The 70,449-nt window shown below is 25.6% G+C and overlaps 1 protein-coding gene and 1 long non-coding RNA gene across 3 annotated transcripts; one reads left to right on the top strand and one right to left on the bottom strand.

Moving 5' to 3' along the window:
- The first annotated feature begins 13,551 nt into the window (after positions 1-13,551).
- Positions 13,552-14,204, top strand: LOC135931834 (large ribosomal subunit protein eL33-like). 2 transcript variants are annotated; one of them, XM_065469141.1, is made up of 4 exons: positions 13,552-13,690; positions 13,742-13,894; positions 13,936-14,071; positions 14,111-14,204. In XM_065469141.1, the coding sequence occupies exons 1-4, from the start codon at positions 13,647-13,649 to the stop codon at positions 14,132-14,134; spliced, it is 357 nt and encodes a 118-aa protein (XP_065325213.1). In that variant the 5' UTR covers positions 13,552-13,646; the 3' UTR covers positions 14,135-14,204. The 2 variants fall into 2 exon arrangements, with proteins under 2 accessions (XP_065325213.1, XP_065325212.1); XM_065469140.1 differs by having other exon boundaries at positions 13,936-14,054.
- A 28,027-nt stretch (positions 14,205-42,231) lies between these two features.
- Positions 42,232-42,735, bottom strand: LOC135922285 (uncharacterized). The gene is made up of 5 exons (XR_010570827.1): positions 42,677-42,735; positions 42,597-42,634; positions 42,486-42,527; positions 42,297-42,422; positions 42,232-42,249 (listed from the first exon to the last, which is right to left on the bottom strand). It is a non-coding gene; the product is annotated as an uncharacterized LOC135922285 (long non-coding RNA).
- Between the last annotated feature and the right edge of the window lie 27,714 nt (positions 42,736-70,449).

Raw genomic sequence — 70,449 nt, forward strand, 5'->3', positions numbered from 1 at the left:
ACTTTTATAGAGAAATACTTTGTAGAGAATTACATTATAGACTATTTTGTAGAGAATTATTTTGTAGATATTGATTTTATAGAGAAATATTATATATGGGACAATTAGAGAGTTCAAAAAATTTATGCGGGATTTGAAAAATATATCAAAATTAACATTTTAACAATACAATTCAGTTTATTTGTTGTGTTTTTTCGATGACTTTATTTGTTTCAACAATGGTTTTTTTGTAAAATCTTTTTAGTTCAAATTCAAGGTTTAGCTTGATTATTAACTCAACTAAACCAAACCAGAAACGATTTGTTAAATATATATTAACCGTTATTAAAGAGAATCTAAACTGAACCAAACATTTTAAAATTTTTTATATATTGCATTTATATGTCAGCTATCTAAATTTATAGATGGGTTCTTAACTTAAAATTTATTTTTAAATTTTTCAATGTTGTGTTGTAACCCAAAATTTTAAAATTTAATACTAATTTTTTTCTTATGGAGCTAAATACTATAAAAGATGCACATAGAAAATTTAATATCATCAAGTTCTGGAAGAATTGTCTATTTAATATTTATAAAATTTTATGTAGATTGTGAGTCAGGTGATGATTAGAGATATAAATTTAGTTTATTTGCATTTAGAGAAAATAATTTAATAATTTTGAAACAATAAATAATTTTCAAAATATCATTATTTTATCCTTGTTTAATAAAAAAAGTTTAAGAATATTACATACGACAATTGTCAGTTTTCCATGTTATGTATAAAAAAAAATCAAAAAAGTTCAAAAATAACGAATATGGCAATTGTCACTTTCCTGTGGTAAAAATATCATTATTTTATCCTTGTTTAATAAAAAAAGTTTAAGAATATTACATATGACAATTGTCAATTTTCCATGTTATGTATAAAAAAAAATCAAAAAAGTTCAAAAATAACAAATATGGCAATTGTCACTTTCCTGTGGTACATCTTCACTGAAATTTTAATTTAACATATTAACAATCTATTTTTACCCATCTGCTTTAAAAAATTCAAAAAAGTCCAATAATAACGATATGACAATTGTCACTTTCCTGTAGTATATCTTCACTGAAATTTTAATTTAACATATTAACAATCTATTTTTACCCATCTGCTTTAAAAAATTCAAAAAAGTCCAATAATAACGATATGACAATTGTCATTTTCCTGTAGTACATCTTCACTGAAATTTTAATTTAACATGTTAACAATAAATATTTTTATCCATTTGCCTTAAAAAATTCAAAAAAGTACAAAAATAACGATTATGACAATTGTCACTTTCCTGTGTTACATCTTCACTGAAATTTTAATTTAACATGTTAACAATAAATATTTTTATCCATTTGCCTTAAAGAAATTCAAAAAAGTACAAAAATAACGATTATGACAATTGTCACTTTCCTGTGTTACATCTTCACTGAAATTTTAATTTAACATGTTAACAATAAATATTTTTATCCATTTGCCTTAAAAAAATTCAAAAAAGTAAAAAAATAACAATTATGACAATTGTCACTTTCCTGTGATACATCTTCACTGAAATTTTAATTTAACATGTTAACAATATCTATTTTTACCCATTTGCTTTAAAAAAATTCAAAAAGGTTCAAAAATAACGATTATGACAATTGTCACTCTCCTGTGGTACATCTTCACTGAAATTTTAATTTAACATATTAACATTATCTATTTCTTACCCATTTGCTTTAAAAAAATTTTAAAAAGTTCAATAATAACGATTATGACAATTGTCACTTTCCTGTTGTTCATCTTTACTGAAATTTTAATTTAACATATTAACAATATCTATTTTTACCCATTTGCTTTAAAAAAATTCAAAAAAGTACAAAAATAACGATTATGACATTTGTTACTTTCCTGTGGTACATCTTCACTAAAATTTTAATTTAACATGTTAGCAATATCTATTTTTACCCATTTGCTTTATTCAAAAAAGTTCAATAATAACGATTATGACAATTGTCACTTTCCAGTAGTATATCATCTCTTAAATTTTAATTTAACATGTTAACAAAATCAATTTTTACCCATTTGCCTTAAAAAAGTTCAAAAATAACTATTATGACAATTGTCACTTTCCTGCAGAGTTGTACAAAAGATCTTCTTTGAAGATTTTTGAGCGTAGCTCAAAAATTTGAGCAAGATCTTTGAAGATCGTAAAATTTGAAGATCTTTTATTTTTTTAAAATTTTGTGTAACGATCTTCAAAGATCTTCATGATATTTATTTTTTTACCCCTTTATTAAAAGCCCAGATGTTTTTCAATTTTCATCAAGGCAGGAGGAGAGGTATAAAACATAAAAGAAATATTATATTAATAAAATTGAAAAACATCTGGGCTTTTAATAAAGGGGTAAAAAAATAAATATCATGAAGATCTTTGAATATCGTTACACAAAATTTTTAAAAAATAAAAGATCTTCAAATTTTACGATCTTCAAGGATCTAGATCTTTGAAGATCTTTTTATTTTGAGCAAATGTACAACTCTGCTTTCCTGTGCATCTTCACTGATATTTTAATTTAACATGTTAACAGTATCTATGCTTTAAAAAAAATTTCAAAAATAACGATTATAACAATTGTCACTTTTCTATGGTACATCTTCATTGAAATTTTACTTTTACATCTTAATAATAATAATTATAACCTATTTACGATACAATAAATCAAATAAGTTAAAAATAACGATTATTACAATTGCCACTTTTTTATGTTACTTACATTACATCTTCATTGAAATTTTAATATAAATTTTTTTTTACCCGTATATGTCAAAAAGAGTTTAAAAAAAATAACGATTATGAAAATTGTCTGTACATCTTTATTATATTTTTATTTTAATTTAACATGCTTACTAACCCATTTACTTCAAAAAATAATAATTTACTATAACATTATATAATATGAAGATCTTTGAAGATAGTTGATCTTAAATATTTTTAAATAAATGATCTTCAAAAATCTAGATCTTTGAAGATCGTTGCTCAAAATTTTTTAAAAGTAAAAGATCTTCAAATATCTTGCTCAAATTTTTGAGCGAGATCTCGCTCAAAAATCTTCAAAGAGATCTTTTGTACAACTCTGTTAAGAATTGAATAAAATTTATTTTTTGATAAGCCCAGCCTTCGGCTGTAGTGCATGAGGTAGGGAAATAAGAGAAAATAAAATGGAAAGAAAATAGGGAAATTAAAAGGGAAAGGAAGGTAAAGATAAAGAAAAAGGAAATTAAAAATTAAGATAGGAAAGGGAAATGATGAGAAAGGGGAAGATAATAAAAGAAATTAAAAGGGAAAGAAAGGAAAAGAGAATTTTAGTATTTTTTAAATTTTGATTTTTACCATATTATTTGAGACTGTTGTTAAAATAATGAATGTTAGTGATATCTTTAGTAGGGAACATATGTTGTCGGCATAGCATAGTCAGTCTACATTTTGTATGTTACTGAAAACTATTCTTTGAGTTAAAATATATATCTTTATAAAAATATTAACATAAGACTAACATTTAACATTAAAAAATCCCAATAGGTTCAAGCCTACAATATCTGGAAAAAATATCCAAGCATCCAAGATCTTATTAATTTAAATAGATTTTCTCAAGCCCATTTCAATCCTTAATAATTTTTGAAAACCAAGCCAATATTAATTTTGAGAAATATTTTTTAAGCCCAGTCCAACTCATAATAATTTTGAAAAAATTTTCCCAAGCCTATAGATATTAAATTTATTGAATTAACTCATGAAATTCTATATAAAATATTAATAATTTGTAATATTTAGTAAATAATGTATTACTTTGACATTGGTTTTAATATGGCCTCCTACAGTTGCACTAATTTTGATAAAAATCATGTGAATTGGTAATAAGAGAAACTGAGAAAGCCTGAACATAGCCCTTATTAGAGAATCATGACAAAATAAGGTCTGCCCTAATATTATTTATGTTTATTTTACATTTCAAACTAATTGGTAAATCAGATATTTACCCTTCATGTGATGATAAATCATTAAAAATTTAACTATCTCCGAGGTGGGAAAAAATTTTCAAAAATATATTGGATACGACTGGGAATGGAACCTCAAAATTAATATTAGCTTGCACCTGACATGGGAATATCTTTTACAAATCATTAAGGGTTGAGTTGGGCTTGATAAACTTTTATTATATGCTTCCGAATATTATGAGCTTGGACCTGGCATGATACTATCATAAAAAATGAATAAACATCTCATTCCCCGTAATTTTTGATGGGCTTTCTTAATAATTTGTAATATTTAGTAAATAATGTATTACTTTCCTATGTATAAACATTGGTATAAAAGAGAATCATGACAAAATAAGGTCTGCCCTAATATTATTTTATTTTTTTTACATTTTAAACTAATTGGTAAATTACCCTTCATGTGATGATAAATCAATTAAAAATTTAATTATCTCCGAGTTGGAAAAAATTTTCAAAATTATATTAAATATGACTGGGCTTGGAACATTAATATTTATATTAGTTTGCACCTGACATGGGAATATCTTTAACAAATCATTAAGGGTTGAACTGGGCTTGATAAACTTTTTAATAATTATATGCTTATTAATATTGTGCCTCCTACAGTAGCATTAATTTTGAAAAAAATTTCCCAAGCCTAGAGATATAAAATATTAATAATTTATAATATTTAGTAAATAATGTATTACTTTTTGGTTTTAATATGGCATCCTACAGTTGCATAGAAAATTTTAGTTATAGGATCATCTGTTTGTATAAAATAAATAAATAAAATCAACAATAGTAAAGAATGTATTACTTTTTGGTTTTAATGTGGCCTCCTACAGTTGCGTAGAAAATTTAAGTTATAGGATCATCTGTTTATATAAAATAAATAAATAAAATCAACAAATAAATAAATACGTATCGATGACATGACGTAACGATGACATGACGTAGCGATGACATGATGTCATGATGACGTAGAGAGGACATCGGAAAATTATAATATAGTTAATACATTTCACTTTTGTCTTAAGACTTGCTTCCATAGGCGTAGCCAGGGGGAGGGCAAGGAGAAATTCCCCCCCCCCTTCAGAAATTTATCACTTTTTGTAAATATCATTTTTAGCTAATAAAAAATACCCCCCTTAGTCCTCCCCCCACTCACTGACCCTCAAATATGTATGCATATATCTTAAATAATAATTTGAAAGAAAGAATGTAAAAGTTGATATTTTTTTATAAAACTATTCATCATAATTTATAGATTTTTGGGAAAATAAATTTATAAATATATAAAATGAACCAAAAATGTTTTTTAATAAATGTAATATAAGCCAAAAATTAGTCTTAAGACAGAAGTGAAATGTATTGTAATTATTAATAATAGATCCATAAAATTATTAAATAATATAATATATCAAATATAATTTTTTATAAAGTGAGTAATTTTAATTTATTTATCTTAATAAAAGTAAAATATAATTATAAAACTATTGATAAAATTAAATCATAAATTAAAAAAATATTAAAGCACAATACAAACAGTGGAATATTATATGTCGTAGATTTACAGTATATCTAATTATCAAATGACAATCAAGTAATTTTTACCAATATAGCGAATTATATATTTTACAGAAAACAATAAAATATTGATAAGGACATCAGAAAATATCTTAAGACATTGTGGGATGAATAATATGAAGATTAAATTTTAATATCAATTTTACTTAAAATAAATAGATGGCGTTAAATAATTGAATGCAAATTGTTGCTATATTTAATATAAAGAGCATTGATTAGTAAAATTTGTTAAATTATTAACTGTAATACATTCTCTAACTGTCAAATATGTCTGTAAAAGTGGAATTACCTAGTATTTTATAACTAATTCTATATAATAGAGTAAAATCAACTATATGTCTACTTACTTTTTATAAATAAATTTCTTATAATTGTTTGGAATAATTTATTACCATGCTCTTATAGTAAGGTATATACAATACAAGTAATTTATTATATTTTTATTTTATATAAACATAAAAATATATTTCATATTTGTTCCAGGCTTATTTTTTTTTATAAAAAAATTTTTCTTAAAATGATATTCACAAAAAGTAATAAATTTCTGAAGGGGGGGGGGATTCCTTGCCCCCTCCCCTTAGCTACGTCTATGTAGTTATCTTTATTAATTCAACAAATATATAATTATATTTTTCATTTACATTCTTTAAAATATTGTCCATATCAATATTTTATAATCTTCTGTAAAATATATAAATCACTATTAGTAAAAATTATTTGATTGTTACACGATATTAGATAAAATTAAATATACATTTATTGTAACTGTTGAAAAAAAGAAGAAATAAATTTAATATAATACATCAAATGTCAGTTATTTTCTGACAGGGGAATTAAGTTTTCCTTGGGGGAGGAAGAAGAGGAGATGATCACGTGGGATTTCATTGTTAGGAAAAAGCCCTTAGTTGGAGATTTGGAGATATTGGATTAATGGTAGAAGATGTCAGCTGTGGACCTTTGGATGTCAGCTGTGGACTTTTGGGAAATGAAGAATTGAATAATTATGATTTATTATATTATATTTTTCTTAGTGGATAGATATTAGATTGTTTTTTTTAATGAATAAATTTGGGTCGTCTTATTATGAAATATGGTTTGTTTTATTGGTGCCGTGACCAGCATCGGAAGATTTGGAGTAATTCGGTTTTAAAGGTAAAACAAAATTTTTGTATATATATTATATGATAAATTTTGACAACGCATAAGTACTAACCACTATACAGGATGATGTGAGATTAAGCGGTGAGTTTAAGGATTTCTATACTTTTATATTTAACTTAAAAGGTGTAAGATAGAAAGTATTTAATGAATATTAGGCAGAAATATGGAAATAAGATCAGGAATTTAAGACAGTAATATTTGGTATATTATCTTATGTCTATATGTATATGGTACATCCAATTTTGATTATTATTTGATATGCCTTAAGACTCATTGAATGGTGTTATAGGTATTCCGTCATAGGTAGATAAAAGACCTCATGATCAGCAGGACAGAAAGGATTGCTAAATATTCAAATATTTGAAATTTAGGAAAATATATATGGAAATAGACTTTTGTAATAAAGTGTATATTATAATTATGCATTTTGGGTTTTTAAAGGGATGGACATGTGTGGGATCATTTATTATTATTTAATGTTAATAAATTGTATTTGTAATTTAGTTTCAATCAAGGTTGATATATTATTAAGTGATCTATTGAGGGGAAGTTATTGTTGTTTATTTTGAAGTAATTAACCACTTTAATGAAATAGGATGTAATGTAAATTATACATATGATATATTTAATTATGAATGATAATTTAAAGGAATTGAAGTATGATGAAGTCAGAATAATATCTATAATGTTAGATGTGGATAGTTATTTTGATTTAGTGTCTGCATTTGATATATATATAAATTGGATAGGAATTTATATGATATATTAGATCAGTGGCGTAGCTACGGGGGTGGTTTTCGGGTTTGGACCCCTCCCAGAGCAAAATTTTTTTAAGATTATACGTTCAAAAGACTTAAAAGTTACTTTATATCAAATGAAATGAATACATGAATATTTATATTTTTCTATTTTTGATGTCGTGGAAGGATAATATATTACTATTGAAATTATTCTGGATAGTATTATTATAAAATCATTGAGATTATCTACTAAATTATAATAATATATTATTGATGCATTAACTATATTTATTATATAATATCGAAGATATTGTTATGACTTTTGAGATAAACCAGGCCGAAGGCCAAGCAAAGGGCCGAAGGCCCGTTAAAGGTGGTCTGGGAGTCGAAGCTTCCCAGTCTTATATATGTATGGACCCCCTCTAAGGAAAATTCCTAGCTACGCCACTGTATTAGATGATGGGAAATATTTTTTTTAAATTATGAAGTCTTTATATTTAATATATATATTATTTTTTTTAAATTATAAATTATTATAAAGAGTTTTATTTACAATTATTATATTATTTTTATGGTATGCAATGATGTGAAGGGAAAATATTTTTACAGATAAGGTCAGCCCATGTTGAGGGGCAAGCCTGTGAAAATATTGTTTAGTTTGCATACTGGGGAAAGTTTTTTTGGTGTAATTTTTTTTTTTTGTAAATTTATGCTGCATATTACATTTTTATCTTTGTAATAATTTTATAGCACATCACTATTATACTGGGGAAAGTTTTTTTGGTGTAAATTTTTTTTTGTAAATTTATGCTGCATATTACATTTTTATCTTTGTAATAATTTTATAGCACATCACTATTTATACTATTTATTTATGAACATTTTTTTTTAAGAAAAGACTCAAATTATTTTATATTGTGAAGGTATATTAAAAATTCTTTATAAATATACCATATAGCCCATTATATTCTCAATTTTTGTTACTTTGCATTCTACATTTTTGTGAATTTGTGCTAATTGTGATGACAGAGTTAGGTAGAAATGGTATATTTTTCTTAGGATACTGAATAGTTCCTAGATGGAAAATATTGTATTTTCTACATATTATATATTTGTTCCTTCATATAAAATATTAAATGTATTTATATACTTATGTATTGTAATTTTTTTTAAATCTTTGTTCGGCAAAGTTTCGCAATTATTTTTAATACCTAAAGATGGATTTTTCTATTCATTTTAGGAAATATTTACAGAAATGTAGCTTTGTTTTTTTTCCACATGACCGAAGGAAAATTGCATGTGTTGAAATTGCATTTCACACATAGACCATGTTTTCACATTACATTATTATATGTAAAATCATTATTTCTTAATTACCATGAATCATACCCAAATAATGTGTATTATAGCTCGTCTTAAAATGAATGAATTATTATGATTTGCTGATATTACATTGTCCATATTAATGTTCCATAGATTATAAATGCAGATACCCCAATGTACATGTCATTATCGATAATATGTGTTTTCGCGATTATATATTGAAAGGTATCGGCGATATTATATTATAAATCATCATAAGAGAAGACGATTCGACAAATTTCCTGAACGTCTTCAAGGCGTCTCGATACAATTCAAGAAGGTGATTCGATACAATTCAAAGGGGTTATTTGATACAATTCAAAGAGGTGATTCGATACAACACCACACAGAGAGAGGGACGCTGGGCTTGTGAAGGGTGGGCGTGTTGTAACTGTTGAAAAAAAGAAGAAATAAATTTAATATAATACATCAAATGTCAGTTATTTTCTGACAGGGGAATTAAGTTTTCCTTGGGGGAGGAAGAAGAGGAGATGATCACGTGGGATTTCATTATTAGGAAAAAGCCCTTAGTTGGAGATTTGGAGATATTGGATTAATGGTAGAAGATGTCAGCTGTGGACCTTTGGATGTCAGCTGTGGACATTTGGGAAATGAAGAATTGGATAATCATGATTTATTATATTATATTTTTCTTAATGGATAGATATTAGATTGTTGTTTTTTTTAATGAATAAATTTGGGTCGTCTTATTATGAAATATGGTTTGTTTTACTTTAAATCTACGACACATAACATTCCACTGTTTTTATTTACGTTAATTTTTTTTTTTACTTAACTCTAATTAAATTTTACTTTTATTAAAAAAATTAATTAAAGTTATTCACCTTAAAAAAAATAAAAATTGATATATTATATTATTTAGTAATTTTATGGATCTATTAATAGTAATTATAATAAATTTCATTTTTCCAGTGGCGTCTCAAGGGGGGAATGGGGGCGCGGGGGCTCGAGCCCCCTGAAGCAAAAAAATTTTTTTTAATGGCTCCTTAATATCCCCTTGAACTAAAAATAAATTTTTTTGATTGCCCACTGAATGATTTCTTTTATAATTCCATTAAGTAATATATAGATATAATTTTATTATTTAGAAATTAATAAGACTATTTAAATTTTTATTAAATGAATATTATTTTAATTATTAAGATTAGATTAATACATATAAATGATCTTTTCACTATGTCAGCTTGCAATCAAATTCTGTATTAAAAACATAATATCAATAACTAACTAAATATTAATTTAGCTTTAACAGTTGAAGTTTAATTGACTTTTATTATTTAAATAATTATTTAACCAATGACATAATGTCATTGTATTTAACCCTGATTAAATAAATATAATCATATATTATTTGAAAATTAACAAATTTAATATTGTAATTAGCCGAGTTCAAAATGAATAATCAACTGTATATATATTTTTAAATTTTATTATCATACCTTAAAGATATTTTCAAGGTCCAAATAAGTATAAGAGATCTCTTTATAAAAAGTAAGTAGACATATAGTTTATAATTATCTACTATATACAGTTGTTTATAAATTATCAGATATAATGCCCCTTTTATAGACGTATTTGACAGTTATATAATATATTACAGTTAATATTATAATAAATGGTTTTGATAAAAAATATAATAACAAATTGCATTTAAGTATTTAACGCCATCTATTTAGTTATAAATAATTTTTAAAATTAAACATTTTATTATTCATCCTGCAATAGATGTAATAAATTTGATATCTTTTCTTCTCTTTTTTTACGTGTTTTTAGGAAAGCTCATTTTCGAAAAACAGTCTTGAGTTAAATTTTTAATACAAGTATATTTTTGATATTATTACAAACTACTAGTATTTTAAGATATAATATACCAAGGTGGTGCGACAATATATAAAATCTTAATTGTTTCATCATATCATTCTGGTCCTTATTTTATAGTTAGAAAATGTTTCATTTCTAATATGGCATTGCCGTGTAAATAACTCCAGGTTTCAATATATTTGCATAATTATTTCTTCCAAAGATTTTTAGTGTTTTTATTTTATCAATTTTTCCAACATAATAAATTCTGATATTAGTTTACATCGTGAGTGTCATGGCTATTACTGAAAATTAACCAGCATCTATTATTTGTGCTGCTATGTAATTTAAGATTATTACTATAACGGCTGAGAGCATATAATTGCATATTTTAGATAAACAATAATGGTCAACTGTGTAGTCGTTTATATATCATTTAAAATGGAAGATAATCTTTTAGAAATTTAATATCTCACATAAATTTCTCGATTACTTATCTAGCTTCCATAATGTCATCTAAGAGGAAGCTCTAACCACCATATAGTTTTATGATTTGGATTGGTCGTTTATACTCTCTCCTACAAAAATTGTTGATTAGGTTTATGCCTATAAATTTTTCCTTATTAGTCCATTCTATAAAACATTGTCTAAAATGGTTACAGAGATTTATACTAGTTTGATAACCTTTTGTCAATATAAGTGCTAAGAATTATATTATTGCAATATGTGATTTTTTATATGCCAGTTTATTTTGTATGCATAATATAATAAATGACAAAATTTAAAAATCAGATTAATTGTTCAGTGTTAACAAATTTTAAAAAAGTAAAAAAGTATAATATATTTTATCCGCAAATTAGGGGGTATGGGGGGAGGCGAAGTCCCCCATAATTTTTTTTTAGTTGAGTTTCCTGAGAGTGTGAAGGCTAGCGACGCCCCTGCTCTATAAGATAGATAGTAAGAAAGATAGATAGATAGATAGATAGATAGATAGATAGATAGATAGATAGATAGATAGATAGATAGATAGATAGATAGATAGATAGATAGATAGATAGATAGATAGATAGATAGATAGATAGATAGATAGATAGATAGATAGATAGATAGATAGATAGATAGATAGATAGATAGATAGATAGATAGATAGATAGATAGATAGATAGATAGATAGATAGATAGATAGATAGATAGATAGATAGATAGATAGATAGATAGATAGATAGATAGATAGATAGATAGATAGATAGATAGATAGATAGATAGATAGATAGATAGATAGATAGATAGATAGATAGATAGATAGATAGATAGATAGATAGATAAGATAGATAGATAGATAGATAGATAGATAGATAGATAGATAGATAGATAGATAGATAGATAGACAGATAGATAGATAGATAGATAGATAGATAGATAGATAGATAGATAGATAGATAGATAGATAGATAGATAATAGATAGATAGATAGATAGATAGATAGATAGATAGAAAGATAGATAGATATATTTTTTTATATATGAATAAATTAAATGTAACTCCAAAGAATATAATTAGCAATTTATCTAATATTTTTTAATTTGTAGGATTGTTAACACTCATGATAGTGAAGAATGTAGTGATAGGAAAATTATGGAAATAAGTTCCCTTGAATCAAATCTCAATCTTAAAATTTTAGATGTAAACGTTTTTAAATAATTCAAGTCAAATGAATATGTATAATGTCAAACCTATAAACACAAAAAAAATGATAAAGGGTTTAACATAATCCTCTAGATATATATTGATTTTTTTTAAAATTAGAAATATCATTTTTGACATTTATACCCGATATAAAGCAAACTATACCATAATATAAAAAAATTAACCCGTATATTTGCTTGATTTAATGCCATTAATAAAATAAAACCAATATTTATACAAAATTAAATTGAAATGGAGTAATGGAAAAATGTATAAAATTATGGAAAGCAAGCGGAAGGTTCAAATCTTCTGAAAAGATAAGGGAGATAATAAGTGGTAATCCGCTAAAATTTCCATTGCAATATTGTTTACCTTTATTGAAAGTTGTCCCAGATGGAATTGACAAAAGATTGGGATTTTCTTCTTCTAATGATAATAAATATAACGAAGCTTTTTGGCATTATTATCACTATATTTTAAGATTCGAATTGTCGGATGATAAAAAAAAATACTTTTTTATTATTAAAAGAAACCCTATATATAGTACCAGTAGTATATAATCAATCTCAAACTATAACACCAAGATTTAATATCTAATAATATGGAAACTGTTGATCATTTTTTTTTTGGTGAAACAAATTTTGCTGAATTCAATAATGCAAATAACATTGAAATGAAAAATTAAAATTATTTTAAAGATCGTCGAAATACATTAGAAATGCTTACTAATTAACCTTCCAATAAAATTTTTTTAAAATATATTACTGCAATATCTTAATCAGCTCCATAGTTGAGCCCCCTGAGATTGTAAAGGCTAGCGATGCCCCTGCATTTTTTTCTTAAGACTTATCTTTGGCTTATATTTCATTTCTTAAAAACATTTTTGGTTTCACATTTTTACATATAAACGCTTTTTTCCAAAAAAGTATAAATTATAGTCAATAACTTAAGTTAAAAAAATATTAAATTTTACAATCTTTCTTTCAAATTATTGTTTAAGATATATGCATTCATTTTTGGGTGACAGGGGCTTGGGAGAGGACTAAGGAGGTTATTTAGCTAAAAATGATATTCACAAAAAGTGATAAATTTATATAGGGGGGTATTTTCCTTTGTCCACTACTTTAGCTATGCCTATGATCGACATCAATTATATGGTATATTTATCAAGGTGTATTTTTTAAATATTTTTCTATAAAATTAGCATGTTTGATGCCGATTTTAGTTAACATCTATCCTTATCATACCGGAAAATAATGTCTGAACTTCAGAAAAGACACCCCAAACGTAAAATAGGAAGGTAATATTATAATTTATGATTTATATTCAATAGATCTCCTTTTATATTAAGACTTTATGCAAAGGCGGTTTTTACAGGATTTAAAAGAAGTCTAAGAAATCAAAGAGAACATACTTCTTTACTACGTATTGAAGGTGTGTTTAAAAGAGACGATACAAAATTTTACATAGGGAAAAAATGTGCATTTGTTTACAAAGCTAAAAAGTATTTTTTTTTAAAAAATACTTATAAAATAAATATTTTAGAAACTCTGGAAATAAATCTAAATCTTATAAAGCCATATGGGGGAAGGTAACTAGACCACATGGTGTAAGTGGTGCTGTCAGAGCGAAGTTTAGAAAAAATTTACCACCTCAAGCTATGGGTAAAAGAATTAGAATAGTAACTATTTTACTTAATTAAACATTTATTTTATTTTAGATGCTCTATCCATCAAATATATAAATAATTATATTATTTCTTATGCATGGCAAACTTTATTTTGATCTAATAAACTATATTTGGATTATGATAATTATTTTATATTCACATGATGTATTTAGTCATAGTTATATATTTTCATCATGGGTTGTCATACCTCAGAATTTTGGTGTAAACCTTATGATTTTTCTTGTTATACCAAAATATGCCATTTATTGCATTTTCATAGTTTTTTATTAAGAAATTTTTATTCTAATTTTCTAAAAAAATATATACAGCACTTAAAAATTAGCTTAACTAGTTAATTACACTGCCATTTTTATTTTAATTAAATCATTAAAAAAACATTTTTGTTTTATTTATCATCTATACCTTGAAAAGAAATGACAAAAACTTGTGTATTAATAAAAATAATTTAGCTTTATAATTTAATACTGAAAACAAATTATGCAAAATCATGAATAATTACTGATGATGAAAATGATTATTATGTAAGTATTAAATATTATTTTTAAAATTCAATCTATGTAATGGGCTTTATAAGCAATTATGCATCTTTTAATATTTAAAAAATTTACACTTTTATATAGCTTAAGGCTCTATTCATACAGCGCTTAAAAATTAGCTTAACTAGTTAATTACACTGCCATTTATATTTTAATTAAATCTTTCATTAAAAAAACATTGTTTTTGTTTTATTTATCATCTATACCTTGAAAAGAAATGACAAAAACTTGTGTATTATTAAAAACAATTTAGCTTTATAATTTAATACTGAAAACAAATTATGCAATGAATAATTACTGATGATGAAAATGATTATTATGTAAGTATTAAATATTATTTTTAAAATTCAATCTATGTAATGGGTTTAAGCAATTATGCATCTTTTAATATTTAAAAAATTTACACTTTTATATAGCTTAAGGCTCTATTCATAGTAGCACAGATCTGATTTTATGTCAAAACATTTTATTTGATATCTTACGAAGGTAGTTATTTTGGCTTATAACAAATTAAACCTTGTTGTATGCATTGAAATAAATCAATATTCATTTGTAAAATTATTGATCATATATAAAATGCCATATAAAACACAAAAAATACTAAACAATAAAAATATTTAGTCTATTACAAATTACATATGTATAGAGCCATGCAAAGTTATTTTCTTGGCCTGGCCCTAACCTGAATTTAAAATTTGCTGCCTGACCCAAGTACAAATTTTTTGTTCCAGCCTAACCTGAGTTAATTTAAAAAAAATTGAGTTTTAATATTTAAGGGAAAAAATATGCATGTTTATTATTCACATATTGTCACCTTAAATATAAGTATAGTTAAGCCTCCATATGACTCATCAATTGCCAAATAAAATGCAAAACTGAGTATAAAATTTTATCTAATTTTATAAATAATGAACATATTAAATACACGTCAATATGATCATAATATGAATAACTATAATATATAATTAATTAGGGATATGTTGATATCTTTTATATGGTTGCTCAAATTTTTCATCTTTTTAAAGATCTTGGCTAGTATTAATAAATTTGCCTATTAAATAAGGCTTCAGCTTTATTACCAAATCAGTGCATTAAAAAATAAATTGGAGAGAATACATTAATTGATACCTTATTCCATTTGTAGAATTACTTATAAAAGAACTTACTGATCAACTCAAGCATCATACAAGTTATGAATGTTGCAATATATAAAAATCACTGTTTTTATTATATTTATAATGGAAAAATTTATTTCCTATCAACAATTTTTGGATATCCACTTTAAACCAATCTTTTTTTTCCCAATTTTATCAATGCTTTGACAAACAATTTTTAGAATGCATTAACATCAACTTTTGTGAAGAAAATTTAGTTTATATATTGTTTTTTATTATTTATATAATATAGAAAATCATATGGACTTAAAAAAATTACATTAATATCAATAACTAACTGGCATATTTAGTTTGTTGGGATCGTTATATAATTAAATATGTATGAAGAACACGTTCAGATGAAATTGGATTGGGGCCTCCAAAAAGTGGTATTGATACACCCCTATAAATAATGATAAATCAAGCTTGTCAGACTTTAAGCATATACCTTAAAACACTTAATGGTGATATATGTAAGTAATAGAGTTTTAACTAGTGTTGTTAAATGGCTAAGGTAAACTGGCTTAACCCTAAACTCAGCCAGTTTTTGAATCGAAATTTGGCTTAGGCTCAAACCGATTTTTGAGCCGAAATTAATTTAGGCTTAACCCTAAGTCGAAAATTGAATCTGGCTCAAGCCGCCTTATTAGTTGGCTGGCTCGAGTAGACTCAAGCCACCTCAAATGGCTGAGCCAAGCCTACCCTAAACTCAGCTTGTTTTTGAATCTAAAATTGACTCAGGCTTTTGTTGGCTTTATTAAATATATTATTATATATTTGGTTTATTTTGGCCTATAATATAATAAATTAAATATTTCAATTTAAAAGTAAGTGAAGATAACTAGTGGCTATTTCACTTGTATCTAAGATACAAGATCCTTTTGTATCTTGTACTCAGTGTTTTATTGACATTTTTAATAAGATACTAGTATCTGTATCTAAGATAATTTTGAAATGAATCTTGTATCTTTTTCATTTTCTTTAAAAAGATACAGATAGCATTAATTATTATTCATTTATCTTTAAAACATGTAAATAAAAAATGAATATATATATTAAAAGTGAATGTATATTTTAAAAATATCGATGGCTCTAAAAAGAGCTTATAGTAAAAATGTTCCTAAAAAACAGGTATAATTATGTTTAAAAATTTCTAATTGGAGTTTTTGTTTAAGAAAAATTGATTTTTGTAATGTTATAAATTTTACATGCTAAGATTTTTTTTAAAAAATATGTTGATTGTAAGAAATTGCCATTAGTTGAAATGACTATGGGTTGAAAAATAAAGTTATTGAGTATTTATTAATTTTTTTATTTTCCCCGCTAGTAAGAGGGTTTGAATTAATTGATGAGGGAAAGGAAGAGACGCAGGTTGCGTCCCAAATTAAGGATTTCCCATTGGACCATGGGGTGCAGGTTAAACCGTCAGGTCTGAGACCATCTTGTAAAGAGAGGTTTGTTGGTTCTAGGATGTTAGGTATTTTAGCTTTATTAAGAGCGTTATGGATGATTTTATTTATAGCTTTATGCCGGAGGCATGTTTAAAACATTTACATATCACACAATGCAACTTTATTCTCTTCGTGAAATCTTGTATTATTTTTATTTTTTCCTGCTATATTTTAAATATATTGATAACCAAAATTAGTTGTAAATTTTACAGATCACATAGATAGATAGCAGTGTGGTAAAATTGCTTGGTTGGATCGAAGTAGCATGATTTTGGTTGGGTTTTTGGTCGAAAAAATGAACCAAAAATAAAGCAACCAAGTTGGTCGACCAAATCCATCGACCCAATTTATTTTATATAAATAAAAACATGATATTATTTAATATTTTTATTTATTTAATATTGAAATTTCAAATTTTAATTATTTTTTATTTTACTATGAAATTGATGTTTTTTAATAAAAAAAATGTATAATTATATCATTTTATTAACAATAAATTTGTGATTTTCACGCCCAAAATTTTAAGCAATTGTTAATTTGATGAGAATTTTAAATTTTATAAATAAAACTTTTTTGAGAAATTTTTTTGTGAATTTTAATATAAATAAACAATCTTTTAGATAATGAAATATTTTATAGTTTTTTTTTATCATTTTTCTGAAATTATTTCTTAAGTATATTAAAGGAAGTTGTAATTTCTAAATAATTTATTAAGCATGCTTAAATAAAATTTCAGGGAAGATGTACCCTCTAGATAAGTGACAATTGTCATAATCGTTATTTTAGTGTTTTTGAATTTTTTTTGTCGCAAATTGGAAATAATAAATATTAAAAACAAATTTAAATAAAACTTCAGTCAATATGTTCCCTGGATAAGTGACAATTGTCATAATCGTTAATTTTAAAGTTTTTTGAGAACCGACCAGAGAATAGACCCGAGCACAACTTATATTATTTTATTGTGACTGAATGTGAATATTTTGCTGAATTGTATTTTGCAAAGAGGACGAATATATCAATATTAGCATAGAAATATTCATATATAATATTAGATTCCTTTTTCAAAAATTGTTCCTTTCATCGACCCGAGCATGGACCGGATCACTTACTCCAAACCAACCTATTATATTAGTTTAATATAAATATTTTGCGCAATCATATTTTTATATTTAGAAGACGAATATTTCAATATTATCATGAAAAATAATCATATTTATTTAAAATTATATACTTTTTAAAAAAAAATTGTTCTCTTCTTATAATCTATAAATTAAAAATTAGAGACCGAGTAATTCAATTCCTTATTAATTATTGATATCGAATTAGAAATAATTATCTTCTAAGACCGGTTATTATAGGAATTTATCGATTTTTAGATATGTATAATTCATATATCATCAAATGAGGGTATTAAATCTTTTTTAATAATTTTTGGGATCTCTAAAATTATAAAAATTGGCTAAGACTTAAACCGATTAGATGAGTTGGTTCAGTAGTTGACAGTTAAACAACGATATCTTTTGAGTTTTGATAATCATTTTTATTTATAGATAGGGGCCATTAAATTACAAATAAACAATATAGACTAATTATAATCACTTAACAAACACGATATTTTTTTTTAACAAAACAATTATTTCTTTTTTTAGGGGTGTACCGATATTTCCTGAGCACCAACCAGAGTTATATTAGTGAACTGGTTAATATTTTGATCAATTATATTTTTATGCATAGAGGACGAATATTTCAATATTAACATAAATATTCATATTTATTATTTAATATTTTATTCCTTTTTTAAAAATGGTTCTTTTCATCGTCCCGAGCACCGACCAGAGAATCAACTTATATTATTTTATTGTGAACAACTGAATGTTAATATTTTGCTAAATTATATTTTTAAGCTTAGAGGACGAATATTTCAATATTAATAGAAAAATTCATATTTATTATTTATTTGATTCCTTTTTTAAAAATGGTTTTTTTTCATCGTCCTGACATGGACCAGAGCACTTACTCCAAACAATATTATATTATTTTGAGGGAATATTTTGCAGCCAAATGTTTACATAAAGCAGATCTAATGACATTCAGTAAATTTTATGGATAAAAATCCAGTTAATAGTGCTTCGTCTCCCCCCCCCCCCCACATCGTTGGTTTTTTTTATAAATTAATATATTTTAATAAATCAAGATGTAATTTTATTTTGAAAAATAGTTACCGACTTTGTATTTATATAAACTAAATAAAAAATGTTGTTAATTTGCTTGGTTGAAACAGCTTATTTAAAATAAATTAAAATATTTTCAGACTTAAAGGTAAAGGAGGTTGTTAGTAGTACCTGCAAATAGGTATAACTGAGATCGCGTTTTAATAAATTACAATGGGCTCAGGCCAAAAAAAATTTAATTTACAGAGCTCCCTTAGGTAAAGTATAGTTACTTAACCATCTTCAAAACTTTTGTGGGGTTTATACTTTATTGGATGGGAGATGATAGACTTACGCCAAATGGCGTATTAGCAAGAAATAAAAGTTATATTTTTTCTTATTTATACGCATTTTCCGAATCGATAAAAAAGTTACGAAAATTTAACGAATCATTTAAAATTTGTATTTATAAAAAATGGATGTATAAATAATATCGTGGACGAAATTTAGTAAACTATAAAGCAATATAAAAATTTAAAATACATAAATCTTTATATATCAGATTTTAGAATGTCACCAAAAAGTACTACTATAGTAATACCTTACTTATTTCCCAATATTTAGTAAACTATAAAGCAATATAAAAATTTAAAATACATAAATCTTTATATATCAGATTTTAGAATGTCACCAAAAAGTACTACCATAGTAATACCTTACTTATTTCCCAATATTTAGTAAACTATAAAGCAATATAAAAATTTAAAATACATAAATCTTTATATATCAGATTTTAGAATGTCACCAAAAAGTACTACCATAGTAATACCTTTTTAAAATACATAAATCTTTATATATCAGATTTTAGAATGTCACCAAAAAGTACTACCATAGTAATACCTTACTTATTTCCCTATATTTAGTAAACTATAAAGCAATATAAAAATTAAATCTTTATATATCAGATTTTAGAATGTCACCAAAAAGTACTACCATAGTAATACCTTACTTATTTCCCAATATTTAGTAAACTATAAAGCAATATAAAAATTTAAATTACATATATCTTAAGATGGCTATGAATTAGGAAATTTAGAATGATTGAGTAAAGAATAAATCTTACCTTGTGCTTCAAATTTACAAACAATTACTCATTTTTTATATAAATTTTTTTATTGAATTTATGTTGAAATTTATAAATTATATTGTACTAGCTAATAACCCGTCAAGAATGACGGGGAATTAGAGTTATCTCATTTGAAAGGATTATGGATATTAATGGTGCCAGGTACTAAGTTAAAAGAAAATTTCATCCAATAATTAAGATTTATTACATGTAAACTTGACACCACAAATACCAGTATTATCCACCAGAGCTCCTGTTAGTCAGCATTTCTGTTCACTCCCCACCGCGTGAAGGTAGGAGATGGATTTTAGGAGAGCAAAGAAATGAAAAAAAGAAGGAAGAAATAGAAAAAAAGAGACAAAGATATGAATTATAAGAAAATATATAATAATAATTGTATATACCTCAAGACTTCACGATTATTGGGTTCCAACACATATGCATTTGTAACCAGATAAAAAATATAATATAGTAAATTTTATAATATCAAAAATTTTACTAAAAATGAGATTAAAGATATTTCAAAATGAGAGGGATGTTAGATTTTTAAGCATTCGTCTGGAATATCGATGGTTTTGCTCGATGTGGTTCGTTTTTTTAAAATTTCCATGGTTGTAGTGCTTGCCCTAAAATTTTGTTGATTGTAGTTTGCTGTAAATATATTGTGTAAATTGAAAGTATAAAATAGAATTTGCTGATAATGGTATCGGATCTTTGATGGTTTTGCTCAATATGATTCGTTTTTTTAATTTCCATGGTTGTAGCGCTTGCCCTAAAATTTTGTTGATTGTAGTTTGCTGTAAATATATTGTGTAAATTGAAAGTATAAAATAGAATTTACTGATAATGGTATCGGATCTTTGATGGTTTTGCTCAATATGATTCGTTTTTTTAATTTCCATGGTTGTAGCGCTTGCCCAAAAATTTTGTGTTTGCTGTAAATATATTGTGTAAATTGAAAGTATAAAATAGAATTTAATGATAATGGTATCGGATCTTTGATGATTTTGCTCAATACGATTCCTTTTTTTAATTTCCATGGTTGTAGCGCTTGCCCTAAAATTTTGTTGATTGTAGTTTGCTGTAAATATATTGTGTAAATTGAAAGTATAAAATAGAATTTACTGATAATGGTATCGGATCTTTGATAATTTTGCTCAATACGATTCTTTTTTTTAATTTCCGTGGTTGTAGCGCTTGCCCTAAAATTTTGTTGATTGTAGTTTGCTGTAAATATATTGTGTAAATTGAAAGTATAAAATAGAATTTACTGATAATGGTATCGGATCTTTGATGATTTTGCTCAATACGATTCTTTTTTTTAATTTCCATGGTTGTAGCGCTTGCCTTAAAATTTTGTTGATTGTAGTTTGCTGTAAATATATTGTGTAAATTGAAAGTATAGAATAGAATTTACTGATAATGGTATCGGATCTTTGATGATTTTGCTCAATACGATTCTTTTTTTTAATTTCTATGGTTGTAGCGCTAAATTTTGTTGATTGTAGTTTGCTGTAAATATATTGTGTAAATTGAAAGTATAAAATAGAATTTACTGATTATGGTATCAGATCTTTGATGGTATTGCTCAATGTGGTATCGTTATTAATTTGTAGCGACAGAATTTAATATGTCCTGATATACGACATTAAGAGTAAATACTCTATTATCATTCAAAAGTGTGCCCTGGTATTTTGTAGGTAATATTTTTATTTTCATATTTTTTTAAAATCTGCAACGTGTTAGAGCGACATAGAGCTGACCATGGGAAAACACAGGTTCAGGAAGAAAGAACCCGACATTGTCGAATGTTTGACCTTGACTTTTGTTTATAGTGATAACAAAAGCAGGAATTATAGGAAATTGGCGTCTTTTTAATATGAAAGGCAACCGGGAATCACTCGGGGAAAGATCAATTCGAGGAATAAAAACGCGATGGCCGTTATGCGTTCCTGATAATATTTCAGAATCTATGAAATTATCATGTAAATTTTTGATAAGAAGTCGTGTCCCATTGCATAAGCCTCTGCTGGGATTCATGTTACGAAGAAGCATTATTATTGTCCCAACTTTAAGATTTAAAATATGAGGAGGCATTCCTGATGGGGTTTGAGAATGAAGAAATTCAATGGGGAAATTATGTAAATCTTCAGGATTATCTGTTTGTATAGAATCAGCGCTAAAATATATCTTAGAATTTCCTGGTAGTTTTTGAATAATTTCGTTATTTAAATTTAGGGCTATGTTATTTTTAGTGGTTAATATAATTTTTTTTGAAAATAGGTTAATATCAGATATTTGTATGGAGTCTCCATATATTGATTTGATTAATGAATTTTCTAATAATGAATTTGGGATTTCAATCGAATCTGGAGGGAGTAAAGGATTGGAAACATTTGATAAAGATTCAACATTCAAAAGCCAGGAATTATACTCAACATCTTCAGAAGATAACCGCATATTTTCATTCAGGTGGATAACTTTAAAATAAACCCATAAATCAGAAGACTTAAGACACGATTCAATAATATATGCTTTTGAACTGTTTGGAATGACAGGTAAAGTTTGCCTAAAATCGCCGCCCAATAATATAACTTTACCACCGAATGGGAACTGTATTTGCATTATATCTTTAAGTAATCTATCGATACAGCGTAAAGCGTATTTAGTCATCATTGTGGCTTCGTCAGTAATAATTAATTTGGACCTTTTAATAACAGTAGCATCAGGGGAATGAAGACTCATGCGAGATACAGAGTTATCAACAATCGGAATAGGTAATTTAAATCCACTATGTATTGTTCTACCCCCTTTTAAAAGAATAGCGGCAATGCCTGTTGCAAACGGTAAAACTATTTGGTTGCGTCCTCTAATGTAGCACATTAGGGTATTATACAAAAAAGTTTTTCCCGATCCACCTGGACCATCAATATAAAAACAACGCTGAGGAAAATCATTATTTTCGATAGATTGAACGATTAAATCAAAGGCTCATTTTTGTAAAAAATTTAATTTAGTAATTAGTTTCAATGCCTCAGCCTGAGCTATTAAAGTAGGAACAGGCAAATTGAAATTACTACAACAAAAACCATGGTCGTGCAATACTTTTTCTATATCTGATAAGGCCATATTAATTGCAATAGAATCTGTATGGGTATGTGCGAAATCTTCTATCATATATTTTTTAAATTTTTCCCAGAGGTTATTTTGATTTTCTGGCTGACAAAAAATACAAATAAAGGCAAAAGATTGACGCAACTGTATGGGCATTAAAAATGTTGACGCTTCTTCCATAAATGCTTCCCATTCCTTGTCATCAACCAATAAATTTCTTTTAAAAGCCGCCTCTTTAAAAGTATTATATAAAACTCCATTTACAGTTCTCAAATATTCAAAACTTGTGGCGCCAACAACATGAAGTAATAGTAAACGTAGGAAAAATCTCTCGCTGGATTTAGGATCAACAGTATACATCCTTGAAATTATATTGTTTTGTCTTTGCCTTGGTTTCCACTTATTAGCGCTGAAAGTATAATGATATGGTATAGTGACATATAAATATTGACGGGCATTAACATCATTTTTATTTAATTCAAACCAGGCAGTTAATTTAGTATTTCTGCTGGCAGATTTCTCTAATGCCTGACGTTCTTGTCCTGCTATAAAATATACCGGTTGATGAAATGGCAAATGTATTGCTAATCGATTTATACCATGAGATCGATCATGCATACCATTTTCTAATAATCTCCACATGGCTTCACATGTACTTACATATCGGGCATTTATATGCATTCTAATTTCATCATGAGATTGAAGCGAATTAGTTTTAAGATCTATATTAGCGCAGTCGTATCCTTTGTAAACGTACTTAAAAATATATTTGACGGATTTTATTGATGTACATATTTCAACATTTATGTGTGCATTAAATTTTAATAATAGATATTTGTTATAAGGGATTACGTATCGATTATCAACTGGCTTACCTCCGACATGAATAAAACCCTTATCTCTACGTTGATAAAATGGATATCCATTCGCATTGTGTTGAGATTCTTTTTGAAAATCTTTCGGAAATTTTTTTGTACACGAACCATTTTCCATGCATGGTGAGTGAGGATTCAAAATACCACATGGTCCATGTATCATAAAGCGAGTTACAATATCATATAATCGGGGTTCGATATTTTTATCTGGGATTTCAGCTCGAACAAAATTATCTATACACTCGGTTGTTTCAATTTTATTATTTTCGCTTAATATAATGAGCAGATGAGCATGAGGTAATCCTCTCTTTTGAAATTCTATGGTATAAACATACGCCGAACATTTGCCAAAGAAATCTTTTTTAATAATATCGTGTAATAATTCAGATAATTTAAATGAAAAACTCTACCTAATAAATCAGGTCTATCCGAAGGGTTCTGTCCTTTATAAAGATTTTCTTTAATTTCCCTCCAATTGGGATTGCATGTAAAAGTTATAAATAAATCAGGCTTACCAAACTTAGAAACGAAAGCCATAGCATCATGATATCGTTCACGCATGTTTCTTTCGGACCCCTGAAAAGAAGAAGGCAAAATAACGGCTCTTCCTAGAGCTAAATTAGTATTATCATTTGCTTTAGAAATATGATCCATAAGCCCTGAATATTCCTCTACACGTAATTTTGATTGGTTTAATTTTATATAATTCAAATTATTAGCTTCGACTTGGAGGTAAGAATCAACAACATATTGATGAAATAATCGCCCAGCATAAAGAATAGGATTAAAAATGTTAGCACGAATAGCTAACCTTGATATTTTAAATTGTAACATAGTTATATTTGATCTTGTTCCCTTGTTAAATGGCCCATTAAATTTCATATCCGTATGCCATCCATGATCATCATAAGGAAATAGTAAAGGATACACCATAGGATCTAAATTTGGGCTAAGAATATTTAAGATAACTAAATTTGAATCATCATTTCGTGGATAAACTTTAACATCACGTTGAAAAGGTGGTTCTCCATCATATTATTAAAAATCATTGCTACTTCATCAATAGTAGAAATATTAAATCTTCTTCTATCATTAGCACGATCACGGCGAAAAATCATTTTTACCTTTGATATAGGACGGTTTTCTAACCTAGCTTTCATTTCTTCGGCCTTCTCAACCTCACCCAATGTTTTAAAGCTAATAGCATATGGATTTATTTGACGAATTAAAATATCAAGTTTTTTTAATAAATGAATATCACAGGCTGAATTTTCTTTTAAAAGTACACGATTTTCAATAGCCTGAGATGTTTCAAGAACATATAATTGTGCATATTTTGGGGAAACGCCATTAGGAGGATATAAATGTGAAGTTCGATGGTTTGACCATGAACCCTAAAACAGTATGGGCCTTTATTTAAATTATCATTTTTAGCCCCCATCGAGGCAAAGGCCAAGGAGCTGTTGTATGAGCGGATATTCTGAGAGAAATTTTTATAATAATGATTGTCTAAATTTGAAAGTAAATCTTTCAAAAAATCTGGATATTGTAGAGAAGGCAATAAAACACGACCTTTGTGGCAGCAATTTTTAAATTTTCCATCAGATGGTTTTTCAGAAATAAAATTTAATGCATTACAATATGGGCATAGAATATTTAATGACCCACAGTAATGTTCAACTTGTTCTTGATTTTCAGTATCTTCAAGATGATTGGATGTTTAAGCAAATTGTTTATTTCCAGTATCTTTGGATGTTGTAGGAATAAGACTTTGCTCGTTCCTTTTCTTAATACGACAAAGTGCCTGTATCTTTCTAGCTTTCTCCTTATGTTGATTTATTATTAAAATTTAAAAATATAAGAATTACTCAATTTTATAAAAATAAGTTTAGTTTAAAATATTTATTATTGTGGACATAAAATAAAATTACTAAATATATACTTCATAAACATATTTATAAAAAATAATAGAAAATATTAGAATAGCCCCTCACCTAATAAATATATATTTCGGAATCACATCTTATAAGATAGGAAAAATCTGATTCCTCGTCATTCTTGATGGGCTATCAGCTAACATACAATACAAATTAAAAAAAATATAAAATTTACTCTTGTTGAAGCAATAATGCCTTCTTTAGATTTTGGTAGTATGAAACGTTCCATTGTTTGGTTTTGTTGAATGGTATCTTGTGTAGGAATCTAAAAAAAATAATAAAATAGATTTTGATGGCCCACAGTAATGTTCAACTTGTTCATGATTTTCAGTATCTTCAAGATGATTGGATGTTGAAGCAATTTGTTTATTTCCAGTATCTTCAAGATGGTTGGATGTTGTAGGAATAAGACTTTGCTCGTTCCTTTTCTTAATACGACAAAGTGCCTGTCTCTTTCTAGCTTTCTCCTTATGTTGATTTATTATTAAAATTTAAAAATATAAGAATTACTCAATTTTATAAAAATAAGTTTAGTTTAAAATATTTATTATTGTGGACATAAAATAAAATTACTAAATATATACTTCATAAACATATTTATAAAAAATAATGGAAAATATTAGAATAACCCCTCACCTAATAAATATATATTTCGGAATCACATCTTATAAGATAGGAAAAATCTGATTCCTCGTCATTCTTGACGGGCTATCAGCTAACATACAATACAAATTAAAAAAAATATAAAATTTACTCTTATTGAAGCAATAATGCCTTCTTTAGATTTTGGTAGTATGAAACACTCCATTGTTTGGTTTTGTTGAATGATATCTTGTGTAGGAATCTAAAAAAAATAATAAAATAGATTTTAATGGCCCACAGTATTTTTAATTTTTGGAAGGCAATTATAATAATTCCTCTATCTGCTGAAACTTATCAGCAATATAAGATTTGCAATCTAATTTTTAGTTCAACTTGTTCTTGATTTTCAGTATCTTCAAGATGATTGGATGTTGAAGCAAATTGTTTATTTCCAGTATCTTCAAGATGGTTGGATGTTGTAGGAATAAGACTTTGTTCGTTCCTTTTCTTGATACGACAAAGTGCCTGTCTCTTTCTAGCTTTCTCCTTATGTTGATTTATCATTAAAATTTAAAAATATAAGAATTACTCAATTTTATTAAAATCAGTTTAGTTTAAAATATTTATTATTGTGGACATAAAATAAAATTACTAAATATACTTCATAAACATATTTATAAAAAATAATGGAAAATATTAGAATAGCCCCTCACCTACTAAATATATATTTCGGAATCACATCTTATAAGATAGGAAAAATCTGATTCCTCGTCATTCTTGACGGGCTATCAGCTAACATACAATACAAATTAAAAAAAATATAAAATTTACTCTTGTTGAAGCAATAATGCCTTCTTTAGATTTTGGTAGTATGAAACGTTCCATTGTTTAGTTTTGTTGAATGGTATCTTGTGTAGGAATCTAAAAAAAATAATAAAATAGATTTTAATGGCCCACACTAATGTTCAACTTGTTCTTGATTTTCAGTATCTTCAAGATGATTGGATGTTGAAGCAAATTGTTTATTTCCAGTATCTTCAAGATGGTTGGATGTTGTAGGAATAAGACTTTGTTCGTTCCTTTTCTTGATACGACAAAGTGCCTGTCTCTTTCTAGCTTTCTCCTTATGTTGATTTATCATTAAAATTTAAAAATATAAGAATTACTCAATTTTATTAAAATCAGTTTAGTTTAAAATATTTATTATTGTGGACATAAAATAAAATTACTAAATATACTTCATAAACATATTTATAAAAAATAATGGAAAATATTAGAATAGCCCCTCACCTACTAAATATATATTTCGGAATCACATCTTATAAGATAGGAAAAATCTGATTCCTTGTAATACTTGACGGGCTATCAGCTAACATACAATACAAATTTAAAAAAATATAAAATTTAGTCTTGTTGAAGCAATAATGCCTTCTTTAGATTTTGGTAGTATGAAACGTTCCATTGTTTAGTTTTGTTGAATGGTATCTTGTGTAGGAATCTAAAAAAAATAATAAAATAGATTTTAATGGCCCACAGTAATGTTCAACTTGTTCTTGATTTTCAGTATCTTCAAGATGATTGGATGTTGAAGCAAATTGTTTATTTCCAGTATCTTCAAGATGGTTGGATGTTGTAGGAATAAGACTTTGTTCGTTCCTTTTCTTGATACGACAAAGTGCCTGTCTCTTTCTAGCTTTCTCCTTATGTTGATTTATCATTAAAATTTAAAAATATAAGAATTACTCAATTTTATTAAAATCAGTTTAGTTTAAAATATTTATTATTGTGGACATAAAATAAAATTACTAAATATACTTCATAAACATATTTATAAAAAATAATGGAAAATATTAGAATAGCCCCTCACCTACTAAATATATATTTCAGAATCACATCTTATAAGATAGGAAAAATCTGATTCCTCGTCATTCTTGACGGGCTATCAGCTAACATACAATACAAATTAAAAAAAATATAAAATTTACTCTTGTTGAAGCAATAATGCCTTCTTTAGATTTTGGTAGTATGAAACGTTCCATTGTTTGGTTTTGTTGAATGGTATCTTGTGTAGGAATCTAAAAAAAATAATAAAATAGATTTTAATGGCCCACAGTAATGTTCAACTTGTTCTTGATTTTCAGTATCTTCAAGATGATTGGATGTTGAAGCAAATTGTTTATTTCCAGTATCTTCAAGATGGTTGGATGTTGTAGGAATAAGACTTTGTTCGTTCCTTTTCTTGATACGACAAACTGTCTCTTTCTAGCTTTCTCCTTATGTTGATTTATTATTAAAATTTAAAAATATAAGAATTACTCAATTTTATAAAAATAAGTTTAGTTTAAAATATTTATTATTGTGGACATAAAATAAAATTACTAAATATATACTTCATAAACATATTTATAAAAAATAATGGAAAATATTAGAATAACCCCTCACCTAATAAATATATATTTCGGAATCACATCTTATAAGATAGGAAAAATCTGATTACTCGTCATTCTTGACGGGCTATCAGCTAACATACAATACAAATTAAAAAAAATATAAAATTTACTCTTATTGAAGCAATAATGCCTTCTTTAGATTTTGGTAGTATGAAACACTCCATTGTTTGGTTTTGTTGAATGATATCTTGTGTAGGAATCTAAAAAAAATAATAAAATAGATTTTAATGGCCCACAGTATTTTTAATTTTTGGGAGGCAATTATAATAATTCCTCTATCTGCTGAAACTTATCAGCAATATAAGATTTGCAATCTAATTTTTAGTTCAACTTGTTCTTGATTTTCATTATCTTCAAGATGATTGGATGTTGAAGCAAATTGTTTATTTCCAGTATCTTCAAGATGGTTGGATGTTGTAGGAATAAGACTTTGTTCGTTCCTTTTCTTGATACGACAAAGTGCCTGTCTCTTTCTAGCTTTCTCCTTATGTTGATTTATTATTAAAATTTAAAAATATAAGAATTACTCAATTTTATTAAAATCAGTTTAGTTTAAAATATTTATTATTGTGGACATAAAATTAAATTACTAAATATTACTTCATAAACATATTTATAAAAAATAATGGAAAATATTAGAATAGCCCCTCACCTAATAAATATATATTTCGGAATCACATCTTATAAGATAGGAAAAATCTGATTCCTCGTCATTCTTGACGGGCTATCAGCTAACATACAATACAAATTAAAAAAAATATAAAATTTACTCTTGTTGAAGCAATAATGCCTTCTTTAGATTTTGGTAGTATGAAACGTTCCATTGTTTGGTTTTGTTGAATGGTATCTTGTGTAGGAATCTAAAAAAAAATAATAAAATAGATTTTAATGGCCCACAGTAATGTTCAACTTGTTCTTGATTTTCAGTATCTTCAAGATTAAGATGTGTAAATTGAAAGTATATGGTTTTGCTCGATGTGGTGTCTGTTAAAAAATATAATTATTTACTGATGATTGAAGGTTTTGCTCGATGTTGTGCCTGTTAAAAAAAATATCAATTATTGTAATTATTATATTATTAAATGTTTTGTAATTGTTTTTTGTATTGAAATTCTTTTTTTGAAAATGGCGGTTCGATTTGGTTTATGAATGCGTGTTTGATATGTTTAAGCTATGATGATTTTTATTGAATATATATATTATAAATTTGAATTCCTTAGCTCTTGTAGGATTATCTGCAAACATTTTTTTCATACTAATGTTCCTTCCTGCCTTTTGCCTCAAAATACTTCTGAAATGCTTTCCATGATTTATAGGAGATTAAATCCATTTTGCTGTAATGATCTAAATTGGCTTAAAATTGCTATGATAGATAGATAAATTATAGATATATAGAAAGAACAATATATTTGACATCAATTAAGACAAAATATTTACATTTCAACTTAGAAATATAATGCTATTTAAAATAAAATATAATATTATAGATGGCGATAAATATCATGGAGATTAAAACTACAATTTAACATAACTTAAATACTTCCGAATTTGTTAATATTAATTAAATATTATTAAGAATCCCTCCCTATTTAAGTAGGACAAACGTCCAATAATTAATAGAGAAGTTGAATATTACATAATATATTAACAAAATTATAATTGACTATTATAAGGTAAAATAATTGACTATATAATGTCACAGTTGTGACTGTGACTGTGACAAGCCTTTTATTATATAAGATGTCTTATTATAAAGGTTACCTGGGAACATTAAAGTTTTTACCTTGTGATGACTTATTCTATAAAATTGACACACAACAATCCCTAACAAGCTTCAAATCTACAAACAATTGCTCATTTTTTATATAATTTTTTTTATTGAATTTATATTGAAATTTATAAATTATAATGTATGTTTTATTTTAAAGGTTACTTGGAAACATTAAAGATCTTACCTTGTGATGACTTATTCTATAAAATTGACACACAACAATCCCTAGCAAGCTTCAAATTTACAAACAATTACTCATTTTTTATATAATTTTTTTTATTGAATTTGTTGAAATTTATAAATTATATCTTTTGATATTATTTTTTTAAATAGAGTTTAAAAAATAAATTTCTCTTAATGAGCTCCCATAATGTTCTTAATTAATTTACCTAAATTAATTTAATTTTAAAAATTTATGATTGGACATTTTTAATCATTTTATAAATGATTGTATTAACTTCAATAATATATTTCAATTTAATGAATAAAATTTATTTAATACTATATTTCGTGTATAAATTATAATACTATATTTAATTGCGTCATTTAATACTATATTTCGATTTAACCCTTCAAAAATCACTTAAACTTCAAAGGTGGGGTCTATTTTATCCCTAATGCAAAATTAATAAAAATTAGATTTAAATAAAAAATTAAATTTGTAGGCAAAATTCTCCTAAAAATAACTTAAATATTTTACCACAAAAAAAATTAAATTTGTATGCAAAATCTCCTAAAAATAACTTAAATATTTTACCACAAAAAAAATTAAATTTGTAGGCAAAATTCACCTAAAATATGCGGAATTAATAATTCCTATATTTTACCACAAAAAAATTAAATTTGTAGGAAAAATTCTCCAAAAAATAACTTAAATATTTTACCACATAAAAAATTAAATTTGTATGCAAAATTCTCCTAAATATAACTTAAATATGCGCAATTAATAATTCCTATATTTTACCATAAAAAATTTATAGGCAAAAATAAAAAATTTAAAAAAAAACCATAAAAAAAATAAAAATAATATACCCCCCCCCCCCCCCCCCCCCCCGACAGTGTTAACACTTTATTAAAACTTATTTGGTGGCAATTTTTTTTATTTAAAAAAATGAAATTCATGTTATATACTAAATTTTTTATATAGTCATTTTTGAGTTGATGATTTAAAAAAAAGAGGATTAATTCAGATTTTAAAAAAATCTCCAAATTTATTTTTAGAATGTAAAAATTGTATTAGCAATACAAATTAATTAAAGTAAAATAATAATTGGGATGATTATATGGTGTTGGTGTTGTAATGAAATGTATATAAAAAAGATATCTTTGTAGTCTATATATCTATTTATAATATGTTAAAATAGGATAAATAAAAAAAAATATGCATAAAAACAAGACAAATACAATCAACTAAAATACTTTTGGTAAAAAATATAAAATATCAACATTTGTAATTAATCTTCAAAATCAATAACATTTACAAAATGGGATTCAGAATTGTTAATATAAATGTTTTGGTCAAATTTTTTTATATTTCCATCATCATATTTAAATGGTGGATACATTTGCCAGCAAAATGAAGCTCCATAACTAACCAATATCGGGGTATTGAGAAATGTGGCAACACTTCGTAATTCAATATCCGTTGCCCATTCACCATTCTTACTTGCCTTCTCTGTTATATACTGTTGCACATCATCTTCACACGTATTTTGACCTTGAGTATAATCTAATATATTTTTTATCATTATTTTTTGCAGCATCAGCAAGACCATATGTGATCTAATCAAACCATAGAAGTCTTGTTTTCCTGTTATCTCCATACTTATACATCTAATTATTTTTTAAAAAATTTAATTATGTTATTGTTTCTAAAAACCTATCAATGTTTAAAAAAAATAATATTATGAATTAATATAGGATATAATCATTGAAACAAAATCATATTCTATGTATATTAGTAAAAAAAATACAACCAAAATTATTTTTAAATTTTTAAATTACCGGTAAAAACAATTCCCATCTAGCTCAATTGTTTCCAATCGTGATGGAGCAGTTAGCACCCTTCCTATATTTTGAAAGACTTTCTTTTTTGCTGACGCTAAATTTAAGCGAGTAGCATGATATTTCCTCCAAATAGGTAGTTGGATTATAAAAATGTTTAAATGTATGTTGAATGATTTTAACGAGTGGGTCATCTATGGCTTTAAATATTTAAAAAAATTAAATTAATCTTGATATTTAAGAATTACAATTAACTGTATATAATTATAAAATTACAATTTTTGAACTTTGAGTCTGAGTATACAAAGTCTATTAAGTCCACTTGAAGATCCTTCAAAAGGTGTAAAGAAGATTTTTTATAATCTAAAAAAGTTTAAAAATTTGTCTTTATCAACAATTTAAATTTGGTATCAACTATTTTTGGGTCAACAAAGTTTTGGGAATTAAGGTCTTGTTGAAATTTTAACTTTTTATCTATATGATTTTCTTTGGCTTTGTATGCCCTTTCTATATAATATACTATTAACAATAAATAAAGTCAATGTACTTTTTTGTGAATCCAATATTGTAAATCCTAATGGTCTCCCGCTTTTATTTAATTTCTTAGGTAATTGAATTTCTTTTATGATATTATTTATACATTCATTTTCTTGACTATTATAAAAATCTTTTTTTAAAAAAATTGGGACATTATTTTTATTTTATTGTATATTAGGATCCACGTTTGAGTGTGTAAGATCCTCATTTAATACATTTGCTATCATTGGAGAATATCTGACCATTATTTTCATTTGAGCTTGTATTGAAATTATTTGAGGAAATAATTGGTAATATGCCTTTCATAGCAAAATCATGTAGTTTGTCAAAAGCCTGAGCAAACCCATGTTTCAAATTAGGTGGTAATAATGATATGGTGTGAAAAAGCATATTTTGATTTTAAAAATAATTATAGGATGAAATTTGGTCATTAAAAAGGGTTTTTTTGTATTTAATCCCCTTTTTGTTATTTAATATATCTATATTATTATTATTGATAAATGTCGATGGATTTTTAAAATAATTTTTGTGCCACCTATGATGACATAATTTTTCATCGTTAAGATCACTATTATTTTTTTTCCTTTCCATAAATACATGTCTGCATGGTAATTGCATATTTAAAAAAAAGGGGCAATCACAATAAAACATATTTGATTGGCAAACAAGATTGCAGTTATCACCAACATTATATTCATATTTTAACTCTTTGTATGCATATTCTGTTAACAATTTTCTATAATTAGCCAATGTTTGATCTTCCTCATTTATAAATGAGATTTTAATTTTTTTCATTAAATTATAATGTTCCCTTTCAGCACTTAACATTTTAATTGACATAATTAAATCAGTAAACATATTTGGAAGGGTAGAACATTTGGTTATGTTAATTTTTAAATATTTGTTAATGCTCTCTACCCTGTTATTTGTATATTGTTAAAAGTTTAAATGATATCTTTTCCAAGCATCGGACCATTCATATCTGATATGATGCCAGCCAGAAAAATAGTTATTTAATGATTCTAAATTTAAATTAGTTAATTTGTGATAATTTTCAAAATATATGTCAGAAGACTGTGCATCTAGCATGCTATACAACAGATGCTTCACATTATTAATCATATCATTAGGAATATTCCTTTTTTTGTGGGTAACTTCCCTATCCCAAGCTCTGGTTACATGTTTCCTACATAATTCCAATTGAACATGAGGGAATGCCCCAATGTAAGCTTTTCTCCCAGCACAATCTTTATCACTAACAATGACCTTTATATCTGTCCAAGCTGAATTCAGTTTTTTAAAAATTTGAAGCATTTGTGATGCTACATCAAATGACTTCGATTTGACAATCCATACACATATAATATGTGATCTATTATTTCCATCAATTGATACCAAAATATACACAGGCATATGCCTATTATTTAATCGATATGTTGCATCCACACATATTACTTTAGGATATTTTAAAATATACTGCATTTGATGAGTTTGATAATATATACCAATTGGATTCCCATCTACAGTATATAATTCCATATTAGCATCATTATCTTCTTTAACTTTATCTATCATTGTAATTAAATCATTATCATAGTTTTTTTTTGTATTTTTGTCTATATTATGCAAATCTCTTAGGGTAAGTTTATTTTTTATTTTGGATTTATTTCCTCCTGTAGTTATAGCTTCAACTACAAATTTATACTGTGCTTCATTAAGCTTTCTTTGTCTGGGTAATGATTGGTATAAATTTTCATCTAAAATTAATCAAAAAATGCATTTTTCATTTGTTTTAAAAACATTATTTCATACTTCTATCTTATATATATTCTATCAAAATTTAATAAAACCCCATAAGCCTATCCAGTATCCATATCACTAAGTTAAATTATATATTTATCTTAATAATTTCAAGATTATGTGCCTTTACCATGGGGATGATTGTGATTTTCATGCATATCCTTGACAAATAATTTGTTTTTCATGAATGTAATTTGCAAATGGAATTGACATCCTTGTTTTATAGACATGTAATTGCGTAAACCTGTGGATTTTGTATTGTACTTTCCACCAAATATACAAAGAAATTTTATGCTTTTATATCTAAATTTTTCAAAAAGAGGAGATTTTAAAATTTTTGAATCTGATATATAAAGATTAATGTAATTTAAATTTTCATACTGCTTTATAGCATCTTGTAAATCTTTATAGGATAAAAATATATCTCCTTCTTTCATATTTAAGGTATTACTATGGTAGTACTTTTTGGTGACATTCTAAAATCTGATATATAAAGATTTATGTATTTTAAAAAGGTATTACTATGGTAGTACTTTTTGGTGACATGCTAAAATCTGATATATAAAAATTTATGTATTTTAAAAAGGTATTACTATGGTAATACTTTTTGGTGACATTCTAAAATCTGATATATAAAGATTTATGTATTTTAAAAGGGTATTACTATGGTAGTACTTTTTGGTGACATTCTAAAATCTGATATATAAAGATTTATGTATTTTAAATTTTTATATTGCTTTATAGTTTACTAAATTCCGTCCACGATATTATTTATACATCCATTTTATTATAAATACAAATTTTAAATGATTCGTTAAATTTTCGTAACTTTTTTATCGATTCAGAAAATGCGTATAAATAAGAAAATATATAACTTTTATTTCTTGCTAATACGCCATTTGGCGTAAGTCTATCATCTCCCTTATTGGATACCTATTTTCAATTTATAAAAAAAAATTTCAGTTATGAGCGTTTCTTAAATTGCAATGTGCTCAATGGGGAAGTCATGGTCCTCTTGTTCAGGTTTTTTGCCTTCCAAAAAAATGGTAAATTCTATGATCTAAAAGGTTTTTTAAATTATACAATAGGATGCATGCATATATAATTTAATAAAAAATAAGTTATCTAATACCCTTCCCCTAATATTCTTATTATCACAATTTTCTTGACAAAAAAACTTCAATATTATACAGTTCTATTTGAATTAACATTAAAATATAAATATTTGCAATAAGTTTAAAATAAATATTTGACAAATGTGAGTGAAAAAATCATTAATTCTTACATAACCTAAAATCTATTTTTAGAATTAATAAACCATTTTAAAATTTATAAGAAACCGAAAGTAACTCATAATATAACTGTAACTAATAACTAGTTACATTTATAAAAATGTAACTAGTAACTGTAACTAGTTATATTTTTATAAATGTAACTATTAACTGCAACTAGTTATATTTTTATAAATGTAACTGCAACTAGTTATATTTTTAAAAATGTAACTAGTAACTGTAACTAGTTATGTTTCAAAAGTAACTTTAACAACACTTCTTTTTATTAATATCCGTCGATTCAAAAATTTTAACTGTGTTCTAAAAAAAGGATGTCTTTCAAAAATTATATTTATCGTCTGCCTTTTTATTTACTTAATTTCTAAAATATTCCATTTTAAGATATAAGATAAGTTTTTTTTCTTACAATAAAAGTTTTCGTATTAGTAACTTTAACAACACTAATCTTTATTATTATCTATATTATTCTTATATAAAAACAAACGATTTCCATTTTTGGGTCCAGTTGGGGGGGGGGGGTATTTTTTGGAATAATCGGGTCCGCTTTATATACTCTTAAAAATATCAAAAAGACAAATAAGCTAAAATGGCTGTCAAAATGGCCCTTATAAGTTTGAAGCTGAAGCGAGAGATTTAAAAAAATATCAAAAATTTGACTTTTACAGATTAGATAGTTTTTTCTATTTAAGTATTTAATATTAAATTAATATCATTATAAATTTTAGTAAATACCTTAATCAAATATTGAATATAATTATATAATTAATATTAACATCATTTAATATAAATTTTAATAAATATATAATTGTAATATTTAACATAATATATTATTAATATAATATTTAAAGTAATTAAATTAATTTGATATAAAGAAAAATATATAAATGTATTAATATAAATTTTAATAAGTATATAATTGTAATATTTAACATAATATATTATTAATATAATATTTAAAGTAATTAAATTAATTTAATATAAATAAAAATATATAAATTGTATTAATATAATAATATATAATTATAATATTTAATATGATTTAATTATAATATAATAATTAATATTATTAACATAATTAATATATAATTAAAATAGTATAATTTATATTATATATTTATAATATTATTTACATATTTTATATATTTATAATATTATTTATCTATTTAATATAATTTATTTATAATTCAATATTATATATAATACAATATGGTTAATATTACTAGGAACTCCATTAATAAAATTTTTATAGTAGAGATTTATACTTATCATTCCTATAAATATCAGATTTACTCATATTTTAATTTTTTTTTAGATTTCTAATGATTAATGGGAATATGATAATCTCTTTTCCTACTAGGAACTCCATTAATAAAATTTTTATCGTAGAGATTTATACTTATTATTCCTATAAATATCAGATTTACTCATATTTTAATTTTTTTTAGATTTCTAATTATTAATGGGAATAGGTTAATCACCTTTCCTACTAGGAACTCCATTAATAAAATTTTTATCGTAGAGATTTATACTTATTATTCCTATAAATATCAGATTTACTCATATTTTAATTTTTTTTAGATTTCTAATTATTAATAGGAATATGTTAATCTCCTTTCCTACTAGGAACTCCATTAATAAAATTTTTATCGTAGAGATTTATAATTATTATTCCTATAAATATCAGATTTACTCATATTTTAATTTTTTTCTAGATTTCTAATGTTTAATGGGAATATGTTAATCTCTTTTCCTACTAGGAACTCCATTAATAAAATTTTTATCGTAGAGATTTATACTTATTATTTCTATAAATATCAGATTTACTCATATTTTAATTTTTCTAGATTTCTAATGATTAATGGGAATATGTTAATCTATTTCCTACTAGGAACTCCATTAATAAAATTTTTATCGTAGAGATTTACTTATTATTCCTATAAATATCAGATTTACTCATATTTTAATTTTTTTTAGATTTCTAATGATTAATGGGAATATTTTAATCTCTTTTCCTACTAGGAACTCCATTAATAAAACTTTTATCGTAGAGATTTATACTTATTATTCCTATAAATATCAGATTTACTCATATTTTAATTTTTCTAGATTTCTAATGATTAATGGGAATATGTTAATCTCTTTTCCTACTAGGAACTCCATTAATAAAATTTATCGTAGAGATTTATACTTATTATTCCTATAAATATCAGATTTACTCATATTTTAATTTTTTTTAAGATTTCTAATGATTAATGGGAATATGTTAATCTCTTTTCCTACTAGGAACTCCATTAATAAAATTTTTATCGTAGAGATTTATACTTATTATTCCTATAAATATCAGATTTACTCATATTTTAATTTTTCTAGATTTCTAATGATTAATGGGAATATGTTAATCTCTTTTCCTACTAGGAACTCCATTAATAAAATTTTTATCGTAGAGATTTATACTTATTATTCCTATAAATATCAGATTTACTCATATTTTAATTTTTTTTAAGATTTTTAATGATTAATGGGAATATGTTAATCTCTTTTCCTACTAGGAACTCCATTAATAAAATTTTTATCGTAGAGATTTATACTTATTATTCCTATAAATATCAGATTTACTCATATTTTAACTTTTTTTTAGATTTCTAATGATTAATGGGAATATGTTAATCTCTTTTCCTACTAGGAACTCCATTAATAAAATTTTTATCGTAGAGATTATACTTATTATTCCTATAAATATCTGATTACTTAGATATTACTTAAATCAAATCGTGCCGTTTAACAACATTACTTATAAATAATATGATATAATGATAAGCATGCATGTTGTAAGAATAATGAAATATAAGCCTAACAATTTTTTTATTACTTTTGCAATTATATTAATAGTATATATAAATATTATTATTATATAAATATTATTATTGTGATTGATAAATATAAAATAATGATTGCAATAGTATAATAATGCTATATAAAATAATGATTGCTATTTATATATCAATAGTATATAAAATCATATTTATTGCGACTATATATTGATGGCGGTATATAAAATAATGATTGCAATTTGCATATCAATAGTATATAAAATTATATTTATTAAGATGGTATATTGATGGTGGTCTATAAAAATTTGTATATATTGCAATTGTATATAAAATGATGATTACAATTTGTATATCAATAGGTGGTATATAAATAATGATTGCAATTTTATTTCAATAGATATATAAAATTATGGTAATTACTTTTTGTATATAAATATTATATAAAATGGTGTAAATTTGGTATAAAAAGTATTAAAAAATGAAAAAGCACGATCATAATATTGATAAAGAGTAATGTGAATTTTTAGCTAAAAACCAAATAATTAATAAATATCTATGTGTCCATAACATAATATAAAATATATGGTAAATTGAAATAGAATCGTTTATCATGCATCAAACCTCCCCACATATTTGTGCACTACTCGCTGTAAATAAACTTTACCAAATTTTTAAAATATAAGTGATGATGATGATAGAACCATACATTAGAAAATTGATGCATAACACTTCTAACAAACCCAACTAGTGTTGTTAAACGGCTCAATTTGAGCCGATTTTTAAAAAGGGCTAACTCAATATTTTATCCTGAAAAATATTATGCAAGCTTAAAAATTTTGCTCATAGATAGCACAAAAGTTTAGACATCTATTAGCGAAATCTGGAGCCTTAGGCAATATATTTTTAGCTAAAATATTGAGTTAGCCGTTTTTAAAAATCGGCTCAAAATGAGCCGTTTAACAACACTAAACCCAACTACAATTTATATACTTGGATAAATAGTAATATTATCTATTGACATCATCAAAATATGGAATATGTGGATCCTGTATTAATTCAATTGATTAATCATTAACAAGATCAACTCTTTTAGAATATATACATTTAGATATATTTTCTAAATATTGAATGGGATTAAAATAGTACCCACAGTAGAGAAATATTATCTCCATTATCTTGCTTTCAATTATTGTTTATTTTTTTTTCCTTTCAGAAACTTTTTTTCCAAATCTAACTGAATTAATAAAAGATCCATGTCTTGTTCAATATTTTTTATGATGTCAACAAATAGATAAACGTTAAGGTGAGGATAAGGAATGTGTTCCTTTAACGCACGATGAAACCCTTCAACGTGGTTATTGGTCCTCACACTATTAACATCAAATGTGTTCCACATTTGATATTTGAATTTTGCATTACTATTTATCCAAGTATTTTCAAAATAATTTAAAAAATCAAAAATAGAAACCAGGTCAAAGGTATGTGCCTGATGATTAAGTTCGCTCATTACAGATGGCAAATCCCTTTCTAATAAAAATGGAATAGCCATTATAATTCGAAAAAACCTCTTAACATCAGGATCACGCTTATGTAGTCGGGTTAAACGGTATTCCCTAATTCGTCTTACAATACACTGACAGAAGTGAAAGTAACACCCTTTGACGACAATAGTTGGGAAAAAGTGCTAAATATACACTAATTTCAAAATCTATAGTTGCAATTTTGGGGGAAAATATTAAACCTATAGAAAGGCAATAATTTTTTAATGAAAAAAACATTTTAATATATGTGTCCTTATATTTATTGGGTAATAAAATATAAGCACACACAATTAAAGTATTATTTATAATTATATTTATTGTATAAAATTGCTTAAAAAGTTTTGGGGCAACATTGAAAGTGCTATCCATATAAATATTATTGGCACTATAAAGTCGAGTTAGCAAAGAAAATAAATAATTTTTTATCATCATCACTATATATTAAAAAAATTTGGCCTGTTTCTGTGCATTTATGTTCAGCGAGTAATGCTATATCAGAATTTATATGAGGCAAGGATGGCCTTGTTGTTTGAATAACACGGGCCATAATTGACTTTACTGATAAATATGTGGGTAGGACTTTTGGATTTTGCATGGCAAAAGAATCCAATTTCCTCTTACGCATAACTTTTTTATATATTTTGTGCATACTTAAATATTTGGCTTTTAAATTCATTTATTGTAATTAAAAGTTCATAATACTCTTTATAATATTATGATCATGAACCCTAGTCATTACAAAAAAAGTATTTAAAATACCTCTTCCATTACAATCTTTTTTTCTACAGATATAATAGTTTTCTCTATTTTGAGAATATAAAAAATTATTAGAAAATAATAGATTTTTATTAAATTTAGATTTTATAAATATATACTGAGCATTTTGCTTTAAAAAATTTAATTGATTTATATGATAATCTTCAATGGCTATAAAAGATAATTTCCAGATAAAATTAGTAGCATATTTTAAATTTACCTTGAATGATTGCAGTTCCTGAATGGATTATATCAAGTGATGCTAAGATTAAAATTTCCAGATTAACAAGTAGCATATTTTAAATTTACTTTGGTTGGTTGGAGCTGAATAAATTAAATCAATTGATGCTAAGAAGAAAATTTTCAGGTTAACAAGATAGCATATTAGTAATATATTCTATAATTTAACTTGGTTGGTTATTGTCTCAAATGATGCTGGGAAAATATTTCAGATAAAATTTTAAAATAAAATAATGTTAGAATTATATTTAAATTTACTTTGAGTGGCTACTTCTACACAATGTACACATATGGGATCAGCTATAAAATTGATTTTTATAAATTATAAAATTAGAATTATATTTTACTTTGTGTGTCTATAGATACAACTTGTAAGCTTAGTCTTGTTATTTCTAAGCAGGCAGGAGCTATAATATGATTATTTTATATAAGATTAATAAAAAATATACCAGTGCATTGTTTGGATATATGAAAGATATTGGTTTTAAATATCCCTTTACCCGCAAATATATTGAGCAATCAGCTTGTTAAATTGAGCACACAAATTTTAAGCTTAAGCAAAATTTAGCAAAAAGTCACGCGACAAAACATCAAAACACAAAAAAAAAGTATATCATGCGGCACGATACAGGTGAATTAAGCCACCAAAAAATTTTTATTTAAGAAATATTTATGAATTTTATTTTTTTCGATTATTTCAAATTTTATAAATAATAACTTAATAAATTCTATTTATAAATCGAGATCATTAATTAATCTATTTTCATATAAGTAATAAATAAATATATTAAGAAATTTGAAATAAATATTATTTAAATTAATATTTAAAATTTATCGAAGATTTATTTTTAGCATGAATTCTAGTGACATCGATATGATGGAAGTTGGATTAAATTTAATTTCGTCCCAATTACAGTCTACACAATATTCAGAACCTTCTTATAACCATTCTTCTACCTCGTTAGATATGAAGGGGAGTTTTGTTGTTACTCCCACCAAGATGCATAAACAATGTATATATTTTTCCAAAAAATACAGTAATACAACTTCCTCAAGTAATATTTTATTCCTATAAATAAGGGCCATTTAACGTCGAATCGATCAAGATTCGGCCAACCCCTTTTAAAATTGTTAAAAATTTATGAAATTATTTAGATAGGTAAATAATGAGAAAGCCGTTTATTTTATTAAAAAATATCGAATATCTATTAAATATAGTAAAAACTAAGGGGCAATGTGGGCAAATGCCCATTAGGATTTTTTAAAAAACATTCTTTTAAGGCCCTGCCTAGATTTTTTATTATATATTTTTTATACTAAATAGGAAATCTAATTAGAGGGTCGGCCGAAAATGTGCCTTTTTTGACCGATTTGACGAAATCCATAAATTATATTTTTGCTAAATTTTAATTTTAGCTAATTTAAAAAGACACTTAGGAATATCTCATCCTTCAGAAATATCTACTGTCAGTATCACAACCCCGGATGTGATGACGGGTAAGAAAACCATCAATTAGCGAAAATTTAAAATTAAATCATCTAATATTACGATATCTTATATTATTAAATATACCGTTCAAAACAATAGAACATGAAAATTTTAAGGAAATGATTTATTATTGCAATAATGGTTTTAAAATATGGACAAGGCCAACTATGAAAAAAAAATTAGAAATAATATATGAATCGGCTAAAGAAATAGTTATTAAAAAATTATATCATATCAAGAATATTGCTGTAACTACAGATTGCAGGTTCAATCTAAATTCAATAACCTACTGTGCTATAACAATTCATTACATCAATAGTGATTGGACAATGATCAATATGCTCCTTACAATTGTTTCATTCCCACATCCCCATACGGGACAGGAAATTTCAGATTTGTTATTAAATTGCTTTAATGAATCTGAAATTACTTCAAATATTTTATCAATTACTCATGACAACGCTAAAAATATTATTAGTGGTATTAATATCTTAAAAGAAGATTTAAAACTTTTATATAAAAGAAATCTATATAATTATCGTTGCTTAGCGCATGTTATAAATCTTATAGTTCAAAATGCCTATGTTATTTATCTGATAAATTAGAGGTGATTCATTGGATAATAATCAAGCTGCATACCTCTCCAAAATTAATTGAGGAGTACACCAAGATTAGTGATGGTACAAAAATTCCATTAGATGTACCCACACGCTGGAACATCACTTATCTAATGATAGCTGCTGTAAATAAGGTATTATTTTTACAAAGTATTAAATTTTATATCATTGTATACTTTATTTATTTAATACAGAACATCGATGCAATTGTGAAGTTAGGAGAACTATATCAAGGCAGGAATAAGTTCATCATAAATAATGATTTACGTGAATTATTAAAAGACCTTGAAGAATTTTTGTCCCCGTTTTATAAAATTACTTGTGAAATAAGTTCACACTCGCCAACTATAGGGATGGCAATTTTATTTTTAAATTTTATTCGTGAAAATTTGATAAAAGCTTCAAAAAATAAAAATGAAATAATGAAAAAAGCAGCATCTAAATGCTGACTAAATGTAATGACTATTTGGCGATAATGTCTAATTTCGCCAATTATGCCGGGTCTTTTTTAGATCCAAGGATAAAAAAATCCTTGATCCCCAAAAATATTGAATTCCCAATCGATTATTTTGAAGATTTTCAAAATGTATTTAAAACTTATTCAACCTCTAAGACAAATTATAAATTTGTCGATGATTGGAGAAATCCTAACAATCTTACATCTGTATCTATTTTGCAGGAATTAAAAAAGTATATAATTAAATGATATATCTAATCTAATAATTATTTTATGACATCTGGAAAGAAAAATCTTAGCGGGAGTCCTTTTGAAAACGAGATAGAGGGATATCTAGCGGAGCCAGTTTGTCCGGAAGACATTAATATTTTAGATTGGTGGAGGGGAAATCAGTCACGATTTCCGTGCCTTTCTGAAATGGCGAGAGATTTAGCTCAACAAACTACCTCTGTCCCCAGAGAGCGAATTTTCTCTCAAGCTGGAGCTACGGTTACTAAAAAGAGAAATCGCATGTCATCGAAAACCTAAAACAATGCCTTGCCCTATCGTCTTGGGATGGCAAAATATTTAATTTATCATATAAATAAATATATATGTATTTTTTAATATTTACATAATATTGTCGTTGTTATATTTTAATAAATTTTATATTCAAGTTTATGGTGTGCATGAGATCTATTTTTATGGGGACTAGGTGTGGAATATCTAAGCTAAAGCTAATCTAATCATATAAAACCGAGATTGTTTCAATATAAAAATCTAATATGGTAGACCAGGGTTATTTTAAAAAATAAACTAAGCATCAAAATATTTAAAAGTAATTATACCTTTACATATCTTTATGGTTAATATTTAAGGAAAATGGTGTCGCATATTATATAATAATTAATAACATTAATCTTAATAAACAAATATATTATACAATTTGAAATAAATATTTATTAAATTAATTTTAAAAGATTTCTTTTTAGAAAAATAATAAATTTATAATTTATCAGATGTCAGCCTATAATTAGTCTATATTTTGTATATTTGTAATTTAATGACCCCTATCTATAAATAAAAATGAATATCAAAACTCAAAAGATATGGCCAATTTTTATAATTTTAGAGATCCCAAAAATTATTAAAAAAGATATAATACCCTCATTTGATGATATATGAATTATACATATCTAAAAATCGATAAATTCCTATAATAAATATTTCCCAGTCTTAGAAGATAATTATTTCTAATTCGATATCAATAATTAATAAGGAATTGAATTACTCGGTCCCTAATTTTTAATTTATAGATTATAAGAAGAGAACAATTTTTTTTTAAAAAGTATATAATTTTAAATAAATATGATTATTTTTCATGATAATATTGAAATATTCGTCTTCTAAATATAAAAATATGATTGCGCAAAATATTTATATTAAACTAATATAATAGGTTGGTTTGGAGTAAGTGATCCGGTCCATGCTCGGGTCGATGAAAGGAACAATTTTTGAAAAAGGAATCTAATATTATATATGAATATTTCTATGCTAATATTGATATATTCGTCCTCTTTGCAAAATACAATTCAGCAAAATATTCACATTCAGTCACAATAAAATAATATAAGTTGTGCTCGGGTCTATTCTCTGGTCGGTTCTCAAAAAACTTTAAAATTAACGATTATGACAATTGTCACTTATCCAGGGAACATATTGACTGAAGTTTTATTTAAATTTGTTTTTAATATTTATTATTTCCAATTTGCGACAAAAAAAATTCAAAAACACTAAAATAACGATTATGACAATTGTCACTTATCTAGAGGGTACATCTTCCCTGAAATTTTATTTAAGCATGCTTAATAAATTATTTAGAAATTACAACTTCCTTTAATATACTTAAAAAATAATTTCAGAAAAATGATAAAAAAAAACTATAAAATATTTCATTATCTAAAAGATTGTTTATTTATAATAAAATTCACAAAAGAATTTCTCAAAAAAGATTTATTTACAAAATTTAAAATTCTTATCAAACAATTGCTTAAAATTTTGGGCGTGAAGATCACAAATTTATTGTTAAAATGATAATATAATTACATTTTTTTTATTAAAAAACATCAAACCATTTTCATAGTATAATAAAAAATAATTAAAATTTCATTTCAATATTAAATAAATAAAAATATTAAATAATGTCATGTTTTTATTTATATAAAATAAATAGGATCGATGCTGTGCTATGGTCAGTGCTTGGGTCGATGGATTTGGTCGACCAATTTGGTTGCTTTGGTTTTGGTTCATTTTTTCTATCAAAAACCAGGGTCGTGGTCGTATAAAACCAACTAATTTACCACACTAATAGATAGATTATAAATAACAACACCAAAACTAAATAAGTAAAGGTTATATTTTATATGTTATATTTTAATTTGTAGAATGTTTAACATTTATAGTAGTGAAGATGAAATTATAGGTCCTCCTGAATTAAATCCGAATCTTAAAATTCTAGATGGAAAATTTTATAAAGTAATTTATGTAAAAAAGGACAAGGTACAAGCAGAATGTCAAAATTGCACAAGTAAAAAAGTTATTAAAGGTTGAACAAACTCCTCTACAAACTTTGATAAACATATTAAAGTATAGTATACATTTTTATTTTATAATTATTAATGAACAAGAATAAATAATATAGAATAAATTGTGGGCGATTGTATTGAATAACTACGGAAGATTGAAGGTTAAGAATATATCATCAATCGTAGAATGTGGAATCCATGAAGATTAGGAATATTAATAATTAAGTTCTTTATTTTCAACTAAGATCAAATAAAAACAAATAAGTAAAAGTAATTATGATCATTTAAGTATATATACATCAATTTAATATTAAAATAAAAATCATTTATAACTTTTCAAAACATCAATTTAATATTAAATATAATATAATATATCGTTTTACGCCTTAAGTCTTCTACAATACAAAATCCATTAATAAACAATGTTACTTGTATTTAACAATTATTAACATAATAATACCTATACTTAAGTCCCTCTTAGATAATTGTTATTAAATTTTTTTATAGAAGATGGTTGATTATCAAATTAAAATCATTTTGGATATATATTTTTTAGGGGTGTACCAATACCACTTTTTAGGCCGATTTGATATCGGCCTATTACCGATCCGATATCATATCTAATTTTGTATTCTGTAAAGATACCAATGGTTTTAATTTTTAATATACTTTTTATCATTTAACTACCATAACTTATGTCATTTAAATATATTATAATGATCCAAAATATTTTTATTGTTAAATTACTTTTATATAATAAGTAATAACATTAATCTATATATAAATTAAGTAATAAACAATTATATTATAAAATTTGAAATAAATATTTAAAATAATATTCAATATAGCGAAGATTTATTTTTAGAAATACCAATATTTCCAATTTATCAGAGGTCAGCTTGCGGCGATAGTAACTGTAATATCACCAGCTTCACTAAAAACAGATTCTGAAGAGATTATCGCACATTTTTACAAACAGAATGCGCAAAAAAATAACAATATGGTAGACTGTTTATTAATTAATTATTATTATTAAAAAAATATACATAAAAATGGATTTCGATTTTATTTATAAAAATAAATGATTTCAGATATAATTATTTTTTTAAATTTTATAACATTTTATTTTTGTTAAAGAAGCCATTTTTATATCGGATCAAATTTTATAATATTGACCGATAACCGATATTTTAAAATGAGCGAAATATCGGCCCGATCCCATCCGATAAAAAATATCGGCCTGATCCCATCCGATAAAAAATATCGGCACATCCCTAATATGTTTTATATTTAATTATTTTAGCAAGTTCTTATTAGATGAAATATTTAAGCTACAATTGATATATAACATTAGACAATTTTAAAAGGCTCCTAATAAAATAATTATAATAAGGTAGAATTTAACTTTATTAGTTACTTTTATTTATTTATGGTATAAGTAAAATTACATTACAGTATTTATTTAAAAAATTTAATCAATTTAAAATGTATTAAAGAAAATTGTTATCTATTTAAAAATTAAATAATATAATGTTGTACATGTTGTACATTATTTTCATATTTTTTATATATAATTAATGATTTTGCAAGAAATATATAAAAAAAATTTGAAAAGAGATTTAAATGATATTTATAAATATATGATATTACAAATGCAAGAATTAATTAGTCATATTAGAAAATAAAACTAATTTAAAAAATACATAAATATCACAAACAAGTAATGATAAATACTTATTAAAGATAATGAATAAAATAAAACTAGTATATTTATTTTAGAGATGCCATTTAGCCATATACTCCGAATATAATCTATATTTAAAACAACACAGAACCTGAAAAATTATAATAAATCATTTGATTTAAATTTTTTTTCTTATTTGCACATTTTCAACTTCCATTAAATATACTACTCTTCCTTCCCTGTTTAAACTATTAATGGACAAAAATTAATTTTAAAATCCCTAGTTATTATAATTAATTCATCAATAAATATTTTATCAAATATTCATTCTTATATGTGTATGCTATGTTCTTCACAAATAAATAATAAAAACTGTATTTTATAAACTATTCTAATTTAATTGGTAATTATAATTTTAAAGTATCTTGTATTTAAGATATTCTAATTTAGTAAAAGATACAAGTATCTTTTATCTTGTATCTTTTTGATATTTTGAAAAAGATACTATCTGTATCTAAGATTCATTTTTTATAAAGAATCTGTATCTGTATCTAGATTCTTTTTCAGGAGGACCTACCCAACTCTAGGGTATTTTTATTTTTTCTAAATTGGTTATCAAATAGTAAATAAATAAAAATGGAAAAGATTTAATCAAGAATTTTATAAAGAAAATAAAACAATTTTTTAAATTGTGAATTTTCGAGTATTGAATGTTATTTCCTTTCTAACACATTTTTATAAACAATAAAAAAATATATGAAAATTTTAGACATTAATTGAAAAAATAAAATAAAATAGACGAAGTGGCATTAAAGAAAAATTAGTCTCTGATGTTTTTAATATTTTCTTAAAATGTATAAGTTATCTTAAAAACTAAAATATTATTTATGAAATTATCCAAAAGGAGTGAAAGAATTTTTAAATATATTTATACTTGTAGCTAAAAATACACGTGAGCTACACAAGATTTCTGGAGGCAACTCATGTGGCTCAACAAGAGGATTTTCCAACAGGAGACAAAATGTATATATAATAAAGTAAAATTTTTGTTGATATTGAAGATAGAAATATCAATAATTAACTTTAACGATTGAAAGATTCGGGCCATGCAAATGATACCTCTGCAGATCTGATAAAATAATTATTATTTAAAAAAACCACACTTAAAAATTCATAAACAATACTTTATAATAAAAAACAACTTTAAAAATATTTAATAAAAAAATTAATTAATATTTACATCAAATTCTATGAAAGAATAAAGAAATAAAATGTTTAGTTAATAAAGGATTATTTATTAAAATATCCTTAGCTTAAAAAAAAATAATAATTTATATTTTAATTATTTATACCTATAAAATAAATTATAACACTAATTTTAACCCAAAAATTTAAAAAACTTTAAAAATAACGATTATGACAAGTGTCACTTATCTATGGTACATCTTCACTGAAGTTTTATTTAAACATGTTAGCAATTACTATTTTAGCCAATTTCCATCAAAAAACTTTAAAAATGACGATTATGACTTTTGTCACTTATCTAGTGTACATCTTCACTGAAGTTTCATATAAACATGTTAGCAATACTTATTTTAGGACATTTACGTCAAAAAACTTTAAAAATAGCATGATAATTGTCACTTATCTATGGTACATCTTCATTAAATTTTTAATTTAACATGCTAGCAATACTAATTTTTGCCAATAAAAATTTAAAAATAACGATTATGATTGTCACTTATCTAGGGTACATCTTCACTGGCGTTTCATTTAAACATGTTGCAATATTTATTTTAGCCCATTTCTATAAAAAAATTTAAAAAACTTAAAAAATTACGATTATGACAATTGTCACTTATATAAGGAACATCTTTACTGAAGTTTTATTTAAACATGTTGGCAATACTTGTTTTAGCCCATTTACATCAAAAAAATTTAATAATCTTTAAAAATAACGATTATGACAATTGTCATATATCTGGTACATCTTCACTGAAATTTTAATTTAACATGTTTACATATTTTTGCCCACCTGCGTCAAAAAACTTTAAAAATAACGATTATGACAATTGTCACTTATCTAGGGTACATATTCAATGAAGTTTTTTTAAAACATTTTAGCAATACTTATTTAACCCATTACGTCAAAAAAATTTAAAAAAACTTTAAAATAAAGATGATGTAATTGTCACTTATCTCTGGTACATCTTCACTAAATTTTTAATTTAACGTGTTAGCAATACTTATTTTTCACATTTGCATCAAAAAACTTTAAAAATAACGATTATGACAATTGTCACTTTTATATAGTATATCTTAATTGAAATCCCATTAGTGTTAAAAAAATCAATGATAGTCATTTTTCCAAGCAATGTTCTTCATTGTATTTATAATTTAAAATCTTTACAATATAAATATTATTTACACACTTTTGTGCCAAAAAATTTTAAAAATGTTGAAAAATACAAATATGACAATTGTCACATTAAAATATTATCCTTCAAAAGATCATATAAATTAACATAAAAAAGTTTAATTTAAATATTTAAAAAAAAAACTATATGGAAAAAACCACCTCTTTTAATATTCTTAAAAAAATAGATAATTTTACAAAAATGATAAAAAAAACTATAAAAGATCACAATCCTCAAAAAAGATTTATTTACAAACAAGATTTAAAATTCTTATCAAATCACAATATGTTCAAAAAATATTTTTGAACTTCAAAAAATAATTTTTGCTTAAAATTTTGGGCGTGAAAATCACATATTTAATATAACTAGTTAATAACCAAGGATGTAAACCCGAACCGACCCTTAACCCTTGTATTTTGGCTGAACCAGAACCCGGACCCGGACCCTTTTTAAAAGTGGAGGGTCCAATCTAGGTGTCATAAAAATTTTTAAAAATAAAAATATTATTTTAAAAAATAATATAAATTTTTTAAAATTTTATTAACTTTTTTTGTGGAATCATTTATTTTATCTTCGCGTTTTTCTTTCAATATTCTTCCTGGACTTCCATTTTATTTTGAGATTGATATCATTAGTGTAGGTAATAATATTTTATTATGTAAATTTTTTAATATGCTATGTTATAGAAATACGTTGATAAGTGAATTGTGTATTAATATTTTAATTTAAATGATAATGCACAACACTTCGTCCTCAATTTGTATATTGCTAGAACGATTATTAAGTTTGAAAGATTTCTGTAATGATTTTATTATAGGAGCATGTGAAGTCATTTTGTAGGAAGTTAATTTTTTTTTTCTCTTTAGCTTTCACCTTTTCTGGTGGTAAGCTCCTTCAACATCTCTCTCCACTTTAAGTTATTCATACAATCTCTTTTATCTAATTTATACTTCTTTATATTGGCTCTAACTTTATGGACCCATTGATTTTGGCCTTCCTCTTTTACGTTTGCCCATCACTTCCAAACTCTTAACTTTATTTCCTATGTTGTTCATAGGCCTTCTCATTGTGTGCCCATACCACCTAAGTATGTTTACCATTAACTTAGTCTTAATGGGCACTACCTTTAAACTACTTAGTATTCTTGTACTGCGCACTTTATCCTTTCTTGTTACCCCAGCAATCATCCTCAGCATTCTCATCTCCATAGTTTGTAGACTTCTCTCGTCTGATTTTTTGGTTAGCCATGTTTCTGAACTATATAGAATAGTTGGTTGTACTATGGAACTGTAAATTTTTCCCTTTATTTGTGTGGGATTCTAGTGTCAAATAGCACTCCAGATAAAGATCTCCACTTTAACCACCCTTGATTAATCTTGCTCTTTATCTCTTTTTCTATTGTGCCGTTTGTTTGTATAGTGGAGCCCAAATATTTGCAGCTTTCAATTGCCGATATCTGCCATTCATTTATATCAATACTCTCTGTTTCACCTCCTCCTATCACCATATACTCCGTCTTTTCTCTATTTACTTTTAATCCGTGAGTTTCTAGGATATTTATCCAAATCACTAATCTTTCTTTCATTTCATCCTTAGATTCGGCAAGTATCACAATATCATCTGATATCATATTCCAAGGGACTGTTTGAAGTATAGACTGTACTAATACATCTATTACTGTAATGAAGAGAAGTGGGATGAGAGCCGACCCTTGATGAACTCCTTCGGCTATCGTGAAGCCTGCTGAAGTACCTGTTGTGCTACAGACCATTGTTGTATGGCCCATATACATATCCTGTATTATTCTTATATATTTCGGGAACCTTTTTGTGGCGTAGCGCCCACCAGATAAGTTTTCCTGGGATTCTATCAAAGGCCTTTTGGACTAAGCAAGAAAATTATATAAATCTAAACAATAATTCAAATATTCCTATATCAACAAATAGCTACGAGGGAGTTAGGTTTGATGAGAAACACCATGTGTAGCTTTTTATTCTTTCCCTGTATTTTTCACTCATTTGCCTAATTGCGTGGATAGCATCGGTTGTTGATTTTCCAAGCATACAAACTGAGTCTCACCTATTTCGATTATATCTCTTAATCTTTTTTCTATTATTTTTTCGTATAGTTTTAAACAGTGTGACATTAGTTTTATGCCCCTGTAATTTTTGAAGATAGGAACTAGATAGCTCTGCCTCCATTTTTGGGGAACCTATTCATTTCCAAGTATTTTATTGTACAGATTTGTGAGGAGATGTATTACATCATTTCCTAGTGCTTTAAGGCTTTCTATTGGAATATCGTCTGGACCCCTAGCTTTGTTGTTTTTCATATGCTTGAGGCATGTGATTATTTCTTGTTCTGTTATAGGTTGAACAAGGTTTTGACATGGGGAGTGTTCGTCCAGATGTAGTATGTGGGGATTAAAGTTGAGAAGCTCCTGAAAATAATCTTTCCATCTATTCATTATTTCTTTTTCCTTTATTATCAATTTCCTATCTTTATTTTTGATTACTTTCGGAGCTCCGTTTATATCCCTAAAGTTCTTTTCTCGCTGTTATCTGTATATTTTATTTTGCCCTTCTTTGGTATGTAGATCTTCGAACATGTCATCGTATGCCATAGATTTGGCCCTAGCCACCGCCTTTGTAGCTATTCTCTTGGATTTTTTGTAATTTGTCTTGTCATCTGGGTTTTAGGATTTATACCATATTTTATATAGGGCTTTTTTCTCCTTTATAGTGGTGTGTACCTCTTCATTCCACCACCATAGTTCTTTGTATGATTTGTTGCCTCCCCTTGTCAAGCCTAGTGTCGATTTGACAGTGTCTATTAATCTGGATGAAAGGTCTGTCCACATTTTTTCACTGACTTGTGAGGAATCTATTGTTTCAATGTTTGCATTGATTGCAAAGGCATCTGTCATTGTTTTTAATTTTTCCCATTTGATGCATGGTTCCAGTTTTATCTTGTTTTGAGTGGATTTATTTGAGATGTGTAAATCCATGACTAGTAGCTTATGTTGTGCGGTGATATCTTCTCCTGGGATGACTTTGCAGTCTATTACATCTTTTAATCTTCTGCGAGAGATTAGCATGTAATCTATCTGTGTTTTCCTTGTACCACTTTCATATATTATTAAATTACTGTCTTTTTTCCTATAGTAGGTATTGGTTAAGGCAAGGTCGAAGGCTTGCGCAAATTTCAGTACGTGCTCTCCTTAATCATTTCTTTCTCCTTATCCAAAACCACCATGATGCCTTTTGTAGCTATCCCTTGCTTTCCCCACATGCGCATTTAAGTCACCACCAATTATGACTAGGTCATCCTTAGGGATATCCATTACAGCTTCATCAAGAAATACTCTAAAGTCACTTTTCTCTTCATCTTTGCAACCCGTTTGAGTAGCATATACTGAAAGGATGTGTAGTAATGATTGACCAATGCAGAGTTTTATCTTCATTAGTCTATCAGAGATCCTGATGACTTCTACTACTGAGGAGGTTAGATCTTGACTGAGGAGGATGCCGACACCGTTCCTATTGCTAACAATTTTATTATAGTACAATTTATACCCGTCTCCAATCATCAAAGTCTTCTGTCCTTTCCATTTCGTCTCTTGTATGCACGCTGTTCAACATTGATGCCAATTCTCTCGTCTTACCTTTAAGCGTCCCAATATTCAAACTTGCTAATCTTGTCTACTTTGCTTTGACCTTTACTTTACCTTTCACAGGATGGAGGTCTACACCCTGCGCGTCGCTTGGAGGGAACGCCCTAGCTTTCATATTCATATTTCCATTTGTTTCCTTCATTTTGTTTATTGGACAGGTATCCTTAGCACCCGGCTGTCCAGGCCTGTCGGTGACAGAAGTGTCATCTCTAAGCTCCGAAATTTATCATACCATATGTCTTTACACATAAGTCATCGAAGAAAAACTTGAAAGTTTTTATGCTCCTTACCAGGATTGAACCCGCGTCCTTGTTCGTTCTGTTTCCAAGCATTGTTGACAAATAAAGGACCTAGTGTATTAGTTCCTTTGAAAATAACAATATTAAGATTTCAATCAGAACAATTATGTTTAGTTGATTTTTATGGAATATGGATTAGACGCCAATTAGATTTAGAAAAATTTACAATCCTTTTTATACGAAATATTTGAAAACATTAAAGTTCGTGAGCAACAATATTTGCAAAATAGTTTTGTAACGCTTCTATATATTTAGACCCTCGATATCAAGTTTTATTGAGTATTGAGCAAAAACAAATGGCCAAAGACCATCTTAAGGATTTATGCCATACTCAAAACTCCATTAATTACAATATATTGGAGGCTACGACAATACCTATTAGTAGTAGTGATAATAATATTGATAGCAACATTAATGATCTTGAAATTTTACTTTTAGATAGAGAAAAAAAACTCAAATTATCATCAGATAGAAAGGAGGATCAAAAAATGCCTATTGCATCTTTAATAGTAAAGTTCTCAGAAGTTAAGAGAATAAATAAGGATATAAATTTTAAAATTCTGGGAAAAAAATTCTTCAATATATTCAGAATTATATATCTTATCTAGAATCTTCATGGCTGTACCGGCATCGCAAGTACAATAATTTTATAAAGATAACTATCTATTTTAGGTAAGGGTATATGTGAATTTTCATCTGTAAACTATATATTATCTAATTTACGTGGAAATCTCAAGGATAATATTTTAGAAGATATTATGATTGTGCGATTGATTAAAACATTTAAAATATAAATTATTTCATTTTTAAATTTTTCATTTGTAAATTATGAATATGTATATATTGAAGTATAATAATAAATGAATGAAAAAATATCTTATTTTGAGTCATTAGCAGTGGGAGAGGTAGGGGGGGGGGTTAGGGTTGAAACCCCCTCCCCCATAACCTCCGAAATTTTTTTTAAAATTTTTTTCTTATTGCAAATAATTTTATTAAAAAAATGGTTTAAATTTATAAATAAAATTATATACGATATGAAAATGAAATATATTAAAAATTATATGTAAAATATTAAATAACAATAAAAATGTATTATAAATTTTTTCTCGCATACTTAAATTAGATATTTATAAATTTAATAATAAAATTTATATTGTTAAACTTAATTAGATAGTTTTAAAAATTTTAATTAATTTTTTATAATTTTTAAATAAAAGAAAAATCATTTAATTTGGTAAATATAATGAGAAAGTAAAGGTGATCGCTAATATGTTTGGGATTAAAAATTTTAAACCGAGTAGTTTCTAGATAGTCCAATCGCTTAAATATTGATGCATCGAAAGAAAGAAAAGAAAGATAGAAAGAAAGAAAGTTGAGGATTTATTTTTACTCCCTTATTGATACATTTTTATTTCAATAAAAGGAAAGATTTATTAGTCATAATTTTATTTTAAACAGCTTTTATTTTCTTTTGCCGGTTGAGTCTAAATACACTTGAAACGCGAGAGGATATTAAGAAAATCTCAGAGTTTTATTCTGATGAATTATCAGGATCGTATGATAAATTACTTTGTGATGTCGAATTTTGGTATAAAATTTTTGACAGAATAGAGTACTCTTTGAGACCAAAATATATTTTGCAGGCCCTTTCCATGTATAATTGCACTTTAGATTCCCTGCCTAATATCAAAACATTGCTTTTTATCTTAGCTACCTTACCAATTAGCACCTGCACTAATGAAAGGTCTTTTTCAACTTTGAAAAGATTAAAAACCTATTTAAGAAATAGCACCGGTGAAAGCCGTTTAAATGGTTTAGCAATATTAAATATTTATAAGGAGATTATTTTAAATAAAAATTTGATTCTAGATGAATTAGTCAAATTTCAGAGAAGAGTAGACCTCTCTTTATACAAATTATAAAATTGCTATATTATTATAATATGATCTTAGTCATAAAATTTTTATATTCAAAACGTAGTTATAATGAATTCGTAGTCATAATATTTATATATTATTACTATTTTTAATAAAAATATTGCATTTGCACTAAAAATTAGTGATCTGCATCGGGCCTAATTTTTCAAGCCCGGCCTTGCCCAAAATTTTTTAAAAAAGTTTTGCCGGCCCGAACCTGAAATTTTTTTTAAAAAGTTTTGTCGGTCTGGCCCGAATTTATTAAATAAAAGATATATGTTATATGGCGTCTTTATAAATAAAATCAAATATTTTATTAAAATAAAAAATTAAACATAAAATTGATATATTTAGATATATTTTAAAAAATTTCCAAGGCCCGACCCAACCCGGCCCGAATTTTTTTAAAAAATATTAGGCCCGACCCAGCCCGATCCCGATTTTTCTACTTTTGCGGATCTCTAATAAGAATTATTTATGTTTTATTAATATACTCATTTGTATTAATTATATTATAATTGTTAAATTCGATTTTTTAAAAACCGCACAAGAATTACGCATATTTTATTGTAATTCTATTTTTTTAAAATATAGTTATTTAGAATAAATTTTTAATATAATCTGTATAAAATTTATACACTTTGAAATTTATTTTATTGTATAAATAATAAATAAAATCTATAATGAAATTCTCTGCAAAATATTGTTATATGCAAAAATTTAATTTAAATAATTATTTTTAACATAGAATAAGATATATTGAGTGATCAAAAATGGGAGGTTTGGGGGGGGGGCAATTTTATTCTTTTTTCTACACCGAATGGATTGAATTAATTTACAATTGACTAAACATTGATAAAATTTTCAGAATAATGCTTTCAGTCGCGTATTAATCATAAATTTGGCCAAAATTTTGTTACTAATATTTTTTTCATTTATGCTGTCCACTATAGTGGTTAGGCACAAATAAAGCACAAAATTGGCAAATTTTTAAAATGCGGTTTGGGGGCGAACCCTTCCCCCCTTCAAAAAAAATTTTTAAACCCCCCCCCCCCCCCCCCAAACGCCACTGGTCATTATTTTTATGTTCCCTGAACCCGAACCCTGGACCCGGGTCTTTTCAAATTTTATTCCTGTACCTGAACCCGGACCTGGACCCTTTTTTATTGTCGAAGGGTTCACATCCCTGATTTAAATTACTTTATCATAATACACATTTAAAAAAAAATAATTATGCAATTTATTTGAATAAACATAATACAGGTAAAAATATAACAACATTAAAAATATATGAAAATTAACATTTCAAATATAAAATAAAATAAAAAAAATAAAACCTTATTCTATAAAAAATGAGGTGGGACTACAAGTTCCCAAAAAACATGAATAATTATATTTTAAAATAGTAATTTGTATATTTTGTTTTAAAAAATAATATTCTTTAGGTTCTGATGTAAGGGCTCTTATCTTGTCGCCTATATTTTTTAAAAATTTTGAAGTTCCGCTTGACACATGTTCAAGGGAAGAGATAACGATTGAATTTGGAATATTTAATTGTTTTTTTTTCTCTGCTCTATCAACCGGATTAGAATTTAAATTTTTTGGAAAAGATACGCATGTGAAGTCCCAAATTAAGGATTTCCCTAAAGATCAAGGCACAGAAGTTAAGCCATCTGGTCATCTAATGATAAATTAGCAGGCTCCAGGATGTTTGGTATTCGGGCCCTGGTAAGAGAACGTTTAATAGCTAAATTATTGCTGCATGCCTTGCATGTCTGCCTTGACTATATTTATAATTTAGACCATGTTTCCCTTTGAAGTCAACTAATATTTTACATTTGATGCATGTATGTGGTTGAACTCTGTTACATCCTATTCGAAGGCCTATGACAACTCTTAATTGTTCATCTGATAAGAGGTTACCTAGGTTACTTGGTATTGCTTCCAACCATTCATAACCACTAGAACAGTCAGCATTGTGTAATAGTTGAATATACTCCAAAGGGGGGTTTGATGAGATTATTAAAAATTTTTTTTATTAAAGGTTCGAAAATTGACCGATGTGTTAAGATTGAGGGTAAAACAGCTTCAGGTGGAGCTAAAGATACAGAAGCTGTCAAGGCCGAATTTAAAAGGTTACCTTTAGGAGTGATAAAAGAAGATACCATGAGATTCATCAAACGAGATGCCAAAAATGAAGAAAGAGATATAAGATTTAATGGATATAAATATAAACTACCCATTTTCGAGGGTAATTGTGAGAAACCCCAATAAAATTCTTCCAATTTAATATTTAAAATATTTTCTGAACACGATTAATAATTTCATTATTTAAAAAAAAAGGAAGTAGATCTAAAAATAAATATTTTTTTAAAAGAAAAAAGCTTTGGTGTGAAGGTATTTCTTTTAAAATATTCCAGTCCTAATAAACCTTCAAAAAAAATTTCCACAAATACCTCACAGTTGGAAAAACTGCTTAAAGGTGGACCAAGAAGATTAATTTCACTTTTTTAAAATGATTTTAAACCCCTGGACTTTGAGAGTATTTGAATTTAAAAGCATATTTCAGATTTAGCTTTTATATATAGAATTCTTCTCACTTTTATTTTAAGTAATTATAAAATTAATTTCTGTATTTAAATAAAATTGGGCCGAGTCGGTAATTTTTTTAAAAAAAAATTCGGGTCCGGACCGAGAAAACTTTTTTAAAAAAAATTTCGGGCCGGGCTTGAAAAATTAGGCCCAATGCAGATCACTACTTTACATTACATTTTCGTAATAAGGAAGAAAGATTACAATATTTAGAATTAAATTTAAGTTATTTTAAATATATTTTGCCCAACTTATAAATATTTTAGTTCTAATACTTACATTGCCTTTTCATAATGTATATAGAAAATTATAATTTTAATGTTTTTATTAGTGTTTGGCTCAATTTTTAAAATAAAATCGAGCTATATTAGTTTTTATATTTAAATAAATTTAACAAATTCAATTACTACTTTACCTTTTATAATATGAAAAATTACTTATAATATTAAGAATTAATATAAATATAAGGAATATGTTTTCTAATTATTTTAATATCATTTATACTTTACCATGGAAATATAATATTTATAATAAATATTCAAAATTTAATGTATTTTTTAAATAAATTGATAAATTTTTATCTTATATTCAACATTATATTTTCTCAGTCAAAACCTTGGCCTCCATATTTTCTATGAACTTGAGGATTTTCATTAGGCTACGTATTGGCGGCAATATAGTTTATTCCGCCTGCTCCCTTTATAATACATCGATCGAGTAAAACGACAATCTCCTGCTGCATTGCAAATTTTCGAAAGGCCGTTATCCTAGGCACAATGCCATAAATAATAATATTGCTAAAAATCTTAAAAGCATCAATATACCATGTTCCTTAGAACTTATAATGTCGAATACATTGGATAGCAACATGGTAGATTGGTTGACTTTGATACCCTGAGAGAAATACCTTCCTCTGCTTGGGATTACACCTGCATGGATCACAAAAATATATATTCATTCCTAAACTATGTCCATTGTTCTCATGGTTACTACCACATACAATTTCGGACATGAAGCCCTCCCCAAAATTATTAGAAAACTCTCACTGTTTGGCGTTTAAAAAGAATATTTATATCTGCACCAGAACATTGGCTTAGAAATTTGCAGATCAAACCTTTTATCAATATATAGTTCTATGCAGTATAAAATATGTAATTTATCAATAAAAATAAATTTTTTGCTTAAGTTGGCATAAGAATATCCTTTGCATGGTGTGTCCTGAGAAGATCAGGTATAGCAGAATGGCTCCTTATGTCAATGACGGCAATATCTATTGAAGCACAAACAGTGGTTCGGATGGATTATAGAGATAGCGTATACTTTGATATAAAGATAAGACTTCACTAAGAAACGTTCTGATCCCATTATTATTTGTCCTAGTAATGGACGTAGTGGTTAGAGAGATGTGTGAAGGAGTTCCATATCAGCTGATGACAACAGATGGATAAAATGATTGAATAAAAAATTTTTATGGATGCTAAGGGTCTAAAAAAAGAATGCCGGAAATACAAAGTTGATGTTTTCTAGGTAGACTTTACAGATGACGGAATCCGGCGCATGGCCTTGGAGTTTATAGGAAAAGGAGTTGTAGAGATTTAATGTGCTGCCAGAAATAAGTGTACAAACGAAGTAGTGATGAATAGTATGAAAATTTTTCTGGGTGACATGCTAAACACAGGTGGAGGTATTGATATTCATGTTGCAATGGTCAGATATGCTAAGATAAATCCCAGAGAGATGGCTATTCTAAAAAATGAAAACTTTACTCCAAACTTGAAAGGAAAAGTTTTACATCTGTGCAAGAAGGTATAGCCTTTGGAAACATGGGCAATAAAAGCGACACATGAAGATAAATTGGAAAGAACGGAGATACAAATTGTTAGATAAATGTGTGGGGCATCTTTGAGACAGAAAACATGGAGAAGTTATCGGAGTAAAATTCAGCACATTTTTTAATTCTATTAAAGGTCGTTTAGCTAATATTAAAGAATTTTTTAAGATAATAATGTTGCTGTTTTTTTTACGTTATAATGAACCTGAATGCTTTAAGTGTTTCGTTTTCCGAATTATTTTGAATTTAATATTTTAAAATTTCATTATATCGATTTGTAAAAAAAGGCAAATGGGACAGCCATGGGTTTTTTTGGTTATTGTGATTTAAAAAAGAAGAAGAAAGTATTGAGCTTATTTATATCGATTAGAAACAATGCGTTAATTTTTTGTGTCCCAGGTATTTAGATATATTATAAATCTCTCACTTAGCCTTATCCATTCTGTCTCATACTGTGTTTGGTGGCATAAGAAGAATTTATATCTTATATGATCTTCCGCATATTTATAAAATTCTAAAGATGTAATTGTTTGATCTGAATAAGGTCTTTATATGCTTACCTGGCAACTTACCTTTTTACTGTGCCGCCTATAATATCGCAATCACTTGTTACGATTTGAGTTTAACGATAATAAATTTATTGTAGGGCTTAAGAGGAAATTGATAGATATTCCGAGAGAATTTTCCTAGATTATTAGTATTGTAAAAGTGAAATATGTTGTAGAAGTGAAATCTAAAAATAGAAAAATAAAAATTTAAAATAATTTATTAAAATTTTAAAAATTGTCAACTTTATTATTAATTTCTAAATTTATTAAAATCTTTCAAAACGTAAAAATTGGCAACTTTATTAATACTTTCAATTACAATTAAATAAATAATTCAATTCTTTAAAACACAATAATTTAACTTTATTAAATGAATTGCAAAATATACAATAATTATCAAATTTATAATAATGATTATTTTATAAAAGTTTGAGTTTTTATATATTTTCTTCTTTTTTTAATATCAAAAATTTTTTAAAATTCGAAGTTCATAACTACTTAACCATTTTATAATAATTTAACATTAAACATTCAAAAATATAAAAAAAAATTAAATATTCAAATATACTAAAATATAAAAACTAAATATTAAATTTAAAAATTACCTTACAATAATAATCAAAATACAAATTTAAAAATTCAAGTACAATAACTATTCAAATATACAAATTTAAAAATAACCAAGTACAATAATACAACAACTTTTACCATGTGCCATATCAAAAAATGACATTATGCTTGAAACCATAATTGATTTTACTGTAACAAACATTGTTCAAATTTTTCATATTTTTGTATACTGAACCCCCAAAAGTAATGGTTTTTTCTGATAGGGTGACAAATTTATTTTTTTTGAAATGAAAAATGGAATGAAACAGTATTATGAACTAAGGATTCTGATATTGCCATAAATCTTAGGTTGTTTATTTGATCTACTATTTTATAATAAATTGAGAATAGACGCAACATAACTTGTTAAGTTGTCCAATGATAACTCTGAACGGACAATAGAGGAATTTTCTCTAAATTCACAAATATTTAAATGGGGATTATATTTTCTTAACTATTAAGGTTTTTGTGAAATGAACTTTGTTGTTTGCAAATAAATGAATATATTCACTTTATCGAAAAAATATTAAATAATTTCGTGTGAAGTTGAGAAATAATCCTATTTTTTCTCATCAGAAAGGTTAAATAATATTGTTTCATAATATTATTTATACTAAAATGGAAAACATTTTACAAAAATGCGTTATTTTATATATGAGCACCAACTATTTTTGAAAAAATATCGCAATAACTAAAACCACTGGCCCAAGTTTAAATTTTTTTTGCAAATAGATATAAAGTTAGTGAATAATTAAATATCTAATTCGGTAAGCGAAACAACTAGAGATTTCAAATTCAAAATTTATAAGGTAAATAAAAACCGCAACATTATTTTAAAATATTATTTAATATATGCTAAAAAGGCCCTTAGTAGGGTTAAAAAAAGATACCTAATTTTGAAAAAAGTTATTTTTGATCATTGATATGAAACTATTAATACTAGGAGTCTAAAATTTTGGATTAGATGCCTTCTAATGATGCTCTCGCAATGTATTCTATTTTACAAATTAAAAAATTTATTATTTATTTGAGATTAATTTTTATTATTTAATATTAATTTATTATTATTTAATATTAATTTATTATTATTTAATATTAATTTATTATTATAAATTTATTATTATAAATTTATTTTATATATTTTTTTAAATATATTTTAATTCCTCCTCCATTCTGCCTATTAAATTTATCAAGCCATCCCCCGCCTATTGTTGCTACCAACTTGCCCCCTAGTCAGCAAACTCCCAACTTACAATCATGGGCCAATGATTTTTTATCAGTACCCAATGTTTCCATCATATATTCCGCGTGGTGCTCGCAATTTTTTTGCAGAATCCTTTAACAAGTTAATCTTATTAACAGTAAACAATCCTGCAAACCTATCAAATTGAAAAAACTTACTAAGTTTTACCAATTCCACCCTTAAAATTCCCGATAATAAAAATATCTAATTATCTAAGCACATTAAAACTTCAATATCTCTGTTCAACCCTGACTCTATTCCAACCCCTACACCTCAGACCCACCAATCCAATCCACTCCCTATTGCCCTTAAAGCTAAAATAGTTTCAAACAAAATAAACAGCCTTAATATCAATTCAGCCCTTCGGATCATGACCTCTGAAGATTCCTTAGCTCCAAACAATGAATCCACTCTAGAAGCCTTGCTTCTAAAACACCCTTCATGTGATTCAGAATTTGCCTTCTCAAGCCAAAACAATCATATAGCCCCCGAAATCAACATCATAAAAATAAAAAATTGATAAAAAAATATCATAAAAAAATATCATAAAATAATAACATAAAAAAAATAACATAAAAAAATAACAAAAAAATAAAATAAAAATTTAATAAATTTTTTTGATTAATATTTTTTTTAAAATATATATTTTTTTTCTTGATATATCTTTTGATCGCTAATTTTTTATATTTTTTGTGTTTTATGTATTTTTAATAAATTTTTTTAAATATATATTTTTGATTGTTATTTTTTTTATATTTTATATTTTTTGTGTTATATGATTTTTTTAAATAAATTTTTTTTAAATATATTTTTTTGATTGATATCTTTTTTAATATATATATATTTTTTAAATTTATATTTGATATACCTTTTGATAACTAATTTTTTTTATTTTGTGTGTTAAATAATTTTTTTAATAAATTTTTTAAATATATTTTTTGATTGATATTTTTTAATATAAATTTTTTAAAATATATTTATTTGATTGATATTTTTTAATATATATTTTAAAAATGATTTTTATATATTTATATTTTACGTAATTTTATCTATTATAAATCTTTTGATAGATTATTTTTTAGGTAATAGTGACAAATCTCATAATCGTTATTTTTGAACTTTTTTGAGTTTTTTTAAAGTATATAGGTAAAAATATGTTTTGTAAATATGTTAAATTAATATTTCAGTGAAAGTGTACTGTAGAAAAGTGATAATTGTCATAATCGTTATTTTTGAATTTTTTTAAAGTAAATAGGTAAAAATATGTTTTGTAAACATGTTAAATTAATATTTCAGTGAAAGTGTACTATTGACAATTGTCATAATCGTTATTTTTGAACTTTTTTGAGTTTTTTTAAAGTATATAGGTAAAAATATGTTTTGTAAACATTAAATTAATATTTCAGTGAAAGTGTAGTATAGAAAAGTAAAAATTGTCATAATCGTTATTTTTAAACTTTTTTGAGTTTTTTAAAGTAAATAGGTAAAAATATGTTTTGTATACATGTTAAATTAATATTTCAGTGTGTAGAAAAATGACAATTGTCATAATCGTTATTTTTGAATTTTTTTAAAGTATATAGGTAAAAATATGTTTTGTAAACATGTTAAATTAATATTTCAGTGAAAGTGTAGTATAGTATAGAAAAGTGACAATTGTAATCGTTATTTTTGAACTTTTTTAAGTTTTTTTAAAGTAAATAGGTAAAAATATGTTTTGTAAACATGTTAAATTAATATTTCAGTGAAAGTGTATTGTAGAAAAATGACAAATGTCATAATCGTTATTTTTGAACTTTTTTAAGTTTTTTTAAAGTAAATAGGTAAAAATATGTTTTGTAAACATGTTAAATTAATATTTCGTGAAAGTGTACTGTAGAAAAGTGACAATTGTCATAATCGTTATTTTTAAACTTTTTGAGTTTTTTTAAAGTAAATGGGTAAAAATATGTTTTGTAAACATGTTAAATTAATATTTCAGTGAAAGTATACTATAAAAAAACAATTGTCATAATCTTTATTTTTAAACTTTTTTGAGATTTTTTAAAGTAAATAGGTAAAAATAAGTTTTGTAAATATGTTAAATTAATATTTCAGTGAAAGTGTATTATAGAAAAGTGACAATCGTCATAATCGTTATTTTTGAACTTTTTTGAGTTTTTTAAAGTAAATAGGTAAAAATATGTTTTGTAAACATGTTAAATTAATATTTCAGTGAAAGTGTACTGTAGAAAAGAGACATTTATGCCATATATGAAAATTCAGACTTGCTTAATAATTTCCTATATAAAATATGAGTTAGCCGTTTTTAAAAATGGCTCAATGAAGCAATTTTGCAACACCAAGCACCAACATCGAGTTAACAATTGAAAAATTTTTAATCATAAAAAAAATTATTTTTGAAAATAGCAAAAATATTTTAGTTAAGGGTTGGGTGAGGATATTCAATAATCAATAAAATCATTTTAAAAATTAGCTTTATAATTAAGATTTTCTTAAATTTTTTTAAAATAACAAATATCAGTTAATTTATCTAATTACTTTTTAAATTAAAATATCCCGTTATAAAAATCTCATCGTTTATACGATAACTTTTTAATGCCGCATAAATAGCGAAATATTGAAATTTATGAATATGCTCAAAACACATTTCTTTAAGTAGCAGCAAACTAAAGAATTATAATATATGTGTAGGAATGATAAATGCTCGAGCCAAAAATGATAATTTTAATTCCAACCACAAGCATGCACCGACCTCCTATCATCTTGTTCACAAAATTTAACACAACAGTTGATTCTTTTCCCTTCTCTTCGTCATCATCAAATAAATTTTGCAACGGAAGTTTACTAAATTTGCCGATTTCATGAGTATGAAACAGATCGCAGATGCCTAGCATCATATTGCATGCTAGATATATTGAGAAAATATCAAATTTAATATGCTAGAGAGCAACTTTGAAAAAATTACTTGCCCTAAAAGTATGAAATTTCTGCCTATATATTAAATTCATATTATGAAAATTTAAAGACTTCAATAACCACATATACTTCTAATGGGAATCGAAGAAATGGGTTCAAACAAAATAACAACTGTAGTCACCCGGCCAACATGAAATAAGCAGGGTGATATGTTCAAAATTATTATCCCCATATTTTTATATATTGGGCGGATTGCCCGTGACATGTTTTTGCTTTGTAAAGATTTTATTTCACTTTCAAAATTTGAATTAAATGATCAGCAGAAGCGACGATATGGCAAAATCATTTCTCGAAAAAATGTACACCTATACGATGAACTGTTTATTTGATACTATAATCCCTGATGAAATCAAAGGAAGTGCTCATTTCAGTTGCTGGTTATGTACAACAAAATGAAGTCAGAGATATACTACTTGATGATACTACCGAAGGACTCCCTTTTTGGGACAAAGTAGATGTTTAAACCCTATGTGAAAGAATTACATTTTTTGAAAAAGACTAACCGATTCTTCCACAAGCATATCCCCGTTTTAAAATCTAAAGGATCATTTCACTAATTTTGGTGATTCAAGCATAAGCGAGACAGTAAAAATATTATTTTACAAAAAGGCTTCTTTTATAATTAGCAATACTATGCTCTTGGCATTATAGATTCAAAATAAATTTGAACAGATTTAAAAATATTCAAATAACAAGAGTTAAAATCTTTTCTCAAAGATAAAATTAGAGCAGAAGACTTCCCTTCCCCTAGGCGAAAATATTTAAATATAAAGCAAAAACTATAATATTTGCTATCTCAAGCTAATGGGAGGACGCGCAGCTCGTTGACCATGTCATTTGGTGGAAATAGTGTGCCCGCCTTCAAAATTTGGCAGTTCGTTTACTAAATATCTTTAAATTTCCACGGCCAGTGAGCGATGCTGGTTGTGACGGAATATCCACGGTGGATCGTCTAGCCGATGACCGAGTTGACAAACTATATTTCAATAAAAGAATGTTCATGAGAAAGAAAGATACTTAAACGGTAAGAGGAAAATAACAAAGTTTGTTTTTTTCCAGAAAAAAGGCATTTTTAAATCTCTTATACAACTACTTTTCCCCACCAAAGATCCTAATAAATATTAATTATTGGCATTTGTGTATACAAAGAGCTAAAGGCATCAGCTCTTATTGCTGTTAACGCGATAGTCAATGTTGATTGGCTGCTCAAATTGTAACATAAGCTAGAACCCAAAAAATTGATTTAAACGTGTGTAAAGCTGAACTCTTTCATTGTTGGTGTAATTAAAATGCTCAAATTCTTTATCATTTACCCAATAAAACAAAGAATTTTAATTTTATTACCTTATATAATTATCTATCATTTAATCTAAACTCAATAAGATTTTTAATTAAATAAATAATATCAGTAGTAGTAGTAAAGGATTTAAAAAGGCCAATTTTTTTGCCTTTGATTCTTATTATATCAAGTAATATAAGAGTGGGCGCTAAGATTATTTTATTTTAATTAGAAGATATATAATGTCTCTAAAAAATTTTATCGACACTATTTTAAGACTTTAAAAAAAAATACAAAATAAGCTTATTTTCAACATGTTTAGAATTTTTATAATAGTATAATCTTGAAAGATGAAAATTACCAGTTGGATGAAAGTGAAAATAGATTTTAATCATGTTATTATATAATTTTATATAATTTTATATGAATATTATTGTATATTAGAAATGTGATAATTGGCAATCGTTATTTTAAAACTTTTTCATTTTTTCCTCAAAATTGTAAAAATAAATATTTTAAACATGTTATGATATAATAAAATTCACAGTTTAATACAAAAAAAGTGACAATTGCCATAATGGTGAAGCTAGGAAAATAATCCCCGGAAAAAAAATCCCCGATTTTTAAGATATTAAAAATTACAAAATTAATAAAATAGGAGAAAAAATTCCCTATAAAAATAAATATATCCACCGTGAAATTATTATCGAAGAATATTATAGGGCATTTTTTTCCGGGGAATAATTAGCTTACCCATAATGGTCATTTTTAGATGCAAATGTAAATGAATATTTTAATCAGTGCATTGAGAATTAATATTTACTAGAAAGTTAACAAAATCATTATTTTAAAACTTTTCAATTTTTTTTTGCCGAAATTAGGTAAAAATTTTAGTAGGCTAAAAAGACAATTATATATAAATAAATTTAAAATATTAATAGTCATCTATCCTTCTCAATTGATGGCCACGAATCTTTATACAACTTAAAATTATAGCATATGATTTCAAAGCTTATCCTTTAATCAAAAAGACCTTTAAAATTGTTGCTTTAGGGTAGTTTTGTTAAACAGCTCGATTTTAAAAACGGCTAACCTAATATTTTAGCCAAAAAATATTAGCAAGCCTGGAGATTTTGCTTATAGATGGCAGAAAGTTTTGGGCATCTACTAACAAAATCTCGAGGCTTGTATAATAAATTTGGCTACAATATTAGGTTAGCCGTTTTTAAAAATAGAGCCTTTTAACAATACTACTTTAGGGCTTTTTTGATTGATAAATTTATAAACCTTCCGTTATTTTTAATAAATTAATGAATAAATAATTTTATTTTACTAGGTATTAATTCGAAATGTATGAACCATTTAATCTTTTTTATTTTATATAAAAAAAAATCGGTTTCCGATTTTTAGTAGAGAAAAAATTTATTTATTATATTTCGTTCTCCTGATTAGCGCCTTTTTATGGGAAAAAAAGAATCACAAACCGTTAAGAATAGCATCATTTTTACATTTTAAAAAATTCTTTGGATTTTAATTTTCAAAAAATTCTCCGGATTTTTATTTTTTAAACATTCAAATAAAGTTTATAAAAATATATCAAACATTCTATATAAAAAAATCGCATATTGTATAGAAAAATTATTTAAAATTTTGTTAAATATATTTCTGAAAGAAAGACCCTACGATGTATATGAATTCTTAAGGTCTTGGGGAAGTGAAGAAAATGTTATATTAAGTGTAATGATTATTCGAGATAATCGACAAAATGTTTTTTAATATTCAAATTTTAATTGTTAAGGTTAATCTAAAATGTAAAAAAAAGAAGAAAAAGAAAGTTGTTTCAAATTGTTTAAAATATATTTATATTATATGAAATTAAAGTGAAGGGTTTTAATACTGGCGCCTTTTTCGATCATCTATAATATAATAACTATAGCTGAATGGAATGGGGCGTAAAAATTTTAGGGGGGGGGGGTTAATTATAGCACCTCAAAACCATGACATTAATACTATATACTGCCGATC

The sequence above is a fragment of the Gordionus sp. m RMFG-2023 genome, chromosome 1, assembly GCF_954871325.1.
Source record: "Gordionus sp. m RMFG-2023 chromosome 1, tfGorSpeb1-WG-v2, whole genome shotgun sequence".
Classification (NCBI taxonomy): Eukaryota; Metazoa; Nematomorpha; class Gordioida; order Chordodea; family Parachordodidae; genus Gordionus; species Gordionus sp. m RMFG-2023.

What these genes read in the sequence shown, in the direction of transcription:
- LOC135931834 (XM_065469140.1), top strand. Translation starts at nt 13,647, where the DNA reads ATGTCTGAACTTCAGAAAAGACACCCCAAACGTAAAATAGGAAG. An exon ending in TTTGTTTACAAAGCTAAAAA is followed by an intron (nt 13,895 to 13,935) that starts GTATTTTTTTTT and finishes TAAATATTTTAG; the next exon opens with AAACTCTGGAAATAAATCTA. An exon ending in TTTACCACCTCAAGCTATGG is followed by an intron (nt 14,055 to 14,110) that starts GTAAAAGAATTA and finishes ATTTTATTTTAG; the next exon opens with ATGCTCTATCCATCAAATAT.